General features: G+C 50.0%; 3 protein-coding genes across 10 annotated transcripts in view; all 3 read right to left on the minus strand.

The window, feature by feature from the left end:
* Positions 1–1,379: 1,379 nt before the first annotated feature.
* LOC133340987 (activating transcription factor 7-interacting protein 1-like) lies at positions 1,380–23,283 on the minus strand. Of its 7 annotated transcripts, none has more exons than XM_061549548.1 (12): positions 23,058–23,283; positions 22,404–22,824; positions 17,888–18,050; positions 11,543–13,018; positions 10,792–10,943; positions 10,481–10,624; positions 9,671–9,754; positions 9,307–9,350; positions 7,662–7,759; positions 6,529–7,154; positions 3,761–3,833; positions 1,380–2,684 (listed from the first exon to the last, which is right to left on the minus strand). In XM_061549548.1, exons 3-12 carry the CDS (start codon positions 18,039–18,041, stop codon positions 2,254–2,256), a joined length of 3,282 nt encoding a protein of 1,093 aa, XP_061405532.1. In that variant the 5' UTR covers positions 18,042–18,050; positions 22,404–22,824; positions 23,058–23,283; the 3' UTR covers positions 1,380–2,253. The 7 variants fall into 7 exon arrangements, with proteins under 7 accessions (XP_061405532.1, XP_061405537.1, XP_061405536.1 ...); XM_061549553.1 differs by having other exon boundaries at positions 12,818–13,018; positions 17,888–18,053; XM_061549552.1 differs by having other exon boundaries at positions 7,662–7,732; positions 17,888–18,053.
* A 2,614-nt stretch (positions 23,284–25,897) lies between these two features.
* LOC133340989 (guanylyl cyclase C-like) lies at positions 25,898–60,195 on the minus strand. Of its 2 annotated transcripts, none has more exons than XM_061549555.1 (28): positions 59,882–60,195; positions 57,563–57,681; positions 56,103–56,170; positions 55,069–55,284; positions 54,468–54,616; positions 54,251–54,362; positions 53,704–53,815; positions 52,825–52,957; positions 52,293–52,372; positions 48,609–48,714; positions 47,893–47,983; positions 46,608–46,707; positions 46,180–46,269; positions 45,344–45,415; positions 44,124–44,228; positions 43,111–43,197; positions 42,022–42,154; positions 41,485–41,552; positions 41,181–41,361; positions 40,782–40,867; positions 40,128–40,219; positions 37,657–37,815; positions 37,070–37,262; positions 35,361–35,535; positions 34,558–34,656; positions 33,397–33,491; positions 31,723–31,799; positions 25,898–26,615 (listed from the first exon to the last, which is right to left on the minus strand). In XM_061549555.1, exons 1-28 carry the CDS (start codon positions 60,090–60,092, stop codon positions 26,441–26,443), a joined length of 3,384 nt encoding a protein of 1,127 aa, XP_061405539.1. In that variant the 5' UTR covers positions 60,093–60,195; the 3' UTR covers positions 25,898–26,440. The 2 variants fall into 2 exon arrangements, with proteins under 2 accessions (XP_061405539.1, XP_061405538.1); XM_061549554.1 differs by having other exon boundaries at positions 37,657–37,830.
* A 3,678-nt stretch (positions 60,196–63,873) lies between these two features.
* The window catches only part of LOC133340990 (peripheral myelin protein 22-like), an 11,866-nt gene continuing 4,820 nt past the window's right edge, over positions 63,874–70,919 (minus strand). The window contains exons 3-5 of the mRNA XM_061549556.1: positions 66,696–66,819; positions 65,083–65,223; positions 63,874–64,935 (exon numbers count right to left, since the gene is read on the minus strand). Coding sequence (XP_061405540.1) covers positions 64,784–64,935; positions 65,083–65,223; positions 66,696–66,819 — 417 coding nt within the window. The 3' untranslated portion in view covers positions 63,874–64,783. The remainder of the gene's footprint in view (positions 64,936–65,082; positions 65,224–66,695; positions 66,820–70,919) is intronic.

Here is a 70,919-nt window from a genome sequence, read left to right on the forward strand (position 1 = left end):
AGTGTCTAAGCCAGTCCAGTGTGTGCATGTTGAACCAATGCAGCTACAACGGACTCCCTGCAGGCCGTGTGACCGATGAGTCGAATAAAAAGAAATGTAGGCAGTCCCCGGGTTACGAAAGGGTTAGGGGTTCTACAAACGATCCGTAACCTCCCCTACACGATGACGAGTTCTTCCTCAGGACTGTATCGCGCTGTCGTCCGTTTTCTATCGCGACTTGCATCCTATCGCTGTACATAGGCTCTGCACTTCCCAAGATTTTTCCATTTCGTCGAATATCTACCCTAATACTACCCATAATTAAACTAAGGGAACGTATACTGTATCCAATTGTTTATGAATACCACTAAACATGTTAATATTGTTAACAGAAAGCAGTCGCTTGTGAACGTTCATTTACCGTGCATGTGTCGAGGCCTAGACTTCTCCGATTGCTGTTGGCCGAGACCTTAAGCAATCCAAGTGTGATTGTGTTAAATAAAGTAGTCATTATTGCAATGCAATTAAGGGAGATATTACACTGAAAGTTAGGAGAAGTTGTGGCGGGTATACGCACTGTAACGCTGCAACAGCTTGACAGAGTGCAGAGCTGCTATACACTGCCTTAGAGAAGATGCTGCCCCCCCTTGCTCCGCTGTATTCATCCGCAACCTCACCACACTGCACGACTTGTGCTGACGTAATGCTAAGATTTCCGCATACTGATTTTTTTACATTAATTATGGGAGCATTTCCGTAAGGTCAGATTTCCGTAAGTCGGGTGTTCCACAACCTGGGGACTGCCTGTACTTGTATATATTTTTTATGTGGAGGTACAAATATGGGGAGGCCAATTGTTTGCTTATTGTTATTAAAGCGATTAAACTGCCAATTGTTAGATAAATGGCAATACATTTATTGACGAAAGAAACTATTCCGGCTAAATAATGTTCGTTCTAACGTCCAAGCCATTTCATGTAAAAAAATTGTAAAGTGTGTCAACTGAAATTTTGCTGTGTAAAAAGTAAAATTAATGTGAAATGTCACAAGCATTAATCCAGTTAAAAAACATTTTTATACAGATTGTAAAGTATAGAAGGTAACACCACTGCTTTCAAGTGCATTCCAGTCAGCATTTATAACTGCATATGCATTGCTTAAATAAAAACACCTGTGGAGAGATACATATGGGAAATGATAAATGCATGTTTCGATTTAGTTACGTTCTTACGTTTTGCCGAGATGAAACCACAAGGTCCTAGCCACCATGCGAGTGTTGCTCGTGTCAGTACAAAAGTGATGATGCCTGATGCAGGCACGCTCGTCTTCGAACAGTACACCTTGGACCAAACTGCAACTAGATTATACGTGCATTTACATTCAATAAAAGCACACTTGGCAACCATCAGAAGCATGTATTGAACCTCGGCTTTGATTGAAAAACGTAAGTTTCCCACCACACACATGGCAACATTTGATCATATCCCATCTTATGTTTGCCAAGGGAATAAAAAAATATTTTAAGCTACACATTGAAATAAAATATTAACCAAATCCACAAAAAGTTCCTATTGTAGACATTACATTCGGTCGGGCCCTCATGAAGATTACTCCGTAATACCAGCAGCACAGCCGTGAGTGGAATGCACTTAACACTGTAGCCACCACACCCTCCACCTGGGACATGTTTTGTTGCTTGGCAAGAACCTTCATTTCATAAAGCTACATTGCCACCAACACAAAGCTAATTATTTATATTTATGCTAATTTACCGAGCACTCACCCAAAACTTACAACCATTTTCAGGAGGGTTCTGCCAAGTTTTCACAGTTGGGGGTGCCGATTGCAATGTATAATCCCAATGAGCGATTCGTGATTTATTTTCGTGTCAGATTGCGGAAGTAAAGTGTATCAAAAACCCACAAACGTGCCAATTTATGACAGCTTCAGCACACAGCAATCCGCACACATTTAACAATTCAGTATGACATGTTTCTGGTAGTTACAACCAGTTTCATCAGGCAGTTGCTATACATCTGATTGACACTGCTGATGAAATAATGGATGTCATAACTGATAAAGTTTTCTGGAACGGAACCAATGCAGCTGAAATAATTTATTCCCAGAAGGCCTTGTGGCTGATGGGATGAGTAAAAAACACTTTTATTTGCATGTGGAGAGATACATGGGAAGAATTGTCTGCTTATTGACTGTTAAGAGACACATGGACTAGAAAGCTCTAGTTTCTTGTGAAAGCAATGTCTATGGGAGCACCTACATGTTGAGTTCTGTGCACTGCGGTTCACAGAACGGTCCATAGCGTCCGTAGGAGTCTCGGCCTCGCACCGCAAAGTAGTAACGCTTGCCAAACCCAAACTGGGAGAGAGTGCACGCCATGGGCAAGCGCAATGCCTTGACCTCTCCCACACGCCGCCAGTGCATAGGTGGGCGCCCTGCCAACTCCTGATGGCACGCGTACAGGTAGAAGGCCTCTGCCGCCGCACAACGGTCGTCCGGGTTCCGTACATTCCAGCACAGCACGATCTGGGCGCTGGAGCGCGTCACCGTGAGTGTAGCCTTCTGTGGGGGCAGTGACTCCGCAGCCTCAGGGGGCAAAGGGCAAAGGGTGGACGGAGCGGGCGCTTCTGGGAGCGGCGGCAGCTGGGCGAGACACGGCGCTGGGGAAGTGGTGCGCTGGGTGGCTCCTGGAGTTCAACAACAACAGCAAACTCCAGTTAAGTGAAGGTCGCAGAGGGTATTTAAAGAGAGAGGGCAACTTATCAGTCTCAATGTGTATACCTAGTGAATGTGTCAATCTAAATGTCTGTGTACCTAGATTTGGTTTTTAAATCGTTGCAGAGCAGACCAAAGAGCCTAAAATGTCAATTCGCTAGTAACAAACAGTACAATCAAAGCTGCAACACAGAAGTTCACAAGTTTGTTGAATTGCTAAAATAGGTGAAATGCCATGTTTGTGTTCATATATTGTGTTGCTTGCATTCTCCATGACGCTAAGGATTGATTACCTTACACAGTAAACCCTCTTCATTTGCAGATTTTTCTTTAACAAAATTATTTTATCTGCGATTTTATATTTGCATACCAGTTTAACTTTCACGACTTTTTCCTTTGATTTGCATCATGGGTGAAGCTACTGTAATTGCACGGTGCAGTAGTGTGCTGTGGCCCTCAAGCCAGCTGAAATTTTTACTCTTCAAATTGCCTTTTGTGATATTTTTGCCTTGGTGGTTTTTTTAATTTCGACCATGGGGCTACACACCGAGTGAGGGGAGGACATGAAAGAAAAAGTAAAAGGCAGAATAAAGGGATGAGCATCGCTGAAAAAGTAGAGTTGTTGGATAGACTTGCTCATGGTGAAAGTGTCTGATGTTGTCTGCCATTACATGGTAAACTAATCAAGAGAAGGCAATTTGGGAAAATGTAGAAGCAAGTGCACCGATGACCAACAAAGAAGTATCATCATTACACCCCCATCATCCAAGGTAAGTAATACTTGCAATCTTGCAGTATAATTTATGGATGTTATGTATGATTTATTTGTAATATTGTACATTTTAATTAAGTGACTTGTCTATAGTATAAGATTAATGTTATGAAACTTACAATTTGTATCCTGTATCTTCAGTTAGATACAGAAACCTAACCACATTATTACAACATAAACAGTCTCTACATTCGCAAATTCTACTTTTGTGCAGATTTTCAAGAACCTAACCCTCCTGGATGTCGAGGCCAAACCGTTTCACCAAGCAGTGCTCACCTTGACCTTGTGACTCATCCTCTTCCGTGAGGTCAATGACTGCATCAGCTGACGATGAGACTATAGAGACGACCTGGAGGTCAACAATAATCTCAATCAATGAAATGACTCCATGTATGTTTAATATCCCTGACAGTCACTAGCTCAATTCATCAAGAGGAAAAAAAAATGCAAGTGCCTTTGCCATTATTTTGAGCCTTCATTTGCAGTTCTCAAATGTATGTAAATAATTTCCTGTATTCCTTTCTATTCAATGTTATGTCATTCGAAAATCTGAGATGACTAACATTTTCTCCACCCATTTATTTCCCGAACAAGAGCAATTGGGCTGAAGCAGGCCATGTCGCTCAAAGGAAAACGGCCAGTGGTCGAGACTAACGATGGAGTGGCAAGCAAAGGAGTGGATGTATCCGAAAAGATGTCCACCACCATACAGGGACAGTGGTTAAATGATCTTGTGTGCAGGAGCTAGATGGATTGCTGCATTGAGACATCGTGAGAGCGACAGATCGTGGAGGTATTCAACCAGAAGTGGACTATCTTTAATAACTTGCAATTGCATACAACCATTGCTTGCAGGAACCACAGTCCATTCAAACACAAAAATTATATAAAAAAATAATATACAAATTGAAAACTCATTACCCAGATCTCTCTTGAGTCAATTGATCATCAGCTGGTCAGAAGATAAATAAAAGTTTAAGGTTTCTGCAGCCTTGACTACAATCCATAGTCTACCTCTATTTGGATAAGACTGCTTGTGTGAAAGCCTCAAGTACATCGATAGAATGTCAGACAATCCTTCATAAACCAGACTTACTGCTACACAGCCTGTTGCTGTACATGAGCTGCTGTGCAGCCTGTTGTCTGTTTTAAACAGATACTGATAATACACCCACAGTCCCAAATAATCAAGCAGCCAGCATCAAACAGCAGTCTAAATAGCTGTACTGTATTCGGTAATGTAGAGGGACAGGACATGGAGAATGAGGCAAATTGTCCTCTTATTTATTTTATACAATTCTCCAGTGACACTAAGGATTATTTTGTGTTCTGTATTAGTGGTGTATTTTGGAGAAAGGGTCCTTGCGTATTGTCTGCTATTTTACACGCTTCTATTAACTCACTCTGTTGTTGTATCCTCAAATCTTGTAACTCAATTTTAACTCACTTCCCAATGTGGTATCGACTGCAAACCTGGTATACTTATTTCTAGATTTGAAGCTTTCATGACTGCAAGGATTCATATTCTTAGGTTTTTTCGGTAAAGTCACGTAGGTATAAAATTTAAATTAATAAAAGTAAAATAAAAAAAAAATCACGACATTTCGGAGGCAACACAAGCTTCCGTCTTCAGGTGGAACCGTCACAGCACGATAGCTGTATCAAGTGAGAGAAATTCCAAGAAATAGTATTTGTATATATACTGGTTGAGGGTGGGAGGAGCCAAGGTAGGCCCTGAATATTATTTTTGTGAGGTTCGGTGTGGCTGAAGCATGCTGTTAGGAATGAGCCTTTGTTGTGTAAACTAGGTGCGGATGATGTAAAGGTGCGTGTAAAAGGGACTGAGCATTTTGATTATGTAGAGATGATGCGGCTGAAATCACTGCCAGGAAATTAGTCTTTGTTGTGTAGAATGGTTGACTGAGCCTATTGTTATGTAGAGGTGGTGCGGCTGAAATCGCTGCCAGGAATGCTCCAAATGTGTAGTTAAATCTTTTTTGCATGGTTAATAACATCTTTCTACCATCAAAGGTTTGTACACGAGGCCATCCAAATATACAAACACAGACATAATTTCAACTGTGATGATGGGTACAAACTTAGTAATCATTGGAAAGATGTTATTAACCATGCAAAAAAGATTTAACTACACATATTTGGAGCATTTCTGGCAGCGATTTCAGCCGCACCACCTCTACATAACAATAGGCTCAGTCAACCATTCTACACAACAAAGACTCATTCCTGGCAGCGATTTCAGCCGCACCACCTCTACATAATAGGCTCAGTCAACCATTCTACACAACAAAGACTAATTTCCTGGCAGCGATTTAAGCCGCACCACCTCTACATAATAATAGGCTCAGTCAACCATTCTACACAACAAAGACTCATTTCCTGGCAGTGATTTCAGCCACATCATCTCTACATAACAAAAACGCTCAGTCCCTTTTACACGCACGTTTACATCATCCGCACCTAGTTTACACAACAAAGTCTCATTCCTAACAGCGTGCTTCAGCTGCACCGAACCTCACAAAAATAATATTCAGGGCCTACCTTGGCTCCTCCCACCCTCAACCAGTATATATACAAATACTGTTTCTTGGAATTTCTCTCACTTGATACAGCTATCGTGCTGTGACGGTTCCACCTGAAAACGGAAGCTTGTGTTGCCTCCGAAACGTCGTGATTTTTATTTTATTTTACTTTTATTAATTTTAATTTTTTACCTACGTGACTTTACCGAAAAAACCTAAGAATATTGGTATACTTATGTCATACTGATGACAATACTATATTCCATCATAAAACAAAGATTTGTAAACAATCTTTTTTATATGTTATGTTTTGGCTTGGGTCTAATTGACCACGCTCAACTGACGTTGGCTGTAAATCGTTATGGCAAGCCTCGGGGCCCACTTCCTGGAGTTCTTCCATGACTAGTAGGGTACATTTCATTAAAGCACGTTTAAAAAAGTTTTTAAAAAATATTACTTATTAATGTGTTAGGTGCAAAAACACATTACGAACGAGCACCTCACCTGTTTGAGTTCCTGCAAATTGTCCTGCGGGTCATCATGTGGCATCTGCGTTTCTGCCACACTGCTGGACCCCCTGATTTGTGCAACAACTGAAGCGTCGGTCCTCTGCGAGGACGACACCGGGCAGTCCTTCACGTGGGCGGCCATGGCAATATCACGTGGGCCGGGCTGTTTCTCTGCCGTGGGAGCTCTTAACAGCCGCAGCAGCGGTGGTATTGCTAACGCAGCCCCCTCGGTTGCTTTGGAGTCATGGCCAATCGCCAGCTTGCCTGGGGATCCCACGTGCCCAGGGACAACACGTCCAGATGTCTGGCTAGACTTTACGTCTGCACTGGTTGGCTCTTGGATCTGTGTGGATTGAGCCCCGGCTGGTGCGGTAGGGTCTGCGCCCACTGCCGTACGCCACGGTGAGCCACAGTCTGCGCTGCTGTTGGTTGTTGCGAGGTCAGGACGGGCGTCGCCCAATGTTGCGGGTTGGCTTGATTGCACGTTTTTGTCCTGCCGCGTGGGCGATAGTGCACGAGGTCTGCTTGAGCTTGGCACAACTGCAAGCCTCTGCGAGAGGTCCGAATGGCTTCCGGGGAGCTGCGAGGCTGCTGTGGTGGGGTTGGGCCGGCCTGCCAAAGCTGTTGAAGGAATCGGAATGAGAATTTAGAAATCCCACGCATAACGTAATTTACTAATCAGCATGTTGTTAGCCATCAATAGCAAAAACATGACACGAAATATGAATTTGCCTTGTTCTCAACAGAAGTCACTAATTAAATAAGTACACAATTTGCCTCCGCGTTTGTCTCTCCGCATGACGTTTTTGTACAATTCACAAAAACAACTGATTTTCAAGGTTATAAGGTGCTGCATTATCTATTGTATCGCATATTAATTGCCGATTAATTTTGCTCGTGGTGAAAAAAATACTTTGTGATGTAATACCATACTGTACGTGCATAGCACATAACACAAAAAAATCCCTCCACCACGTGAAGGGGATTTCCCCCGGTTTTGTCAGATGAAGAGGCAGGCGAACCTGCCCCATCGTCTGCATAACTCCATCACTGTTCATCCCAAAAGCAGGTGTTGCGTGGCTACAACGTAAAGGCATATGTTAGTCACTTGATGCCGACCTGCTGTACCTGTGACTGCTGCAGCACGAATGACGCCAGCAGGAGAACCATGGCCAACGGTGACATTTGGACTTCCACTCCTCCTTTCAGAAGCAGCAGCAGCAGAACTTGCCATTCACACAGGCAACGCACACAAACAGGCAGCATTTGACTTATTAATTGTATCATTATCATCCCAACTTTGAGGAGACATTTTTCTTACATTTGTGAATCACATTTGTTACCAAAAATGTTTAACTAAAAATTCAAGCATTGACAGCACTTCTCAGCATTCTTGGTATGGCAGTCTTCCGATCGACACAGAAAAGTTTACACTAAATCCTCGCGATTCACACGTTTCGCACATTCCCGAGTTACTAAATGCATACTAATTCCCTATTCGCGACCTGACGGACTCCAGTATTCGACAGTGTACGTGCCAGACCACCGACACTGGGGAGGTACATGACGAATCTATGAAACTCTCTTCGAAGGTGAGACACACCCCCCACCTTGGCTGCCCGCTTTTTCGTCAGTCTTGCAGTAATCCCCTGTACCACAAATAGGTAGGTACAGTATAACCTTGCAGCTCCTCTGAGCTCGCTATTGTGCATTTACGTACTGTACTTGCTTGTTAAAAATCCCTTAATCATGGCTCCCGAGCATCGAACGAGAAAGGAAAGTGTCTTCACTTTCCTCTCTCATTGTATCTCCCAAGAAGTCGTCCTCCTGAATTCCTCACCATCACCACCACCATCATCATCATCATAAAATAATCATTAAAGGTGATTCAAACATTGTTCTTAATCATTTATTTATTGTAGTAATTGTTATTAAACATTTACCATCTCTCCCCACTCATACCAGGAATGTAACCCCATTTTTACCTTTGAACAAGGTTTCTGCATTCCCAAATTCTGCACTCGCGAGCATTTTCAAGAACGTAACCCTCACGAATAGAGGGGTTTACTGTATTCTCAAAATAAAGCGGTCTAGTTGACTGATGATTTCACCACTCGCTCACTCACTTCAGTCAAGTTTACGGTTTAACCTATGATGATCATTGGCTCTTGGTGATGTTTAATATCAATCAGTTGCTTAACACAGGCCCATTGGCCCAACACGTTAAGCAGCCAGGAACAAACAGTACCATTAATGTGGTAATAGATGAAAAACAAGTTTCTTGAACCGAGCAAGGTTATTGAGAACTTGGGGAAAGAGACGATGGAAGGGAATTCCCAAGGGCAGCAGTGCGAAGGAAGAAGCAGAAAGTATTAAGGACTGAAGAGTGATGGAGACGCACAAAGGGAAAATAACACAAAATAATCACGTCATTGTGTAGAATAAGTAATAAAATAAATAAGCACATATATGCCTTCTTCCCATAGCTCTCCCTCCACATAAAAAATGTAATGTATTTGTTTTACACATCCCATCAGCCACATGGCTTTCCGGGAGCTAATGCTAAAACCGCTCAAGTTTTCTTGCAATGAACCCATGTTACCGAATGTGTGCACTCCCAGAAGGCCTTCTGGCTGAAAATGTGTAAGAATTCTTTTAGTTTGTATGTAAAGGGAAAAATTAAGGAAGGAAGAAAATGGTCTGCCAAGTTATTTTGCTACTTATACATGTAATACATAAACATTAATGTATCACTACCCTCTATAACACATACAGGTTGGATGGGCCAGGATGGGGTAGACGTAGTCGCTCCGAAACCTGAAAAACAGAATTAACTTTTGAAACATGTGTGCTGCTGTTACAGCAAGGTTGCATTCTACATCAATCTGCATGTGCACCACGTAATCACTCGTAGATATATATTTGTGTTTGCGTGTGATGTCTATTATATAGATGCGCAATGGATAAGTTAGAGATTTACCATGTATGTGCATGCCATCACTTGTTTGCTATGCATCCATCCACACCCTGGATATCTATCCAAACTAACGTTCTATCGAGGGATGTTTTAACAGATACATTTTTTGACAGAAAACTTGAATGTTGCAATATATGCAGTGTAATCATTGCTTTCGTACCTGTGTATTTCCTGTTTGTCTTGTGCCTGTGTTGAGGGCATCTAGTGCTGCATTCAACTTCCATTGCAGACACTGCAAACTTGCCTGCAGTTTGACCACAAAATACATAGTACATACATTCTTATTCTTTGGGTCTTTCGGTAAAGCCACGTAGATGGATAAAATAAAAAAAAATTGTACATACACAAGCAAAGTAACTAAATTATTTTCCTTGAAATACGACTATGCTTACTATTCTCTTGTTGTTGAATGGCTTTAACCCTCCAAGAAAAACTATAGCAGCTTAATAATTATGGGTACTATATGCCAAACAGACAAGTCACCATGTTCATAGCTGGTTTCTGATTTCGGTACCGGTAACCGACTCAAGTGGAACGTGACAACGCATAGATTGGCTCACGCTGACGCGCTGACGCACAAACCACACGGCGGCCTAAGTCAGCAAGTGGTTCATGTCCTTAAAAGGTGCAACCAAAAAATTGCTTTCTCACGCCACTGCTGCCAACAAAGGCCTCCACTACAGGGAGCTCGAGAAGGTATTTTCCAAAATAATGAAGAGGGTATTTGGTCTATTCTTCCAAGCTAACCAGACATCTTCGCACAGCCACTTGCCACAACAGCCTGTGTAGGCTACATGGGGAATTTTAGCTTGATATGTGTGTGAGAGAGGGAAATCGTCTTTGGAGGAAGGAGGGGTATGTAAAGCATCAACTGTGACAAGATGGTTGGAGATGGTAACACCGTACACAAATGTTGGATTTTTCAACCGTCACATGCGCATGCAGTGGGTGTGCCCCCCCCCAGTCTTGCCTGTAAACTTGCAGTCAGACTCTCATGCCGTCTATTTCCTTTTTCCACAACCTCCAAACGCCGACTCAGCGCCTTCATTCTCTCGCCGATCACAGTGAAGTCTCGACCACCACCAAGCCTCGCGAGCAGCACTCTCTCCACCTCCTTTGCAGACCACATTTCCATAACAAATCATTTGCGTCTCATCAGCAACCAGGCTCGCTTGAATCAATGCTAGTGAACTGCCAAATGTTTATAGGCAAGAACTCTCTGTTATTAACGGACCCCACATGGTTTTTTAATCCAAACCAACCTTCCGTGTAAGCTCTCACCTTTTCTACATCTAATTTGTGTACAGCCTTCCTTGTGCCCAGCAGAACGCACGACCCATTTGTCTCTGGGCGATCATCGTCACGCTTGACAATTTTCCCTTGTTTTTGTACAAGTTGCTCCTCAGCGGGTCTCTTTATCGACGGGTGACCACCTGGCAGTAGCAAAACCATTCAATCATTAAACAATTTATATATTTTTAACACAGTTGCTAAGCACACGTCCAAAGGCCCAAAAGATCAAGTGGCCAGCAACAAAAAGCACCAAAGTTGTACTAATTGAAGAGTTACACTTTTTATAAATCACCTACTCCCCACACTGTAGGTCACAACAACACTCATCCACACAGCAGGGCATTTTACTTCTCCATCTGCTGTATCCCCTACACGGCTCCACTTTGTAATTCCCTCCCCATGGTCCCTTTTACCCACTCAAATCAACCTTGCTCAATTCATGACATGTGTTAACTCTTACCTATTACAACTTTGATCGTGCTGATTGTTGCTGGTCACTTGCTAGATTTGATCATCATCATCATCATCATCAGGTGGTTTTCCCACCTGATGATGATTGCTTGTGTTGCAATCGAAACGTCGTGATTTAATTTATTTTATACCTACGTGACTTTACCGAAAGAACCAAAGAGTATGGTCACTTGCTGTTTTGGGCCTTTAGGCCTGTGCTCAGCAATGGTATTGAAAAAATATAAAGATTACCGGTAACTAAGATAATTAATACTGCATGCAGCTCTACCTGTGGTGCTGGTGTTGAAAGGAACCGAAGTAGATGTTGCATCGGGTGCACAATCTCTTGCTGCAACACCTTCCGATTTGTAATCCGCCGAAGCTGCATTAGTACTCCACGATGACACAAGTCCCGCTGAACAATTCTGGTGGGCCTTGCTCACTGTCACCACATTATCCTTCATTGAAATTGCCTCTGTAGTACCGCTTAACCATTTAATCTCTGGAGGCGGATCGTTCTGTGTACTGTGTGCCACGGCTTGTGCAGATGGCCTTGTGCAGTCTGTGCCGTCACCCTGTGCATTCTTTTCTGTCAACATCGCAGTGCATTGTTTATTTGCACTACATTCCGGTGCACAGTCTTGCATCACACTGGCTACTGGCTCTGCAGCAGAACTTTGTTCAAAGCCACGTTCTAGAATCCCCAAAGCAATATCTTGGACCAAGCCATTGCATGCCGACCCTGCACCTCGTCCACAACCCTCATCTGCTCCTTCTCTTGGATATAATTTATCTTCTTGAACATCGGACCTGAGAGATGACACCAACTTTGTTGCCGAATTTGCCTTGTCCTCCAGCTTAGCGGCAATGTTATTGTTTTCCATTCTCACAGTTGACTTCTCATTTGACTCCGCACAGATATCCATACTCTCTGCATGGCTCAAATTCGGTTGAGCAGTATCTTTCTCTAGCATGGCTTGTATGTTTGTGTGTACTTGGTGCAAGTTTGCGTCCGACATATGCAAATAGGTAACATCGCAAGGACCGCCAGTGCTGTTGTGTTCAGGTGAAACGGAACTAGTAGAGTCATGGGTCACTTTGGAAGGACGGTCCTGATTGGTTCTGGACATAGACAATTCATTATCATCCAAACCACAATTCTCCTTAAAATTGTCTAAATTAAGTTGAGCAAGTGGTGCTTCTTTTTCAAAAGGCAAATTCTCATTTTGGCCTCCCAATCCTGTCTCTTGTTTATTGATGGCAGATGAAACAGTGGAGTCACTACTGGTGGATTCCAGTCCAGCAGATATGGAACCAACACATTGATTTACTTTAACGTGGCGGTCATGAGCACCAAGTGCCTGCTCAATCTTGAGTGCATCTCCTCTGGTAATATCCAGGCAGTCTCTGTCATGATCAGACATCACTTCAACATTGCTATCATTAAAGCTTAGGGTGCAACCATTCTTGCCGTTACCAACTTGAGGCTGAGCAATGCCTATTACATTGGCCTCTCCCCCATTCACATCACATTGCTCTGTTTTAGCTCTCAAGTCCAAGTCACCTTGTTGACGTTGGTATTTAATTTGATGGCCGAGGTCCAAGGAAGACACAGCTGCAGGTTTTTCTTCTGGGGTAAAACCAGTCAAAGATTTGCCTTCTGAATGACTTCCGTGGCAGGTAATCAAAAATGACTGTGTTTCCTCCAATCGGGTCCACTCCACTTTGGTTTTCAACTTTGTGTTCTCCGTTCCCAAATGGATTTCTATTCCACAAGAGATCACAGAAGCAAGGTATAAGCATATACACTTTAGCATACCGCAATTCAGAGGGGTGTAACAACACACCAATGAAATAACATTATGCTTATGCTACATACATCAGGTCACACAATTACATCTATGTTTTACGATTGCCATTCTGTAATTGGTTTATATTATTATTCTTTTTACAAGTGAAAATACCCCCCCACCCCAGCTGCCACCCCTCTCATCCCCACATTCGCACCCCAGGGTGCCCCTCCTCTCACGTGCATGGGAGCACGTGGCAATATATGTTTGGGGGCACACCAAGCAATAGGAAGACCATTCAATAGCCACAGCACTCAAAAAGCCGCAAAGCCGTCGTCACCTTAACAAGTGCCGTTAGCAAGCACCTATGAAGGACGTTACACCGCACATGAGGGCGTGGGTGGCAAACACCACGCCTGGCCACCTTTGTCTCCCCAGTGGTGATGTTTACAACCAGTACTTTGTTCTCATAATAAGGCTGAGTCGACCTAGGGCAGGGGTCGGCAACCAAAATAACAAGAAGAGCCATTTCTTTCCAATTCGGTACAAAATTCAGTATTTCAAGAGCCGCAATGCATCTGAGTACATACTGTACATACGTACATATCGTCAAGAAGCAGCCCGTAAAGAGCCGCATGCGGCTCCGGAGCCGTAGGTTGCCGACCCCTGACCTAGAGAAAGCCCAGGACTGGTTCAGATATTCGTCACTGATGTTGCTCATGAGCAGGAATTGAACACGGGTTGCCAGGTTCGTTGCAATGCGCTAACCACTGCTCGCCAAAAAAATACACACATATCCAATACCCGCCATACGCCATTAAGTGACGGTGACGTCACCACGGTGCGTGTGCCAGGCCAGGAGCACACTTTGAGGCCACGTGAAGTCTCGAAGGCTCGCTGACAGGAGGTCTCAGGACAGACCCAGGTGCCAAGGTTTGGCTGAGATGACCGATAGATGCACCAGCTGTACCTGCCACTTTGCCAACTTGCTGCATTTTGGCTGCCCAGGGCTCCGCTCGTTGTTGCGAGCATCGCTCCTCTGCCCTCCATTGTGGCTGGAGGGCAACTGCCTCCAACTGCCCAGCAGCATCCTTCACGAGCCTCCTCCATAGAGGCCGATCTTGACACCGCTGGTACCAGTCGTCGGCAAGTCCTCTCAGCTCCACATCCTCCCATACCGCATCAGTCCATCTCTTCTCCAGCCGATGTCGTGCCCGTTTAGCCCCCTCTATGCGGCCAAACAAAAGCTGCTTGGGCATGCGGTGGCTGGGCATGTGGGCTGCTAGTGCTGCTTGTTTTTGTGAGCGTCGCTCATCCATTGTTGGAGAGCAAATACCTGATTCACGTGCCCCATCCAGAGGCCGATCTTTATACCACCAGTAGCAGTCATCAGCAAGTCCACTACGCTTCACATCCTGCTGAATCACATCAGCCCATTTCTTCTCGAGCCCATGCCTCACCCGTTTAGCCCCCTCTCCCCTGCCAAACAGAAGCTGATTGGGCATGCAGTGGCTGGGCATGCAAGTGTAGGGACAGTGTGGAGAGAGAGAGAGACAGTGCGTGTGTGGAGACAACGCGGGTGCAGGGACAGCGCATGGCCAAGTCGTCATGAGGGATATTACAGGAGGGAACCATCAGGGAAGTTTGGGATTGGCCGAGACAATTTGAGAAAGGGAGCGTGGACGGGGGCGGAGCGAGGCCACGCCGGGGGCATATAAGGCGGCAGGCGAGGGTGCTCGGGGCTGCCGTGGGATTGGGATGGACTGCCTCCACGCTGTCGTTGTCTTTGGGCCGTCGCTGTCTCTGCATCGTTGCTGTCTTCGTGTCGTCGCTACTTGGGTGCTGTCCTAGCCGAGTGTGTTATCCGAGCCCAAGGACCTGTATGTTAATCCTAGCCCAAGTATTTTAGGAAACGAGACCACGTTATCTGCGCGACATGTCTTAATAAATAAATAACAAAGACAATAAGTTGTCCGAGTTATTACAACTGTTGTCAGATGTCGATAAACCACTTAACTGCGACCTCGGACGAAGATGAAGTGGAGGCTCCTCCCCAGGCAGCCCCGGAAATAGGGGCCCCGGTGTACGAGCTCCTAGGCACTGCGGGAGCGACAGCAAGGACAAAGGAGGAGGGGGCTGCGGGCCAGCAGCCTCGGGCCACAGAGGGATGGCGAGAGGTGGCAGGGAGGCTGGACCTGCTCCTCGTGGCCGTCACGGGACTCTTCCCTGCTGCTGGGCTTGACGGCGGCGCCAACGGGAGCCGCGGAGGCCACGCGACGGGGACCCGTCAAGGAGACGGGGCGGACGACGGCCGCCGTTGTTACCGCGGCCCAGCCTCCGCATGGTCTGCCGCCATTGGACACGTGGCGGGGTCCGCGTAGGGGTGGCCGTCACCGGCCCCGCGGCCGAGGCCATGCAAGCGCCGGCCGCCACCTTCCACGCGGCGGAGCCCGCGTAGCCACCAGCCAATAACCCCAATGCAGCGGAGCCGGCGCAGTTGCTGGCCACCATATTCCACGCCGCAGAGCCCGCGCGAGCGGGGGCGGCCATCACCCACGCGGCAGAGCACCGCGTGGTCACTGGCCGCCATTTTGCCGGCGGGGGAGGTGGTGCGATCAGAGGCTGCCATTTCGTTGCCAACCGCCATTTCGCTGTCAACCCAAGGGCCCGTGGCTTCGGCTCCGTCCCCGATGGTGCAGGGAGGAGCAATGAGTCGATCAAGGAGGGGTGCCTCCCATCAGGGAGTTTGAGGCAGCGGGGGCCGACTGGGCCGCCTTCATCCGGCGTTTTGAGGCGGCGTTCTCCTCGGTCGAGTGGACGGAAGACGAGGCCTTGCGGGCCTTACCCACAGCCCTCCATGACGATGCTCTTGCAGCATTCCGAGCCATCCTTCAAAAGCGGGCCACTCTTTGTCAGGCATACGGGGGGAGATGGCAGCTGTCTTCGATCCTCCATTCAACGCGCGGAAGAAATTCCTGCAATGGAGGCGAGGGGAGGTCGAGACGTCCCTCGCTTACCGTAGTGCACCGATGGTGCTGGGGCAGGTGACACACCTGCGTATGGATCCGGCGGCGATTGACTAACGATGGAGAAGTTGTTGGGGCTGGCACAAGAGAAGGGGATTTTGCGGCCCGTCGTCGAAGAGGAGACACAGATGTCCCTGTGGGTGGCCAGATGCCTGCAGGCCCACGAAAATGACCCGGCGGACCCCGGTGGTCGCGTGGTTGGGGGAGCCTGGTTCAGAGGACACGTCGACCCGCTGGGCAGCCGGGAGCAACCCAAGGCTGGCGGAGGAGGAACCGGAGCTGGAGAGGGTGGCGGCGACGCAGGGATGGCCTCAACAGCGAGGGGACACCCCATAACGACCTCGGAGTTGGGTCCCCAGGGGAGAGGAGACCCTGCCGCTGCAAGGTTGGGTCCCCAGGGGAGAGGTGATCCCTCCACCGCACGGTTGAGTCCCCGGGAGAGGGGAGACCCCTCCGCCTCACGGACCATCCATCTCCTGTTTCTGGTGTGGACGACCAGGACAAATCGCGCGGGGATGCCAGGACGACGTCCGGCCATCGACGTCCTTCTCGACATCCCCCGGGCCGCCGACGACCCCTTCCCAGCCCCAACAGGCAAGTCGCGGCACACCGGACACTCGGCCCGTACCATCACCACCTCACGCATACAGATCGCCATGCATTCCATCGATCAATCTCGCCTCCCCTTCACCGGTTGGGGTGCGCGAATAAGATCAGAACACGGATGGATGGCCAAATTCCTTTACTCAGTGGAGGAAATTGGTGCGTCGAGTGGTAGTATCTGTGGCAAGGTCATCGAGGTGCGGGTCTTGGTTGACACAGGGGCCTCGGCTACCATCATTTCAGACGTCATCTATAATTTGTTGCCCTTAAGGGATCCTCGTATTTCACCGGTGGAAAATGCGTGTGTTGCGGCTAACGGGGGGAGTATGGGCATCGGATAGAGGCACGTGTAAGAAAAGGGGAATTAGAGGTGTCAGGGCCCGTGTTGATTTCAAAGACGTTGGCGGTGCCTTGCCTCTTCGGAATAGCCTTTTTGGATAGGATGCCCTTGAAAATCTTCACGGATCAACTTAAAGCTTTGGTGACTGCAGGAATCCATACTCTTAAAACAATGATCAGCCACGGCAGAGGTGTTGGTCGTACCATGTTTCAGATCCGCCTTGTGTTTGCGAACACAGTCTGAATGTCTCAGACCGTGTTCGCAGGAACCGTCTCACATTGACATGCTAATCTCTAATCTCGAGCAATACAATGGCTTCTTCAGCACCGTAACTGTGGGGTTACATTAACAGATTGACATGCTAATCTCTAGCAATACAATGGCCGAGGTATACCTAGTTCTGCGATCTTACATTTACTTGCAAATTCCATCTCTAACCCCGCCCACTTACCCTTGGGTTGTACCCATCTCAAAGCTTTATAACCTTTGGCTGCAGTAGCTCTCTCACTATATTTCTTCTTGCCTCAGCAGTCCGCCTGCTGTATTTTTTCACCTAAAGACGATTACTTGTGTTGCGATCGAAACGTCGTGATTTTTTCTTATTTTTCTATCTACGTGACTTTACCGAAAAACCCAAACAGTATGATAAACTGGAAACAAACTTTTCAAAACCATTCTTAATCGATTGATCAGTGTCCAGTTAAAGTGGTTTTCGGTGCACCTGAACAGCACCCGAAACCAACTGGTTCAACACCATGCGTTCACTGTATCTAAAAATGTTTAACTGTTATTGTATTTGTAATAGCTGCAACTTCAGAAATATTACAGCTCTTAAAAAGGGTATGGGATCAGGGGGGCATAGAGAAGGTTTGTACCATTGCCATGCTTGTCCAGCAGGCGGTGCAGGGACGAAAGTTGAATGCGGTTACTGCTCTGAGTGCTCTTCCTTGCTCGAAACACGCGAGGGGCTGAAGATTGCATCTGCCCAGGAGTGGAGGAGAGTGCCGTTCCGCAGCACGAATCCGTCATCTCGAGAAGCTGCTGAAAAGCAACAGGCAACACCAGAAACAAGTACTGGCAATCAGTCAGGGATCCATCAAAGTCAAGAGCAGCGATTCCCAAACTGTATAGATCGGCACACCACTGTCAACCTTCAACAACATTCACAGGCCACACACAGTGCAGTCACAAAATATGGCGTTTTGCTAAAAAATAAAAAAAATGCAATCTGCAAGTCCCACGGACCACACCTAAACAGGCACTCCCTCGTTCAACCACACCCAAATAATAACCGCCTTTCACCACCAGTGGTGGTGACGTCACCACGGCGCCTGTACCAGGCCAGCTGCAGCCCAAGGCCACGTGAAGTGTCTCTAGGCTCACTTGCATGTGACGGGACAGACGCAGGTGCGATTGGTTGACTGTGCTCCCCACAGTGCCAACTTGCTGCATTTTAGCCACCCGGTGCTCCGTTCATTGTTGTAAGCCTCTGCCCTCTGCTGTGGTTGCATCCAACTGCCCAGTAGCGTCCTTAACAAACCTCCTCCTACAGAGGCCAATCTTGACATCGCCGATACCAGTCATCGGGAAGTCCAACCAGGTCCACATATTTTTATTATTTATTATTTTATTGCTTCCCTTCTACGTGACTTTACCGAAAGAACCAAGAAGATGGATCCCTGCAGTCACGAAAGCTTTAAATCGAAATTCAGGTCCACATACTTTTGTACTGCATCAGTCCAGGTCTTCTCTAGCCCGTGCTGTGCCCGTTTAGCCCCCTCTATCCAGCCAGACAAAAGCTGCTTCAATATGAAGTGGCTGGGCATGTGGGCTAGATGACCCTGCCAATGCAACCCCCCCAGCCACAGCTCAGATATCTTCAGGATATGTGAGCGCCTTGCACAATCCAGTCTGGTTAGACCCAGGATGGATCGTAGGCAAGCCAGCCTGAATGTTTCAAAACGGCACAGATGTTCCTTCAAAAGGGATGCACGTTTTTCAAGCATAGAGAAGGGAGGACATAAATGTGGCTGAGGAGACCCCGAGCTCCTTATGGAGCAATAAGCCAGGTAGCTTCCACACAGTATTAACCTCACCTAGACATCGATCAGCCTCCCAATGTATCAATACCAGATGTGAATTCCTCCGGTGTACCCATCTCAAACAAGAGCAGATGCTAAATAGTGTAGGGGCCAAAGGATATCCCTGTCCCACAGCCGTGGTGACCACAGGTCGGGAACCACTATTCTCTAATAGTTTAAACACATTTGAAACCTTCTTTGGCCAAACGTAGACCTTTATTTATTTGAATGTAACTCTTATCCATGACCCTATTATCAAAGACTCTTATTATACACAGTAGCAGGAGGGTCCACTTGAACTCCTATTATCTGGAGGCCTTATTCTTCCTATTAGCCAGGCGTACCCGAGTCACATAGAAAATAAATCCTCTTTTCCCGTAAAAAAAATGGTTAAGAAAAAATGCAGTGAATAGAGCAAGTTCACTGTACTTATTTTGTTCCTGAGACAACACAAATACACTCAAAGAGACACACAAAGATAGAAAGACACACAGATATTGACAAAAGGACAGATATACACTCCCAATTAAAACGTTTTATTACAAGCTTTTATTTAACTCACTCTGTCTGTTATATCCTCAACTCTTGTCTGTTGTCGTATCCTCAAATCTTGTAACTCAATTTTAACCCACTTCCCAATGTCGTATCGACTGCAAACTTGGTATACGTATGTCATACCGATGACAAAACTATATTCTATCGTTAAAAATTCAAAATACATATTTTTAAACGATCTTTTTTATATTCCCCGTTTCTTACACGTGCCTCTATCCGATGCCCATACTCCCCCCATTAGCCGCAACATACGCATTTTCCACCGGTGAAATACGAGGATCCCTTAAGGGCAACAAATTATAGATGACGTCTGAAATGATGGTAGCCGAGGCCCCTGTGTCAACCAAGACCCGCACCTCGATGACCTTGCCACAGCTACTACCACTCGACGCACCAATTTCCTCCACTGAGTAAAGGAATTTGGCCATCCACCACCACCCGACACAGCCAATTAGTAAGGTTTCTTACGTAAACAAAACATGCCATTTAGTTACTTCAGCATACCGGTCGTCAGCAAACAAGTTTCTTGCATAAATTAAGGTTATAAAGAAAGCTTAGGAAAAGACCTGACTGGGGGGAAATATAAATGGAGTATGAAAAAAAGAAGCAGAAAGAGAAGTGGATTATATATGTATATGTTGAACTTCTTTTGCACCATACGGAGCTAACTTTGCTAATCGGTGGGGGGGCGGAATGACAAACAAAACACAAAAAGCAGTTCTAAAGAAGTTAGTTTCAATCTAGGCGGTGACCTGCAGTGAGGTGACGACAACATTGATAACGGATACTCAACCCCCGGCCATAGCAACGTGTCATGTTCACCACTGGTCCTGCTGGGCTGTAAACAGGGATCACCGATGCCTCGATTAACGTCATCATTCTGCCTCTAGCGAAACGCAGCACGTGACTGTCGAGGGGCAGACCAAGTGGAGGGTTTTTACACTGCACGTGGGTGGAGGCGTTCCCCCCCACGCCCACGTGGTGGTGGTGGTGCAGCGGGCCTGGCCTCCCGCCAGCCGCGGTCTCCAGGCGCACTTTCTATTTTAAGCCACTCGCACACAACATGTCGGCACCACCGCCATCTTGGTCCAGAGGCAGTTCACAGAAGGAATCAATGGGATTGGCTGCCGATGCGCACACGTTGCCTTACCAAGGGGACTCATTATAAAAAATGTAAACAATGAAATGTACAACAGATTTTCTTTCTAATAAAAATCAAATATGGTGCTGCCATGGTGTTGGTTGCTGGTTCGATCTCCCGGCGCGGCAGTGGGAATAACGGTGCAAGTTTTTGACCCCCCCTCCCCGTCATCCTTCACAGTCTAAACGAGTATAGTCGATCGGGCAGGTCGCTTGTCAAGATATCTGGTCAGCATTGCAAAGTCGACATCGTCTTGAGATCCCCCCCCCCCTGTAGTGGAGTGGCCGCTGCTGCTGCCAGGTGGCGTGAGCACTTGAGAGGCTGCTGCACCTTGTCATTGAGGAACGAGGGAAAACGAACCACGCGGTGACTTTGGCCGCCATGCCGTTTGTACGTTCGTGCAGTGCGATCATCAACACTCAACTGGAAGATACTACTACGAGTTCCTGCCTTTCAGACGCGATTATCGATTCTGAAAAGTTACCAGTCGTTTAACCCGAGTTTAAACACATCTCCAGGATAAACAAACCTGGACAGCTCATACTGCAGTCTGCTTGGACAATGTTTTTGTTTTAAACAGTTGCTGAACACAGACCCAACAGGTCAAGCAGCACCATTACATTTCTGAAGAATCGGAATCTTTATTTATCCTGGACAAACCCGATGAGTTATTAAGCTCTTTTCACAGATGTTCAGGAGAGGCGGGTCACAAAGTTACAAAACAAAAACGATAGCAAAGTATAGGAAAGGTGAGCAAATCACGAATACATAAAATCCAGTAGAAAGTTCTGATTGCATGACACCAATTCCCAAGCTTCTGCAAGGCAGGAAGACAGCACACCAAGAGAACACAGTCCCTCAATACAATTACACAAAGTTTAACTATTGATATCGGAGTAAGGATCGAGTTACAAATCACAATTGCAGATATGTTGCATCCAGCACGACTGCTGTAGTAGACACGTCGAAGGCCAAGTAAACAACACGTTTCTTTCAGCAGCATTGGTTCAATAGAAGCAAACGGACCAGTTAAGATGTTTAGTGTCTTATTCGCGGTCAGTCTGAACCAATAACGAAGCGCCAGAAGTTTGTCGGTTGTGGCCGCTTCGAGAACGGCGGCGGCGATTCTTCTTGTTCTTCTTCTTCTCCTCTGGGTGACCACCACCGCCACCACCGCCACGCGGTCGGCTGCAAGCGGCGAAGGCGGCCGCCCTGGTGCTGCTGCTGCTGGTACAACTTGCCCCTACGGCACGGAATGTGGAGTTCCCTGCCATAATCGTCTCTTCTCAAGCTATCATCATCATAACCCCTGCTCAGTTCAAGTGTTCACGCTTACCCGATTGCAGCATTGGTGGTGCTGTTTGTTACTGGCCGCTTAACATTTTCTACTCTTGGGCCTGTGCTCAGCAGCTGTCTACAGCAGACAACGCGCCGCGTCTTGTACCCGCGGACACGAAGAGGACACCTGAGGCGGCGATAACTCACAACAGCGATGATGGCCAGGCCGCCACGGGCCGCTGTGTAACGCCACGAGCAGCAGCAGCAGCCGCGGGCTCTGAGGGGTCGCGCCGCACGGGAAGAGGAACGAGGAGGAGGCGAGGGGGGAGATCTCACCCGAAGAGCGGCGCCGCGGCCTCCTCGCTACGCCCACAGACGACCCGCGGGGACCATTGCTCCGTCTCCTCCTCCTCCTCCACTCCGGCTCCACGCCTCGTCCCCTCCCCCGGCGCCTCCGCGCCCCGCGGCGGCCGAGGAGGAGAAGAAGACGCCGAGCGCCTCGCGGCTACTCGCGGCGCCGCGGCGGCCCAGGAGCCGGGGCCGATGAGCACGACGAGTGGCGAGGAGCGATTCGTGGCCACGGCCCCGCGACACACAAAGACCCCCAAAATGGCGTCGCGAGGGAAGAAGAAGAGCGGGGAGAGAGACTCCCCCTGCAGGGAGACAGCGGAGAGGCCGAGGCGAGGCGAGGAAGAGCGGCAGACTGGGCGGGAGGACTGCGGAGAGACGGAGAGAAGAAGGCGGCGGCGGCGGCGCCCTGCAGGCAGGCAGAGTGGGGGGGGGGGGGGGTCGGTGTCTCCCCCGACTGCCCACGAGCCACCGACTGACTACAGCATCAACGTCGTTATCATTCCGCTCGTTTGCCCAGCAAAGCCCGAGTCTCACTGCTTTTTTCAGGAGGGTGATGCCAAGTGTTCGCAGAAAGAGGCTACGAATGCTACGCGTTTTCAAATAAGAAATGTGTAATATTCGAATAGAGTGAATATTTACCTTAACGCTGGCACACAATGGTCCACTCTTCTTTGAAAGACATCACGGGATATTCAACATCCAGTCTGCGTGAAGTAGGCGACGCATGGTGGTGAAGTTGTGGCGGGTACACAGCAGAGATGACCAGAGATGACCAGGGCGGCCTGCGGGAGTCGAACCGCGAGGCTCCACAACAAGCGGCTGGGCCAGGTGCCCGCCCCTAACGATCCGATCCAGGAACCACTTAACTGAACATAACGATCCGATCCAGGAACCACTTAACTGAACATAACGATCCGATCCAGGAACCACTTAACTGAACATAACGATCCGATCCAGGAACCACTTAACTGAACATAACGATCCGATCCAGGAACCACTTAACTGAACATAACGATCCGATTCACGACTGACGCTGTGGCAGCGGTGAGACGCGAGAGAATCGATTCGTGAATCTGCTTATGAGGAATCGTTACATTAATGTAAATCAACTACCTTGAAATGACAAACTAGTACGTGACGTTTCGGGCAATGATCCTGTCCCGTGGACGAGGCGACTCGCCAGACCCTCAGCGAGGGACTATTGTAAATGGTATACCTGATAAGCATCGCCGAGCCGATGAGCCAAATAAGCGCGTCGTAAGGCCCCCCCACCCCCCGCAAAATTTCCATATTTTTCGTAGACACACAATATCATAAGCGTCCAGAAGGACAATTTAAAGAAAACGATGGAGTTCGTGAGATAACGATACGAGCCTAGCAAATTACTAAGGGATAACGTCATCACCCACTTTAATCTGCCGGGAAGATAACCCCGCCGTGACGTCATCACTACCGCTGCCAGGAAACCATCAACGCGACATGACGTCATCGCTTTGTGCAGTTCAGCCAGGATTTGTTTTACTGGTAGGAACCTCATGGTGACACCAGCCCACGGGGGATTATTGTGTCCGTCGTGCAGGGAGGGGCTGTGTGGGGAGGGAGGGGCTGGGTGGGGAGGGAGGGGCTGGGTGGGGGGTGGCTGGGTGGGCAGGGGCTGGTCACCCCGTGGTGCCCTTATAAAACTCAACGTTTCACCTACTCACGCCGGCTTGTGCCCGCCCTCACAGTCGGGCATATTTGCGGAATACACCACGCCGCCGTTGACCCTGCAGGCCATTGACCGAGCAACCCAACGTTCCTACCAGCTCCCTCCGCAAGAATGTGTTACTGTACTGTCGTGGATGATGTTATAACTGTTGTCAAACCATTACAGGGTCAATATCAATGCAGTTGGTTGATGTTATTATCAGCTGGATTTCTTGTAACTTGGATCTTGACAATGTATTGATGTTTATTTCTATAAATCGCCGGTTCATTTCCATCTCTCAGCGAGGCATTTGAAACAATTGTCGTGGGTTCAACGGAGGCACACACTTGAACTTGTAGGCAACACGCTTATTACACGGCCCCAACAGGGCTACTACTTACACCTTACAATGGGATAACTACATAACTGGGTGAGGTAAGAGACACACTGTCTGACCCACAATGCCGAACGGGACGACCGACGATCGAGGAGATGTAGTCCGGCGGGTTGATTCCAGCAGACAGCCGCGATTGCTCTCGGGACTTCCCTTTTATGCTCCCGGGAGGCGTGGCCTCGCTCCGCCTTCGGCCAGACCCCCTTTTGGATCTCACCAGAAGGTTCTTGACCGAGCATCACGTGTCCCTCAAGCCACCCTTTGGGCCCCCTCACTACCCTGTCCCGGTCACGTGCCCTCTCGGGTTCATCCAGACCAGGGGTCCCCAACCCCCAGGCCACGGACCGGCACCGGTCCGCGGCCTGGTAGGAACCGGGCCTCACAGCAGCAGGAGGTGAGCGGTGAGTCCGCGCGTGGCCCGCCCTCATTGTTTTATTATTCACCACTTCCATCCGCGCCTCTTTCCCGCACTGCGCACTCGTCTCAATCACAGTGTTGGTAAGCCCACAAGCTCTAGCCCCTAGTAGCCACAATGAGTTAAAAACAAACATTGCTGGAGAGCTTCTTTGAAAAGGGGGAAAGACCCAATGATGAACCCCCCCCCCCATCCCCCGGTCCGTAAAAAAATTGTCTTCCACGAAAACGGTCCCTGGTGCCAAAAAGGTTGGGGACCGCTGATCCAGACTTGTCAAGTCCCTACTTGCCCTCTCTCCGACCGTCACCAGAACCATGCCCCCCCCGGGCCCGCTTCTATGCCATACCGACTGGTGCCAGAGAGAGCCTCAAGACGCCCAGTTCCACTCCTGTGGCAGTAGCTGGCGTGAACCCCCATTAATTTCACTACACAATGACTAAATTACTTAGATGTCCCCGTTTTTGTTCACGTCACGTGGGTGCTCAAAATAAACCGAGATGTCGCACCTGTGGTGGGGTAAAGTGTGGTTACATCATCCAGCGCGTCTGCTCAGTGTTTATGAAAGAGTAGACCAAATACCGTATCTTGTAGATTCGCTCTAGCAGAGGCCATTTCGCCGGCAGTGGCGTGAGCACGTACCTGCAGGACTGCACCCTCACCTTGTGTACTGTGTATTGTTCTACCTGCCACCGTGCCGCTTGTACCTTTCGCTTGTGCCAATACGTGTTGTTTAACTTATGCTTGTTTTCCAGTCGGTACTGTTGATGGGTTTTCTCGTCATATCCGGATTTGAATCAGTGGACGTGAACGATCCTGGCGTGGCATACGAATAGGCCAACATAGCAACATCGGCCCCTCCTGTGAAAACGGAGCAGGATGGTCCTGATAGCGTCTCAGTCCGCACCGAAGTGACGCTTTGCTGAACACACAAGAAGATAAAAAAAAATTGCTATGAGAGCGAAATTCGTCAGGTAATGGGTAAATGTTATATTTATTTTGTATTGTTCAATGCATTGGTTTGTATCTGCTATCAGACATACACGGGTAAATATGATTACAATGTGAAGTAGATGTAACTGATAACGCTCGACTATTAAGCGTTTCAGCAATTAACACCTCTGACAAAACAAGTCACATTTGATAAATAAATATTAGTCAAGTGTATATATTAAAATATATGAACAGACACTTCACCTTCTTGACATATCCGTCTCTCCACGTAAAAAGTATTCTTACACTTCCCATTTGCCACATCGTCTCATGTGAGTGCATCATTTCAGCAGCATTGCTTCACCACAAGCACACTCCATGCCGGTTTAGACAGACAGTGTCTCATCACAGCAGTCAGGCTTGCTGAAATGAGGCAATGCATTTTGAGACGGGTCTGGTGTTTTATGATATTAAACCAATGCCGCTGAAGTTATCCACTTCCAGGTGGCCGGTGGGTTGTGTAATAATTGATGTGGATGGACAGATGTGGGAAGGGGGCAAATCGTCTGCTTGTGAGTATGATGTAGCGTTGCGCGTTAGAGCCGGGTCTCGCACTGCAGGCGGACTCGGCTGTCGATCTGCCAGTATTCCGTCTCCACGTCGCTGCCCGCGGCTCCTCTGTCCGGTGGGCAGAGTCTCTCTCCCACCCCTCGCCGCTTCACATCCACAATCATCCTTTCAAATTCCTCGCGCAGCCCATGCGCACTCGCCCTGTCGGCACACACGACGCATCACACATACCTTGCGTTTTCATTTAAAAATCCGATGTTATGCTTTCCACCATAAACAAAAGTTAAAGTGATTTGCTGCTCAAACGACACGTGCTCATATCCTGTTTACAGCCCTAAACAAGTACTGTATTGGAAATTCCACATTCAACAGCAGGGACAAGTCAATCATAAGACAACCACAGAAGACTTTCCCAAAACAAAGTGGTACTAATTGTATTTACCGAATGAGAGCTTTCTAGATTTGGAGTTTTCGTGACTGCAAGGATCCATACTCTTTGGTTCTTTCGGTAAAGTCACGTAGAAGGGGAATAATAAAACAATATATATATAAAACAAGATTATTTATCATTTTTATATTTATTATTAATATTTTTTTTTTCTCTTCTACGTGACTTTACCGAAAGAACCAAGAATATGAGAGCTGCTAGATTTATCACTGAGCCACCTGGCTGGATACATCCTGCACAAACATCTGTGCTACACTGGGTGCGTCTAATGTCGCATACGTCTACGGTAAATGTATTTGGTACTCAAGCGATCTATCTACAACAGCGCGGTAGGAGTGACAACATCATTTACAGGGTGTACTGTAGAAACCATAACAGACGTATTCTATTTAACACAGCACATGACCCATAGCTCAGAGGGCCCCTTGCCTCTAAAAATCTGGCAGTTCACCAGCATTGGTTCAAGCAAGCCTGACTGTTGATGAGACACTGAGTTTGACACCAGTCCAAGGTTTTGATTGCTCTTAACCAATGCTGTTGAAAAAATCACTCCCAGAATATGTTGTGGCTGTTGAGATGAGTTCCTTTGTTTCATTTAGTGTTGAAAAAGCTACAGGAATTTATATACTTTAGCGATTTTTTTTGTATTTAGATTCAGTGATTTGCACGCCTGTCCTATATTTTGCACTCCTATCAGTAGTAACGTTCTGACCTGCCCGTCCTAGATATGAGTGAAAAAGAGCTCCATAGCTCATTGGATTCCTCCAGTCTAAATAAAGATTTTTATTCTGAATAATGTTATGATTTTTTGTGTGGAGGGATTGATATGGAAAGGAGGCGATTTGCCGTATTTTTTTTTCTACCTGTCCCAAGCCAGGATTAAGGAGAAGAGTTAGCGTCTGGTGGCAACTGGCCATAAAACCCTGAAGCCAAAACATGGAAAGTCCTTGCTAACAAATTGCCCTCAGTCCCCCGCAGCCCTTAAGTAGGCAGAGGGTGCGAAGAATATCGGGACCCAATGACTCTGCCGCTGCAGGGAGCTGGCGGTGGTAGTATGTTGTTTGCACATATCAAGATGGAGAAAACAAAATGGAAAAAGCAGAATGTTGTTCGGGAAGAAGATAAGGTTGGCCACATGGAATATTTGAACAATGACAGGAAAAGGTCAGGAATTAGTGGGCTGCTTGAGGAGGAGGAAAGTCAACATCGCATACATCCAGGAAACAAAATGGAAAGGCAGCAAAGCGAGAGAGATTGGCTGTGGGTTTAAAGTGTTATACCATGGACCAACAGCAATGAGAAATGGGGTTGGAGTTGTGCTGAGTACGGAGATGAAGACAAAGGTGGTGGTAATCATACGAGTGAATGACACTGATGATAGTCAGACTGGTACTGGACAGTGTAGTGCGTATGCCCTGCAGATGGGCTGCAGTTGGTAAGAGAAGGATGCACTTTGGGAGAGCTTAGACCAGGAGTTTCAGAGCTTACTGGTAGATGAAGCAGTGGTGATTGGTGCAAAATTAAATGGAAGAGTGGTAAGAAATAAGGATGGATAGAAGATACGGATATAACAGTAGGAATGAGGGAGGAGAGGACATTCTTTGAATGGCCTAGACAAATCAAGTTCAAGTTCATTTATTAGGTATAGCCCTGTGAGCCATTCAGCTCTTGAATCGGGTGCAACCGCAACAAACAAAAAACAAAAACATGAACAAAAAAACATCTTAAAGTGAATGATCTTGCAGTGGTGAATACCTACTTCCAGAAGCAGGAGGGACATCTGATGACCGACCAGAGTGGAGAGGTGAAGAGCCAGATAGATTTTATTCCGATGAGCAGGAAGCACCTGAAAGGAGTGCATAACTGCAAAGTGATCTCTGGAGAGTGTGTGACTGGCCAACATAGACTACTGGTGGCAGACTGTGTAGTGAAAGGAGTTAGGAAGAGGAAGGTGAGAAAAAATAACTGTAGCAGGGTGAAGTTGTGGTGACTAAATAATGACAAAGAAAATGTCTGCAGGCAAGCTATGGAGAACTTAAAAAGCATAAGGCCTAGTGGGAGAGTGAATGAAATATGGCAACATCTGGCGAGTGGAATACTGAAAGCAGCAGGTAGTACAGTGGGAGTGAGCAAAGAAAGACCGATGCAACAGAAGGAAACATGGTGGTGGAGTGATAAAGTGCAAAAGGCAACAAGAGAAAAAAAGGCCAAGTTTAAGAAGTGGCAGAACACGAGAGAGAAGGGCCATCTAGATGAATAGCTGGCAGCGAGAAGAGCGGCAAAGCGAGTGGTAGCAATGGCAAAAACAACGGCATTTGCACAACTCTACCAGACGTTTTACAGCAAAGAAGGCTAGAAGATGGTCTACCCTTTGGCAACAACCAGAGAAAGAGAGATGGAAAGAGTACTTTGAGAAGTTGCTGAATGTGGAAAACTCAAGACGCAAAATGGTCGAGGAACATGAAACAATTGAAGTAGTTGCAGAGACTATAGCCAGAGAAGAGGTGGTGGAGGCTCTGGTGAGCATGAAACATCAAAAGGCAGCGGAGCCAGATGAGATTCAAATTGATGTTTAAATTAATGAGAGGGAAGAGTGTTGAAATAATGATGGGACTATTTGGGAAAATCTGGATGGAGAAAAAAATGCTGGATGCGTGGAGAGAGAGAGAGTACATTGGTTCTCATCTCTAAAAGGAAAGGTGATGTACAAGAGTGGGAACTACAGATGAATAACAATGATGAGTGTCACACCATGAAACTATGGGAAAGGATCATAAAAAGGAGACTGAGGAAGCTGGTGGATATTGGCGAGAGTCAGTTTGGATTCAGACAGGGAAGGTGAACAATGGATGTAGCCTTTGCACTGAGAGTATTGATGGAGAAGTTCACAGAGAATAAACGGGACCTGCATTTGGTGTTTATTTATCTAGAGAAAGCGTATGACAGGGTGCCTCGAGGGCTCATTTGATGGTGTACGAGAAGAAGAGGAATTGCTGAGGTGCATGTCCTGCTGATCCAGGATATGTACGAAGGAGAGAAAGTGCACGTGCGGAGCAGCCGTGGGGTGTCGGAGAGCTTTCAAGTAAAAGCAGGAGTGAGGCAAGGTTCCGACCTGAGTCCCTTTCCTTGTCATCCTGGTGCTGGACACAGTGACGAGAGATATTCAGAGGGAGCCCCCTAGTGTATGCTGTTTGCAGACGATATTGTGCTATGCGGTAAAAGCAGAGGGGTAGTGGACGATGATTTGAAGATTTGGGTCCAAAAGATTGAAGAGAATGGGTTGAGGATCAGTTGGACAAAGATGGAGTACATGGGGGCACATTTCAGTAGAAATAATGCAGGAGGATTGTAAATTGGAAGTGACCAGTGAATGAAGACGAATGAGTTGAAGTACCTGGGTGTAATGATGTAGTGCTGATGAATCACTAGAGGGAGAGATGAGAACAAGGGCTGGATGGCTGAAATGGCGAGAGATGACCGGTGTGGTGTGCGATAAGACGGTCCCAGTCTGGTTGAAGAGAAAAGTGTGCAAGACGGTGGTGAGGCAAGTGCTGTTGCATGGGGCCGACTGCTGCTTGAGCACACGAAAAAGGGAGGTCCAAGCTATGGCAGTCACAGAGATGAGGATGTTGAGGTGGATGTTGGGTTTAACAAGGAAAGACAGGGTGAGAAATGAAGAAGTGAGAGGAAGACTCAAGGTGGTAGAAATCACAGAGAAGATGAGAGAGAAAAGGCTGGCGTGGTTTGGCCATGTGGAGAGACAACAGGAAAATGATGTGGGTCAGAAGGTGCAAGTGATGCAAGTGGAAGTAAAGAGATCAAGTAAAAGGCAGAAGTAGAGGTGGGGGGCGATGTGGAGCAATCGGACATGGTGGCCCGAGGAGCTGAAAGAGAGATGGCACAGGACAGGACATCATGCAGAAGGTTGGCAAGGACAGCATGAGAGGGACAAACGCGTGGAAGAAGAATAGTTAATTTGTGGTCTAGACGTTCGTGCACACGAGGCTTTGAAAGTGAAGTACTGCGTATGCTCCCATAGGCAATGGATAAAAGGTCAAGCAGAGGGTCGCCAGATTTCACACAGACCAAACCCAGACATGTTTCTCAGTCGGGCTAGATCTATCGATTTTGCCTGCAGGAATTCATGTTCTTGGGTCTTTCAGTAAAGTCACGTAGATAGTAATCTTGATTTAAAGCTTTCGTGACTAAAGGAATCCATACTCTTTGGTTATTTCGGTAAAGTCACGTAGGTACAAATAAAATAAATCACGACGTTTCGAAAGCAGCACAAGCGATCGAAACGTCGTAGTTTTTAGTTATTCTTTTGTTATTTTCTTTGAACCTATCTACATGACTTTACCGAAAGACCCAAGAATATAGATCTATCGATATTGTGCAGTTCACGGAATGACGTTCAACACAATGGGGCTCCATGGTGGCGAGATGTTAACTTCCTCGCCATGTATGGAGAAATCCGTGGGTTCGATCCCAACCTGTGGTTGTGTGGATGTTTTTCTGGGTCCTCCAATTTTCCCTCCACATTTAGAAATATGCGCTTTCAGTATTTGACTGCTATAAATTTCCACTTGATGAGCCGCTTCATACGTGTGGCAAATTCGCTTCTAAAAAAGAGCTATGTAGCTCAGTGGGCCTTACCTGATGAAATAAAAAGCATTCATAGTTTTAGTTTAATGCCACCACCAGATCTTAGTAAAAATCTATTCCTGCCACCCTAACACAGCAGGTGCCAAATCCCAGACCGTCTGGGTCAAACATAGACAGGCAGCAACCCCCATGCATCATGACGTGCCCGCGTCCAGTAGAATGACTGCCGCGGGTGTTGAGGAGTGCGGTACACACGCTTTGGGAGGCTCGGGCAGCTTCTTGAAGAAACCCTTTCGTCCAACCAGCCAGTAAGTGACTTCTAGCCCCCGACCCTGAAAACACAGGCTCAGAACACTTTACAAAGTTGATCATGACCATGAACAGCCGTTATCTATTCATTGCTGCATAAAGGCCCGTCCCACTTTCTCATCATCCTTTGCGGTTTTGCGACGCATCTGCGCATGAGCTGACGGCTGCGTCTCCACAGTGGTCATTCTCAGGCACATGCCCTCCTTTGGCTGTCATTGCAGAATAACCACTTTCTCGAATAATAAACACAAGTATTTCCGGCACGTGTTATTCATATTAATGCATTTATTTAGCAATCTAATTTGAAAATAATGTATAAGCTGTCAAAACGCAATTAAAATAAATATCATTGCAAATGTATGTAAAGTATGTTGAACTTCTATGGCACTGTACGTAGCCAATCGTGCACTAATCGGAAGTTACGTGTCAATCACGTGTCAATCACGTGTCAATCCTATAATCTCCACAACAATAGCAGTGCGGCTGCATTTTTCATTTCCTGTGCGCATAAAAAGAGTCGCCGTGTTAATGGAGCCACCGTATCAATAGGGGAGCTGTAGCACCAGTTTAACAGGTAGGCTTTCGCTACCAATATCATTCATAATATATATTTTTTGGGGGGTTAGATAGCGTAAATATAAATGTGTTTGTTAAACCCACCACTACCCAACAAAGCCAATTAGTAAGGTTTGTCACGGAGACAGAAGATGCCAATTCGTTACAAGTACAGCACACCGGTGTGTTGGAGAGAAAATCCACAACATTTACAATCTGAGTACGATATTTTGTCAGTAATTACAACTAGCTTCATCAGGCGACAGGCAGATTTGTGGAGAAATCCTCCTGTTTCGTTCCTTAAATAGAGGGAGAACTGTGATGAAGTCACTAGTGAGCCCTACTTGTGGGAATGGGGGAGGGATTATAATGCATTTAAATGACTATGGGTTGAGCTTAACACGTAGTAGGCTTTCGCGACCAATATCATCCATATTAGAGGTTTTTTTTACGGTTAGATCGCGTAAATATATAAATGTGTCGTTAAACCCGCCACCACCCGACACAGCCAACTAGTAAGGATTGTCACGTAAACAGAACGTGGCCAATTCGTCACTAGTACAGCACTAACCAGTGTGTTGGAGAGCCAAGCCACAATATTTACAATCTGAGTACGACGTTTCGCCAGGAATTACAACTAGCTTCATCAGGCGACAGCCAGATTTGTGGAGAAGTCTCACTGTTTCGTTCCTTTTATAGAGGCGTAGATGTAGTGACCACGCTTCTGCACTCTTGCGCAAAGTGGGGGGTGGGGGGGAGATTGCTGAGGCAACGTACATTGTGCATTATGCGAGCAGCACTAAGGCGGCAGCTATAGGAACGGTTAAAATTATTTTTTATTTCTTTCAATTTTGATTGGAGATGTTGTAGATTTTCTCTCCAACACACCGGTGTGCTGTACTAGTAACGAATTTGCATGTTCTGTCTACGTGACAAACCTTACTAATTGGCTGTGTCGGGTGGTGGTGGGTTTGACGACACATTTATATTTACGCGATCTAACCCAAAGAAACCTCCATTGTGGATGTAGCACTCGTGTCACGCACAGGTCGTGTGCCACATCACCTTCAGCTCGACGATGCCGCGGCACGTGAACTGATGTCCTGACTGCTGTGCGTTGAGGGTGTCCACAGTGGACTGGCTTACGTGGATCCTGTAAGCTTCACACACACACAGTCCAGGGTGCCCTTATCACTGAGCGTGGCGGCTGGGCAGAGATTGGCCGTGTTGCACGTGTCCTGTAACCAGGGACTGGAGGCAGCGAGAGTTGGTCGCCATCTCCTGGCTTTCCAGAATATTGCAGCGCAGCATGCGGATTAATTTCCACTGTTAGGAGAATTGTTACCCTCCTCGCATGAGTAGGTTTTCTCTTGCTACTCCGGCTTCATCCCACATCTAACAGAGCCGGCCAAACATCCCGAAATAGGACCACAAAGCTTGGGCATTGCCGGTGTGGATTCTCGCTGCCCTCCCGCTCTTCTGTGGGACGCTTCGTGGAGGCGTTACACTATCTCCCATTGCGTCTTGAGGTGCAGTTCACATGTACATCGACATGAGGACTGAACACAATTTTATCATGACAATATTACAACTTTAATCATGGCGTGCGTAGTTTACTGGTGGTGATTCACCCAGGTAGTTTGGGAATAATAGCAGCTCCTCTGCGTTTGCTCTCTGATTTATTTGCATGTCACCGCAATGGCTATAGTACATTTAACAAACAAGTTTAATTATTTGAGTGTGACACGTGACTTTGTGTTGCTGGGTTTATTGTAAAACCATTCTGGCGCAAATTCCTGATGCTCAGACAGATTAAACGTGAACGCAAATATCAATTATCTCCACATTCACCGAGAGCGTCATTTACAACAGAAAGATAACGACGAGTTGATAATGCAGGAACTGGGCCCGGTCAGAGTTTGTGTTACCAGGTGAAAACTTCAGCCTACCAGGGTATTATGTACAAGGCCAACCTTGACATAACAGCAATACAAATCAAGTGGCGAGAGAGCATAAGCAAGTACAGGCGTTCCAAGCTCTCATAAACGCAGATGTAAGGTGCAATCAGGTGTTTATAATAAACTAGAGATGTTCGTTTTAACGATCGGAATCATGAACATATTCTAACCAGTAAAACAGGCACCGCATTGCACAGAACGTCCATTTACAGCGGCAGCCGGGGAAGTGATTAACGGAGCTCAATAGGGAGCCACCATTGGCACGTACGGTAGCCCGTCGACTCCATGCGAGACGCAGTGTTGACAGTGTCCCCGAAGAGGCAGTACCGGGGCATCTTGTTCCCCACCACCCCCGCCGCACACTTTCCTGGCAAAGAGTCACGTAGCAGCGGCCAGCAAGAGTGAGTGATGTCCACCCATCCCCACTAAGCACGTCAGGCTGGGCCAACGCTGGCATGTGTTTGGACCAAGGTTGGTCCAACGTTCCATATTTACTGGGTCATCCACGCACCTCCACTTACAACAGCGTGTACTGCAAGGCATAGTTGGCTACATATGGTGCGAAAGAAGTTCAACATACGTACATACTCCACCTACTGCAGTATAGGCCGGCATGGGTGTGTGTGCTGGCTGAGAGTGTGATGCATGGGGGGGGGGGGGGCGGTTTGTATCCTGCTGAAGTTTGTGAGTGGTAGTATAGTGGGGAGTGGTGGCACAGCGGTTAGTGCTCTGCGCTACAAACCCGGCGACCTGAGTTCAATTCCCTCTCATGGTCAACACCAATGATGATTATCTGAACCAGTCCGGGGCCTCCCCTAGGTCAACTCAGCCTCAAATGAGTATCTGGTGGAGTGTGTAAACATCGCTGCTCGGGAGACAAAGGCGGTCGGGCGTGGTACTGGCCACCCACCTCCTCGTATGCCATGCCGGCCTTCAAAGGTGATCGCTAACAGCAATTGCCCCAACAGTCTGTTAAGTCTATGCAGTGGATCTTTGTATTTTCTGCAGGTGCGATGGCAACACAAATGGATGTGTGTGCTGACTCAATGTGTGCATGTGCATGTGTCCTGCCTGAGTGTATGCCGATGCGGACCCAGACGGGCAGGCCCGGCAGGTGCTGAATGTGGAACGAGCCCATGAAGGCGAGGATGTCCAGGGCCACGTTGGCGATTTCCATGGCGTGGTGGCAGCCGTTGCGCTTGGGCAGCCCCGACACCAGCATATAAGCGTCACCTATTGTTTCCACCTGCGCAATAAAATCTAATTTGGCATCAAAGGGCAGCGGGTCCTGTCCTACATCAGCCAAACGGCCTGCATTGTGCGAGCGCATTATTTCATAGCGTTAGTTCCACGGGTTTCAACGATATTCTGTCTCAATAGCAGTCAGGCTTGCTGTCCCAATGTGTATAGGCAAGGACGCCTCAGCTGTTCTATGCGACTGCACAGTTGTGAGGCTTGGACACTAAAAAATTAACCCGTAAAAACAAAGTTTTTCACTATAAATCCTTTATATGCGTGGCGGCTAGAGTCCTCTCGTCCTCTGGCTTGAGATGGCTGCCACTTATGGGTCAGATGATTGCCTGCCACCATTAAGCAATTGATAATTAAATATAATTTATTTTTTTCTAAAAAGTGTAAAATTTTGGAATTTTTTTCTCACGAAAATAGATTGTCACGCACAACTAGTCTGTGTGCAAAATGTCAGCTCGATTGGATCACGGGAAGTGGGTTAAAAAACGACCGAAAGATTTGCACGGTTGTACGCGCGCAAGCAAGCAAGTGAACTTAATATAAAGGATTTAAAAAGGGAACCATGCGAAGGATGGAGGTGCTTGTGTTTCAGAGTTTCAAGCGGATGTTTGGAACAGGATGGATAAGGGAGGCAGTGACTTGACCCAGCAGTTGCGCATTTACTGCTTGCTGCAGAGGCTCATGGTTCCAATCCGGCAGGCGTCCCTGGTTAACACTATGGGAATAATAACAATAAAATATAGAATTTGAAGGATAGGCCATTATGTGCCTGCGTCATGATCCAAATTGATAAATTTACAAAAATGACACTGAAAATGATTTAATTGGGAAAAGCATAGCAAGTGTCGCTCCCGAATGCAATAACCTAGTAGGACCCTGCTGGAAAAAAGTCTTGAGGCTCAGTGAGGCTTTCCTGGGTAAATAAACTGGTATATTGCCATAGCACGATGCTGGTTTAACACAGGGGAAGACAGAAGAGTGTGTACTTGCTGTGCAAATCTCACAGGGAGCCCTATCGCCACCCCTCAAAGGCAGAAGGGTACAAGAGGAAGAATATGATGGACGTGGTGGTGGGTGGGGGGGAATGGCATCAAGGAGTGGACCCATACCTGGCATACATTGCACGTCGACCAGCAAACCCAGAGCTGACACCGATGGACGATTCCTGACTGATTTTTGGGTTTGGTCACGTGATGATCTGACCAAAGTTGTGTCATTAAGACTCTCTACCACCTGACACAGCCATGCAACTTTTCACGTGATGTACAAGCGTTGTAATGGTGGTGAGCTCGGGAACGATTCTCACAGCCACCCTTGGGTGTGTGAACACTTGTACACCACGTGATAATTTCATGTTGTCTGGCTGTGTCGGATAACGGAGGGTTTTAACGGCAAATCTTGACCGGATAAATTACGTGGCTGAATTGAAAACTCCTCTGTGAGTGGCAACATCGGCTCGAGGCCTCCGCGTCTGCAGAGAAGCGATTGCGGCAGCAATGCAGGGCCAGCGTGGCTTCTCGAGCACTCGCCTTGTAGACATCGTGCGAGTCAACGATGGAGTCGAACTCCTTGTACAGGTCATTGAGCAGGCACACGACCTCCATGGGCTCGCAGTGCTTGCAGATGGTTGTGAAGCCCACGATGTCACTGAAGTAGATGGTGACCTCCTCGAACAGCTCCGGCTGCACCGAGCCGACGCTCTTGAGTGCCTGCACCACTGTCCTGCGCGGGGGACACCGCGCACCGAGGTCACGCTCCGGGGCTGCATCGCTCTGAGACAGCGTCATACCGGCAATTAACAAATGTAGAACAAAAACGTAAAAGTGTGCAAAGAGGCACGGAGAGATGCACGCTTGGAATTGCACAGAGAGACAGAAAGAGGAACAAGCGGATCAGAGAACGCATGCAGGTTAATGGGAGATGGAGCGATGAAATCATCTCGCGTGCAAGTGCGGGATGGATCGTCAGAATCTTGAAATTGTTGGGAATGTGCGAGGTGGTGGTGGGAATGGGATACCTTCATCCAGTAGCGGATCAACCATGGCTGATGGTTAATGCGGTCTGTAGCCGCGATTCTGGTGAAAGATGAACGCCTGGCATGGCTGGCGACGCTTACTTGGGCAGTAGCTGGTAGTTGAGGTGGTCGGCGCGGTCGCGTTCGCGCTTGTACAGCTCTGTGCGCTCCTCCACCAGGCGTTCCAGGTTCTTGGAATACTGCTCGAGCCGGCGGATCAGGCTGTCCACGTAGCTCTCCGCCTTGCCCTTGTGGATGCACCTGGAGCGGTGCACTCTAGTTACGGGTGGCAGTGCAGTGGTAAGACTCGTGCCTTGTATGTTGAACTTCTTTTCTTTTGCACTTTACGTAGCCAACCGTTCTAATCGGAGGTTTTGCACAGTGTGAGAGTGAGTGAGTGTGTCTGTAATGTGTGAGTATATGCGAATCAGTGTGTATGTTCTCCCCCTGTTTTGCATGGGTTTATTCTGGGTTCTCCGGTTTCCTCACATAGCTAAATAAAAACCACACAATGTAACTGGTATTGGCCAAACATCTCGAATTAACTGAAAATTACTAAATTCGGATGACACATAGGAACATCACCCTCTCGTGCGAAAACCTGGCAGACCTTCCTGAGTCTCGAGACTCGGTGAGGTTTTGCTGGGTAAACAAGCGGAGTCATAACAGTAACACATTCCTGCGGAGGGAGCTGGTAGGAACGTTGGGTTGCTCGGTCAATGGCCAGGGTCAATGGCGGCGTGGTGTTTTCCGTAAATATGCCCGACTGTGCGGGCGGGCACGAGCCGGCGTGAGTAGGTTAAACGTTGAGTTTTATAAGGGCACCACGGGGTGACCAGCCCCTCTCCACCCAGCCCCTCCCTCCCCACCCTCCCCACCCAGCCCGACCCTCCCCACCCAGCCCCACCCAGCCCCTCCCCACCCTCCCCTCCCCACCCAGCCCCACCCCTCCCCACCCAGCCCCTCCCCACCCTCCCCTCCTCACCCAGCCCCTCCCTCCCCACCCAGCCCCTCCCCACCCTCCCCTCCCCACCCTCCCCACCCAGCCCCTCCCCACCCTCCCCTCCCATCAAGTCCCACCCTCCCCCACCCAGCCCCTCCCCACCCTACCCTCCCCACCCAGCCCCTCCCTCCCCACCCAGCCCCTCCCTGCACGACAGACGGACACACTAATCCCCTGTGGGCTGGTGTAACCAGAAGATTCCTACCAGTATAATAGGAATACTACGCCACAGCTCCACACAGCTACAGCCAGACCTTCGAGGCAGCCGTGCCGGCAGCGTGCGTCGTGCGTAGAGCAGGCCATTCACACGTCAAGGGCGATGACGCCCAGTGACACCCCACATCTATGATCCCTGCATCCACAAACCCCTCCTGCACAGCACTGGGAAGTATGGTCAAATAGCCTCCGGGACCGATACAGCATGGGGAGGCCCTCATCCAGCAGTGGATCGACTAAAAGGCCATACATGCAACGTTACATTCAGCATTTTACTGTTCCAACGTTCAACACTGTTATGTTACCTACTATAGGCTGTTTATACGTCACCATTACCAAAGCCAAGGAGAAATGCTTTGTTCCCAGGCACGGCGCCTGCATGACACATCCGAATCACAAAACCTAATTCGCGAGTTCTTAACACGGACACTGGAGCAGTCTCCACGAGTCTAGACACCAACTTAATCTTAACCCTAAGAGAAGACCTCAGAGCGAATGGTGGTGGGAGACTGTGGGTCTCTGTGTGTGGGTCTCTGTATGAGTCTATGAGTCTCTGTCTATGGATTCGTGTGTATGTATGATGAACTTCTCTCGCACCATATGTAGCCAACCATGCTAATTGGAGGTGCATAGCTTCAGTGGTTGCCTACTATTGCAAGGAGCATTCGAGGTGGCCGCAGAAGCGCATCTGAAAGTGTGACCCAGTGACTGTCTTTGCTCGATGGCTAACCAAAATCCACTGTGAGGATGACAGAAGTTTGCGTGATGGTTTATGCTCCATGATGACATCGAAAAGATATTAGTGATTCATTTCTAGCAAGCACATTGTGTGTAATAAGTGCGACCTTATAAGCCAATAGAGCTCAGCGAGCACTGGGCAGATATGGTCGGGTCTTGCAGTACTCATCACGATAGGTGCCACATAATGTTGTACATGTTGCAGCTTGGTAATGTTGTTGCCAGACGTCCCGTAGAGTAAAGAGTTGCAATAATCAAGTCTTGTCAATACAAAGCTACACGTCACTATGTTGGCTATATGAGTCTATGGCTCTCTGTGTGAGTCTATAGGTTCCAATATTAGTCTATAGGTCTCTATGTGAGTCTATGGCTCCTTGTGTGAGTCTCAGAGCAGACGGCGGGATGACACTGTCACGGCAGGTTTTGGAGGCCGCTGTGTGCCTCATGCGCAGCACTTGCGGAATCTGCAGAGGAGGGTGGAGCATGTTGGTTGCAATGAGGTGCAGTGGTGGTGGTAGCATCAGCGGATCAGGCTGCGATGACGTCTCGACCTTGAGAGGAAAGCTTTGTCCCCCCTAACTCACAAAAACAGGTTGAGAGCCACCTGGAAACTTACATTGAGATCCGACGCAAAATGCCCTCAATTTTACGAAAGTCCGGTCTCTTATCGGGAACCTCCTCCCAACAGTCGGTGATCATTGCGCAGAGCTGTGGAGAGGGACGGTCGTCAGTCAGCACGTTCTGTTTTGGTATCCGATGCTCTAGTACAGACAGAACGTTGTCAAGATGTCCTGGGCTCACACCCAACTCATTGATCAACTCTTTAAGGAAGCAACACAAGTTTTCCATCCAACTTTCTCTACCCAAATACCATGGTTTTTGGAAAACTGGAAGCTCTGTGTGACGTGGAGCTCAACTCCAACATGAACATGGGCCCCGGTGACTAAGCCGTGGAGCAAGCAGCTCAAAATTGCAAGATCGCAAGTTAAAAGCATGGCTGCGTGGTTGACTCAGCCCAAAATCCCTCCCTCCAGGGTCAATAACATTAGCTACCAGTTTGTAGGAAAGTCAACAGTGGTTGTCCTATGGAGATACATGCCCCCACCATAGCAATGTGGAATTTCCACCAATGACGCAGGGCTGTGAACAGGAGATGAGCACCAATACCTCAATGCTTATTTCAGCCAGAACTCTGACATTTGAAACACAAGAGAGAAGTGGCAACATCATGAAATCACTTTATAAAACCACGGCACGCAAAATAACTCACCTCTTCACCTCCACCTTTATGGATGAAGTCATTCATGTCCAGTGTAGGCCGCAAGACCTTCCCACTGAGCAGCTGCTCCACAATATCTGGAACGTACACCCGGTGACGTTTCTGAGATTCCATGGTCATCTCAAAATAAATAAGCAGACAAGTCGCCTCCTTCCCATATCTGTCTGGTGAACTCCTAGATTTTTATAGGCAGGGACTATCTCGATTAAATATGTATCCTGGTTCAATTCAAAGCTCTAAAATACACAACACAGAATATGAATGAGCATTGTCGAGATTATAAATAACAAAATAACCAAACAGACAATGTGCCTCCTGTAGAAGGTGTGAGTTGTCTGTTCTTATGGTGTGAACCCACCCGGCCTGTCCGTGGTGTGAACGCGGCCCTACCCTTATCGGTGAGGGAGCTGCCCTGGATGTAGAAGACCTGTCTGCGGTAGAGGATCTCCTGCAGCACGATCCCAAAGCTGTACACGTCGCCCCGCTGCGAGGCCCCCGCCCGCAGGGGCAGCAGCTCCGGGGCCGTCCACAGCCCCGCGGTGCCGGGGGGCAGCGCGTGCACTGTGCTGGGCTGGGGTGCGGGGCAGAGACGAGTCCAGTTGCAACGGAGGTGTTCGGTACGGGCAAAGCCACGTGGCTGGGGTGGTTGCGGCGGTGCGGTTGGGGTGGTTGTAGCTGTGTGGCTGCGTGTTACCTTTGCCTGAGTCTCTATGATGGGCTCGTCCTTGCCGATGGACACCATCGAAACCTTGTTCTTAGGAGCTGAGAACACAAATCCCACTTTGACCCGAACCCTCAGCAAATCACAATATCATAACCAAAAAAAGGGAACTCGCCCTTATCTCTCCCTCGACATAAGGAATTAGTGTTTTTTACAGATCCCATCAGCCATATGGCGTTATGGGAGTGAATTTTCTCAACAGCATTGGATTTGTGCAAGCAAAACTCAAAATCATTTTTTAACATTAAGTGTCTCACTAGCAGAGTCAGGCTTCCTTGAACCAATGCTGGGGAACTGGCTAAATGTATATAGGCAAGGGCCCTCTCTCGGTTAGCCATGCGTCCTCGTTCGACACAAACCTCGACAATACACAGCACAGAGTCATCATGAGCATTGTCATCAAGAACATTCTCTTCTTGATATTCTCCACGGTGCGAGCAGTCGTCGAGGTTCCATCCACTTCACGGAAACGTACGGGCGTGCTCGCTGAACGAATCTCATCGCGCTCACCACGAATGTCATCACGCAGGGAGACCAGGCCGAAGTCCGTGATCTTGACGACCATCCGCCCGTCCACCACGCAGTTGGTAGACTTGAGTCGCCCATGCACGGTGATCTTGCTCGAGTGCAGGTAGGCCATGCCCTGCCCCCGCGCCGTCCAGATGTGGGGAGGTGGGGCACGAGGGGCGGCGTTAACGGCTGGTGGGGCGAATGTTTCGAGTCTGGGTAACATAATACGTAGGTGGTTTATAAAACAAGATACACAAGCAGACAGTAAGCACCCGCTCCTTTCGATATCCGTCCCTCCACATAAAATATTAATGTATTTCTTACACATCCCATCAGCCACACGGCCTTCTGGGACCAGCCTTTGTTCACAAGCAAAACTCTGGACTGGTTTCAACACTCAGTGCCTTATCAGCAGTCAAGTTTTCTGAAGTCAATGCTGGTGAACTGCCAGGTGGTATAGGCATGGACCCTGTCTGTATGGGTCCTGGTTCGACACAAATACACAACACAGAATATTCACCAGCGTTATTGTGGAGGATATAAACAAAATGACTGAATAGACAATTCACATTTAAATCAGCGTCAAAGAAAGCCGGTATAATGTGCGGCAACACCAAGCTCCCCAGACGTCGGGAAACTCCGAGTATTAAGACTCTATAATAGAGCTTTTTTGGGTTAGATCGCGACACATTTATATATGTGCATGATCTAACCCAAAACAACATCTATTGTGGATGATATTGGTCACGAAAGCCTACTACGTGTTAAACTATTATGACTCTGCTAAAGAAACATTGAGTGTCGAAACCAGTCCGTAGTTTGCTTATGCTGAACCAATGCTGCTGAAATTATGTGCTTCCAGAATTCCATGTGGCTGATGGTATCTTTAAATAAAGCTTTATGTGGAGCTACAGCTATGGGAGGGACGAGGCGCAGGGTCTGTTCGTGATTATTTTGCTGCCTGTGTTCTCCGTGGCGACACGCGTGATTGTTTCCGCAATGCAGAGCGGAGCGCGGCGGCGTTGTCAGTTTGGTGGTGAACGAAGGCGGGTTTGGCACGAGGCGCCCGCGGGCCCCGCTGCGCCTTACCTTGGCGATGTCCTGCATGAGCGAAACCTTGAAATCCCAGTCCATCAGTGTCTCCTCAGGGTACGCAACATCGTCGTCCAGGATGTCCTGCTCCCCACACAAGCCACACGCACCGCCACTGTGCATAGCAGTGCCAAGGAGGAGGCCGAGTGAGATGCGTGTGTAGCAGATCGGCTCCCGTGGACAGACGCCACTCATCTTGGGTTATGCCCCCCTTGGTTCAGTAGTCGTGGCCTCTGTATAACTTGTGGTGGTCTGCTTGGTGGTCACCGGCCAGCGGCTGCTCAGCGGTGGAGCGAGCGGCTCGCAATCGGGAGGCCATGAGTTCGAAACCTGGTGGGGGGGTTGACTCAACCCATTATCATCATCATCATCCCTCTGGGGTGGAGGAAATGAGCAGCACTTCGTGAGGAAGCCAACAGTGGTTGTCTTATGGATAGACTCGCCCCTACCATAGGAACGTGGAATAACCACCACTGTCCCAGGGCTGTAAAAAAAATATGGGCGCCAATGCCTCAATGCTTATTTGAGCAATAACTCACTCTTGACTGTTTGGGTATAGCCGGCGTGTGCGGATACGATAGTAGTCCTCTTCCTGCAAGTGTACAAGCTGCGTGCTCCCAGTATCTGCCAGGGGTGTTCTCTGGAGTTTTGGATTGACCCGCAATTATGGCCAAGATAGAAAAGTATTTGAGATAATACTGAACGGGGAAGTAATGTTACTAACATGACATCACTTTCACTGTCTCGCTGCCAAGAACTGGTGACACGCTGCGTCACATGTCTAGAAACACACAAACATATAACCTCAACCGAGACTCATGCGTACTCAATCCAGAGTGCACGCAAATATGGCCAAGAGTGCACGTGCAGAGTATCGCTCACACTGTGCACACCGCTCACTTAAGCCATTTGCCAATTACACCTTGTGCTCAGCGCTGCCACTGTTGCTTGCGTTCAGAAGTCCGCCCAGGCGGAGGACTCGGCAGGGCGAGAGGGGCAGCCCCACTCACCCGCAGAGCAGCGCGGCTGCAGAACTCCACCACCGCGTACGTCGCGCCCACGTCCGTCGTCGTCCCATAGAATTTGACCAGGTTCTCAAAGTCCAGAGCCACCAACTGCACCATGCGTCAACAAAATCAGACGCCCGCAAATCAATCCACATTTCGTGTCGCACGAGAATACGACTCTGTTGGTGTTATGCGATGTAACGTGTGCACCTTCATGGGCTGCTGTTTGCCTGATTCCACGACCTTTTGCACGGCACCCACCTTCTGGAATGTCCTCATAACCGATCTCAATATTCCACATTTCCCTTGTCTAGCAATGTGTGTGTAAAGGCCATGCTGCAGTGTTACCTCTGCCAATATAAACTATATTTTATTATACCAGGTAAGGCCCACTGAGCTATATAGTTATTTTTCAGAAGCGACCTGGCCACAAATGATATCTCACTAAAGTGACTTATCATGTGGAATCCTAGAATCTCACCCAGATCAAGAAAAACGATGGAGAACAGAGTGGAACAATGCAGATGTCCGTAATGAACGCCTCAACATCACACCTCTTGGCTTGAACATTCCTCATCACTTAGCACAGTTGGCTACGTACGGTGCTAAAGAAGGTCAACATATATACATACCATCGACCGTATCACGATATCAACAGGCCGATGTGCACATCTCCTTCATAAATGGAAAATTAAAAACACAAGCCACGGTAATGTGACTGTGGCCATGCAACCAAAACTATGGACCACGCTGTCAACCACCTTAGCCTGTACTCCTTCGACAGAGGAAGAACAACAAAACTAAACCAACTCTCTCTCTCTCCTGAAGCACTCTCTTGGACAGCGGGCCACGACATTGGTATTTAGCTCCTGAACATATTCCCATGTTCAAGACAAGAAACCTCTGCCACTATTGCAATGAATGCTATAGCTAAGCTCCGTTATGTCTGAGGCTGTATACACGACACATTTACACATCTGCTACACTGTTGTTTTTAATGTAAGTAGTTTATTTATTGTTTGTACTGTTTGGAGTAAGTTCTAGCGTGGGTTTCATGTAAGTAATGTATCATTGTGTTTGCTCTTGTGTGCACATTTCCATTCTACAATGTTCTGAAACTACAATGCCCTGAAACTTCCGTCATTGCCAGCAGTCTTGAGTTGTATTCATCCTCGTGACGTGAGTCTCCTCATGCATTGTGTGAATGAGGGACAGTAACTTGCATTGTTAAGCTCCAGCTTTTGTGGTCGTGAGAAGTCCTTCTCAGCCAGGCAGAGCGGCTTCAGAGCAACCACCTGAGTCGGATGCACAGGCACACACCCCGCCATCAACAGCAGCAGCCGTCAGTCGCCACCACGTGGCCACAACGTCACCACGATGCCTGTGGCAGGCCACGTGGTGACTTCATGTGAAGTGTGGAAGTCTCGCTGCTGGTCACGGGACAAACCCAGGTGTTATGGGTTTAACTGACCCAAGTGAATGGCAGATGCGCCAGTCACTCGGATACAAAACGCAGCGACTGCACAGTCAGATAGAGACGCAACACGAAGTTAGATTACCCCTGTGCAGGCCTAGACAGAACCTCCATGCAAGCAGAGGATGTTGTACCCTGAGCAGAATTTTCATCCGTTTTTCATTGAGTGACAACTCTGGGCCGCCACGTTATCCACACAGCAGGTGCCAATTCGCGGACAGGTGGTGACCCCAGTGACGATACCGGGCTCTCACTCCCTATGATGCAATCCCTGTGAACGCACCCGATCTCACTGGATCTCAGAAGCAAAGCAGCCTTGAGCCTGGCGAGCACCTGCATGGGTGCCCTGCGCCGGGACATACCAGTTGGCACACACACGGGGCTGTGATATCGCCAGGGGGCACCATAGCAACTTGTTCAATCCACAGATGTATTCAATGGCGTGGATCTTTCCATGGATTGACATCATCTGTGAACTGGCCACGGCTGATGATGGTGATGATGATGATGATGACGATGATAACTGCTAGTGTTGATTCGCAGCAAAGACGGTGTGTGGCGCCGTACCGTGCCGGCGGAGCTCACTTTGTTATCGTACTTGCGCTTGAGGAAGCACGGGGCACACGGAGGCACTGGGCCGTGGCTCCCATCCACGCTCAGCTTTTCTATTCGCACCTGGGCACACGCAACGGCACAATGCTCGCAATGTTGCAAAGAGAACAGCACAGCCACTCCCAGACTGGACAGGTGTGCTCCCTCTGTGAGGCTGTAATGTGGAGGTTGGAGCGGTGTGCTCCCTGTAGTGAGATTTTAGAATAAGCCCAGCGAGCCACATTAATGTATAAACTCTATGAAGTAGGGTTGGCCAAACATCCAATATAGGACCACAAAACTTAGGCAATTGTTGGTGCTGGATCTTGCTACATTCCGTGCCATTACGAATCCCGTGGCGTTTGAGCGCCACGTTCCACGAGTGCCGTGTGGCCATCGCGATGGTGTCTACTGAGAGGCACCTCGAATGTAAGATGAGCCTCGTCGTCAGGAAGAGTCTGCAGCTCACTCCAGGGGATCACCCATCGCTGTCTGCTCAGCTGCTTCTCCACTGCATACTTCCTGAGGGTCGGGTGGCAGCGTGGTAATGGTAGTGATGAAAGATGTAATTGTGGTGGTGTTTGTGGTAATTGTGATGTTCATGGTGGTGGTGGTGAACGTGGTGGTGTTCTTGGTGGTGGTGTCAGTGGCAGTCACGGCAGTAATTGTGCCAGTGGTGGTGGCGATGGTGGCGGTGGTGGTGGTGTTCATGGTAGTGATGGTGGCGGTGGCGGTGGTGGTGGCGGTGGTGTTCGTGGTGGAGTCAGCATTGGCAGTGGTGATGGTGGTCAGGTGGCGGTGGTGGTGTTTGTGGTGATGGTGGAGGTGGTGGAAGTAGTCTGGTAAAAACAACCCCCTACCTCCTCGTTGGCTGCCGGACGGCAACGCTGTGGTGAGCAGTGCACTGGGAGGAGGGCCAATTTAGATTGGCCATTCCCCTCATGGCATTTGTAACCACCACAGCAGCCAAATGGGGGCTCTGGATGCGTGCGAGGGGCTGGTAACCCCACCAACTTCAATTGGTTACCATTTTACCACAATTTAAAACTTCAATTAAGCTTGTGCCGGAGGCCCCGGGGGGACAGGCGTCTATGATGTCTCCTGGCCAAACCCCATTTGGTGGAGACAGGAGACTGAAACCTTACTCTCAGGGCTCCTCCAGAAACAACAAAAAGCCACTTCGGATGGCCACGTGGAATGTTCGAACGCTCACTGCGGAGGAAAGGCTGCCACTCCTCTGTCAAGAGCTGGATCGGTGTCACCTGGATCTCTGTGGTATTCAGGAGGTCCGGTGGACCGGCTCTGGCTCCTGCCACCATGAGGAGGAGGCTCTTGAAGGATGCTACCGGGCAGTTGGAGGCAGTCGCCCTCCAATGACAACGGAGGGAGGAGGAGTAACGCTCACAACAACGAGCGAAGTGCCGGGTGGCTAAAGCACAGCAAGTTGGCAAAGTAGGGGGCACAGGTGGTGTATCAGGCAGCCGTCTCAGTCAGTCGACCCGTGGCACCTGGGTCTGCCCCGTGACCTCCTGCCAGCGGGTGTTCGACACTTCACGTGGCCTCAAGGTGCACATGGCCTGGCACAAGCATCGTGGTGACGTCACCGCCACTTAGTGGAGAATGGTGGTGGTTGTTGTTGTTGGTGGTGGTGGATAGTGGTGTTTATGGTGGTTGTGGTGGTTTTGGAATGGCATGAGAAGTCGTCACCTCCACATGATGATGAATCCGAGAAAGAGCAGGAAAAGGAGGCTGCACACGGCCACCAGCGCGATCTTCACCACCTCCATCATCTTCGGCGCTGAGTGGCAAACGCACAGCCCACGGGACCCATCCAGGAGAGGATGGAACGAGATGACAATAAAGAATGCGGACAACATGAGGCAAATAAAGGGAAGTGGAGCAGGCAACTGAGGGGAAGGGCCACGACAGCGCTGAGTGAGCAGTGCAATTGTATTGTTGTAATCACTTCCCATAAATATATTTCATCTAGAAACTCCCTTGGGATGGGGTATCTCGTTTACACAGTCATTCAATCCAGTGCCTCATGATGTAGCTTCCATCACCCAACAACAACACTGGGACTAGCGCATCTCGTGAAAGATAGGACATTCTGGAGTAGTGAGTTAGGGTCGCCACCTCTTCCATGCAGAGTGAGCCCGGACACGCATCTCAGTCGGCCTAGGCCTGTCAGCACCATTGTGCAGTCTCCTACGACGGAGTTGAACACAGTCACCAGCACCAGATCTTGGTACAAATCAATCCCTGCCATCTAAATACAGCAGAAGCCAATTACTGGACTGTACCGGGTCACACCCGGATGGGTGGCGACCTCAGTTGACAAGAGCAGGCTTTCACACCCTATGACCCAAGGAGCTAATTCATCAGTGGGGGGTGGCAAGGGGTGGAGGGGGGAGGGCACGTACAATTGGGGGTGTCGTCCGGCAGCTGGTTGCCCAGCCAGGGTAGTGTCACGTTCTCTGCCAGGAGGAAGGTGCCCAGGCCCGTGGAGTAGTCCCACACCTCCTCAAACTATCCCCGCACACACGGAGAGGAGCGCCGCACACGCAGTGAGGATGCAGCGTTCACTCGGCCACACACGCACGTAAATGTGCACGCCACGCGTACACATCGGCAGACAGTGGACTATATCGCTGGTGATGACCAAAGGTGGAATTGCTAACAAGTTAAACTATGTGGTGATGCTGTGTTGGCAGTGGTGCACAAGTACAAAAACAATTAAACTCAACACATTCATTAATAACACCGTGGCCGTAAGGGAAGTACTGCGTATAAAGTAGGTGACGTCTTCTTGGTTCTTTCGGTAAAGTCACGTAGAAGGGAAGTAATAAAATAATAAAAATAAAACATAATAAAACAATTCTCACGACGTTTCGGCCACAACGCAAGCAGCCGTCCTCAGGTGAAAACCAGGTCCGTCGAGGCGACAGAGTCTGAATGAAACAGCACACGAGCTTGGAGTATATATATAAGCTGGGCGCATTGACAAAGGAATTTGCATATCAAAAAGAATTTAGCATATTTATGGGAAATGCAGGAATGTGATTAGTACTGCATATGCATGTGCATTATGCAGGATTAACAGCATCAAAGGGAGCTGCAGTTACTGCTGCTGCAGTTTCTGCTGCTGCTGCAGTTGCTGCTGTTGCTGCAGTTGCTGCTGCTGCTGCACTTGCTGCTGCTGCTGCACTTGCTGCTGCTGCTGCACTTGCTGCTGCTGCTGCAGTTGCTGCCTTATCCATTTTAATATAACACTATGTATTATTCTACCCACCCTAATGTGTATCATACTGCTATATGTTTACTGTACAATTACGACACCATACATTACTCTGCACACTGCACCATGCCAGTGAGTGGAACGCGGTCTGAAAGTCACCGTAAACGTGAACACAATCAGTTAAGATCCGAAATGGTTTATTACGTCCTTCCAATGATTGCTAAGCCAGAATCCATCTTCTCGGTTGAAATTGTCTCTGTGTTTGTATATGTGGATCGCCTCATGAACGAATCTCTCATGATAGCCAGATGGCTTGCAGAGAACCTCTGTCTTGGAGAAGTCAATGTCATGTGAGCCCACTGAATTGTAACAGTGATCTGCCACGGCTGAGGTGTTTGTCCTACCGTGTTTCAGGTCTGCCTTATGTTCACGGATGCGGTCCGAGACATGTCGTTTGGTTTCCCCAATGTAACTGCTACCACATAGGCAACTTAGTTTGTAGACGCCAGGGTACTGTATGTCTGGAACCACATCTTTTACAGACGGGACCAGATCACGGATTTTATGCACTGTGTTGAATCGGACCTGGATCTTGTGTTTAATCAGGATTTTGGAGATCTTTTTTGTGACCCCAGCAATGTAGGGTAAGGTGATGGTCTTGAAAGGCTCCTCAACAGGATCCTTCTTGATGGTTGGAGTGATGGCTTTGCGGATTGTGTAGTCGGAGTAACCATTAGCCTTAAGAGCTTGGCGTACGTGTTTGAGTTCACTGGAAATGTGTTCATGGTCGGAGATGCATTGGGCTCTATGATATAGAGTCTTGATGAGGGAATTCTTCTGGGATGGATGGTGGTGGGAATCCGGTTTTAGATAAGCATCCGTGTGGGTGGCTTTCCTGTAGACAGAGTGGCTCATTGAACCATCAGGTCTCCTTTTGATTAGGACATCCAAAAAGGGTAGCTTTGGATGTCCTAATCAAAAGGAGACCTGATGGTTCAATGAGCCACTCTGTCTACAGGAAAGCCACCCACACGGATGCTTATCTAAAACCGGATTCCCACCACCATCCATCCCAGAAGAATTCCCTCATCAAGACTCTATATCATAGAGCCCAATGCATCTCCGACCATGAACACATTTACAGTGAACTCAAACACGTACGCCAAGCTCTTAAGGCTAATGGTTACTCCGACTACACAATCCGCAAAGCCATCACTCCAACCATCAAGAAGGATCCTGTTGAGGAGCCTTTCAAGACCATCACCTTACCCTACATTGCTGGGGTCACAAAAAAGATCTCCAAAATCCTGATTAAACACAAGATCCAGGTCCGATTCAACACAGTACATAAAATCCGTGATCTGGTCCCGTCTGTAAAAGATGTGGTTCCAGACATACAGTACCCTGGCGTCTACAAACTAAGTTGCCTCTGTGGTAGCAGTTACATTGGGGAAACCAAACGACATGTCTCGGACCGCATCTGTGAACATAAGGCAGACCTGAAACACGGTAGGACAAACACCTCAGCCGTGGCAGATCACTGTTACAATTCAGTGGGCTCACATGACATTGACTTCTGCAAGACAGAGGTTCTCTGCAAGCCATCTGGCTATCATGAGAGATTCGTTCATGAGGCGATCCACATATACAAACACAGAGACAATTTCAACCGAGAAGATGGATTCTGGCTTAGCAATCATTGGAAGGACGTAATAAACCATTTCGGATCTTAACTGATTGTGTTCACGTTTACGGTGACTTTCAGACCGCGTTCCACTCACTGGCATGGTGCAGTGTGCAGAGTAATGTATGGTGTCGTAATTGTACAGTAAACATATAGCAGTATGATACACATTAGGGTGGGTAGAATAATACATAGTGTTATATTAAAATGGATAAGGCAGCAACTGCAGCAGCAGCAGCAAGTGCAGCAGCAGCAGCAAGTGCAGCAGCAGCAGCAAGTGCAGCAGCAGCAGCAACTGCAGCAGCAGCAGCAACTGCAGCAGCAGCAGAAACTGCAGCAGCAGTAACTGCAGCTCTCTTTGATGCTGTTAATCCTGCATAATGCACATGCATATGCAGTACTAATCACATTCCTGCATTTCCCATAAATATGCTAAATTTCCTTTTGATATGCAAATTCCTTTGTCAATGCGCCCAGCTTATATATATACTCCAAGCTCGTGTGCTGTTTCATTCAGACTCTGTCGCCTCGACGGACCTGGTTTTCACCTGAGGACGGCTGCTTGCGTTGTGGCCGAAACGTCGTGAGAATTGTTTTATTATGTTTTATTTTTATTATTTTATTACTTCCCTTCTACGTGACTTTACCGAAAGAACCAAGAAGATGAATCCCTGCAGTCACGAAAGCTTTAAATCGAAAAGTAGGTGACGTTTTAGGCAATGGCCCTTCTGCATCGCACATAATGCGCTATGAGCACTTACTTAAAAGGAAGAGCACTCCACACCTTGTACACTGTATTAGATCACCCCCAGCCAACATGCGCAGATCCCTGCCCTCCCACATTTCACCCACTACCCCACCTCCTCTTACCAACCCACCACGTGTTTATTTTTGACAAAAGCTTAGCCAACCCAGAACAATCCCAGCAATGAGCTCTTTAACTCGAGCACGACTTATAGCGCCGGACCGCATGTTTATGGTTGGAATGAACTGCACATCAAAAATGTTGATAAAGTAAATAAAATAAATATGCAATTGGTGACGTTTCAGGAAATGGCCCTGATTAAGCGCATATGCCATGAAGAAGGGCCGTTGTTTTCTTTGAAGGCAGTGTTGCTGATGAAGAATGAGCAATGAGGCTGGCAACTCGGCGCCAGCCTCTGGTGCTGGCATATGGAGGGGAACCTTGTTGCCGCGGAGGTTGAGGATCTTAATATTCGTGTCCCGGTCGCCGTTCTCATCGAGATAGATTTCCTCCTCCAGGCCTGTCCCATCACACACGGCGACGTGTTACCACGTGCCCCTGTCGCGTCACATGGGGCGACGCGTCACAACGTGCCCTTGTCCTGTCACACGGAGCGACGCGTCACAACGTGCCCCTGTTCCATCACACGGGGCGATGTATCACCACGTGCCCTTGTCCTGTCACACGGAGCGACGCGTCATCACGTGCCCCTGTCCCGTCACACACCAGGAGATGAAATCGAACCGGCGACCTATGGGGTCTGAGTCTGGCGCACTGCTCACAGCCGCACCACCGCTGCGATAGCAGCAGCTGCCTTCACATCCCAGTGAATAACCAAATGCGCGAGACGTCTCTATACAAGCGATGAAACAGGTTTAACCATTTTCTTCACGCGGTTACCGGTAACACAACTACCCTTGTCTATACGCGGTGGCACTGCAGCATGCCGTGGGGTCGTGTGTTAGCAACGACCTTGGAAGTGCAGATTTCGAAAACTGTGAGCGTCCGCGCTGCTGCACGAGTAGCTGCCCTGCTGAAGGCCCCTGCGCAGCACCGAGCCATACAGCAGCACGCTGTCGTAGTAGCCCACCACGAAGTGGTTGCTCTGCAGCACAGAGACGGAGCACAAAGAGTACAGCGAGCACAGAGACCAGGTTCACACCACACACAGAGGCTCAGATTACAGAAATAAAGAGTTGTGACCAGCAGTGTGGTGGTTGCGTTGTTGTTGTGACCTGCAATGCGTAAAGCCCTGTGATAGCCCTGCGTTGTAAGTGTGGCATTAATATCAAGCATAGTCAATCAAACTTTGTCCACGTGTCACAGCACGAAAAGGGCAGTAAAGTGGTGGCACAAAAGGTCAATAGACAGTCCACACGAGGAGCAGGAAAGGGAAGCTATGCTGGAAGTCCTCAAGACGGACAAACAGTGCACAGCTCAAGATTAGCAGCAAGGACTAAAAAGGAGCACCGGGCAGGAGATGGAGGAGAATGAATGGCAGGGCCAAGATGTCGGGGATGAGAGGGTGGTGATGATCAGAGGGGGCGAAGAGAGAAGGAGCGGGCAGCAGTGAGCTGCACGAAGGAGCCGTGTCTGTTTTCACAAGGGGTGGTGAGGAGAGGGAAGGGATTCAGAATGGGGGGGATGGTCACACAGAAGTCACGTGATTTACGGGAGCTTGAGCTGATTTAGATATGTATGTTTGTTGAACTTCTTCCACACCGTACGTAGCCAACCCCACGTAGCCAGCTGTGCTAATCGGAGATGGAGCATTATAATTGGTTACGGGGCGAGAGCCGAGGAGTGCGCAGAGTACGGTGCGACTGCCGCGCGCTGCCGCTCGCATCTCACGGTGAGGTTGAATTTCTCGCCGAAGGCTGTGGCCTGCCTCTCGGGCAGCGTCACGATGAGCGCTCGCTCCAGCGCCGAGCTGTGGTTCTCGTACGTCTTATAGTAGTCCAGGCTGGATGGGGGGCAGAGAGGGGCAGAGGGACGATGCGGGGGAGAGGGGATGGGGAAGGGAGGCACCTTGGTTCAAGAGTCGACCAAATGCATTCTAGAGCTCCCTCTAGTGGAGGCCCTTCTGCCAGCAGTGGATTGAGCGAGCACTTGCAGGCTTGCACCTTTACCTTTTAACTGAGATTCGGGAGCAAATGAACCACGCCAGTTTGTACATCAGCACGAGCCGATCAGCGCATTCCCTACGGTTCACAGGAATCGGTCACCAGCTCCCGGCACAGTAAATGGTTTGCAGCGGCTAGTGGGTTGACGTTTTAGCAGCCCGAATTAAAACCCAGCCCCCCGAGCCAGGAGCCGACGGATCCGGCAGTGCAGAGCTTTCCCCGTATGGGGGGGCGCCTCGTGGTGACCCCCCCCCCACCCCCCAGGGAACGCTCACCCAAACAGGTCGATCACCACGAACACCAGTTGCTCGCGCGTGTCCGCAGACAAGTGCCCGAGTCCCTTGATGACCTCCTCCGCCCGGGTCAGGCTGGCGCACATGATGATCACTGTTGGGCGGAGATCGCGGGGTCACGAAACGCGGAGAGTTCGGCGTGGTGGCACGTGCCGTGCTACGGAGTGGGCGCACGCCCGGCACCCCCGCCCCGCGGTACCGTTGCTGTGCCGCGTCCCGCTGAGCGTCGTGTTGAAGCGCGCGAACGTGTCGAGCGCCAGGACGTGATCCTTGCCGAGCAGCCCGCGCAGCGACATGAAATTCTGACCCAGGGGCCCCTGCACGTTCTCGAGCAGGGCCTGCAGGTACCTTCACCCGCAGACACGTACACAGAGTCGCGGCGGCACGGGCAATCACATCTGTAACGCAGGTTCCCTCTGAAACAAAGAGGACCCAGCTTCAGTGAAAGTTTATCATATTTACTGTTTACATCACGTAACTCACAATGCTGATCCCGCCAGGCGGCCGAGCGGTGGAACAAGTGGATCATAGTCGCAAGGTGGCAAATTAAAATCCCGTTCGAGGATCAACTCAGCCAATCATCACCTCTCCTTCCGGGGTCGACACAATGAGTAAACGAGCACCACTTTGCGGGGAAGATCAATGGCGGTTGTCCTCTGGATAGACTCGCCCCAACCATAGAGCAGTGGGATTCCTACCACCGACTCTGAAGGGCCGTACACAGGACATGAGCACCGATGCCTGGACGCTCAACCGGGCAGCAAGCTGCCTTGGCGGCGTGAGGCGAGCGCGGTGCCCACCAGAAGCAGACGTTGGCGTCGTTGTTGCCCTCGGTGAAGACAATGGCCGTGCGCCAGGCGAACTGCTTGCGCGCGTCCGCGTGCGCCCACAGGCGCGTGAGCATCGTCGAAATCTTGGTGGCAGGCACGAGCGTGCGGCTCAGGATGGCGCTGTAGGTAGTGGATAGCCCGAAGCTGCCTGCCGCGATCACGGGCCGATTGAACACGCTCTGGGACCTGGCGCAGACAGCCGCACGTGTCCGGGTCACGGTCACACTTTAAATACATAAAATACGTGAGCTTGACTTAAAGCTTTCGTGACTGCACGAATTCATATTCTTTGGGTCTTTCGGTAAAGTCACGTAGATAGGTTCAAAGAAAATAACAATAAACTACGACGTTTCAATCGCTTGTGTTGTGATCGAAACGTCGTAGTTTTTTGTTATTTTCTTTGAACCTATCTACGTGACTTTACCGAAAGACCCAAAGAATATATGTAAGCTTATTTACCCAGGAGAACCTCACTAAGTCTGTTGGGTGGCCAACATCACGTCGGGCTGCCTTTGTCTCCCCAGTGCTGATGTTTTACACTCTATACCAGGTTTTCGTTTAAAGCGGAGTCGCCCTTAGAGAGGCCCAGGAATTATTCAAATATTAGGCCTCGCAGTTGCCTCTGCGGCGCCAGCCTGCAGGCCGCGTGCGTGGCCGCCGCCGAGACGGAGACCGCTCGCCACGCGCGGCACGGCCAGCGTCTCGACGGCTCCTACAAAGGAAACACAAATCCATTTCACGGCCGTCACGACGACAGATGTTCCCAAGCGAGAGCGCAGCCTCGGCTTCATTTCTGCTGCGGTGGGCCCTGCACCTACTTTAGTTAAACGCAGCTCGCTCACCTTGGCGGTGAATATCACAGTTATGGTGGCCCCCCAACCATAAAGGAGCTGGGCCTCGTTCACACAGAGCCCGTGGGCTCGACACACCGTCCAGCACAGTGACAGCTGCAACCCAGCCACAATCAGCACTACCACTCCCTTTCTCTCCACTAACGCACGCACCTGAGAAGGGAGTAGGAGGAGTACTGGCAGGACGGGCCCACGATCACGCATCCCAGCTGATCGTTGGCCTGCGGTGAGGAGCACACAGACAGCGCTGCTGAGTGAGTGTCAAGGGGTTCTGCACCGTTTACGAATGTCACCCCGCCGCACACACGAGTTATTGTGCGACCTCAGCCCAGCAGAGCCAAATCTGATCGCCTCTACCTGGACTATTTTCCCAAATCCGGTCGTTGGTCGAGGAACGGCTCTAAGATACACAGTGTATACATCATGATAAACAGCATAACAGACTGCCAGGCTGTCAAATTATGGGGCGATGGTTAGTGTGTGATCCTAATTGAGTAATAAGCAGGTGATTTTTCAAAATTGGGATGTTTGGCCAATACCACTTGTACGTATGTATGTTCTTATCTTAATGAGATTAATATAGCACCTTCACCCAGGTGTTTTACAGCAATTATAAATTTATACATAGCATGACAATTTGAAATAAAGAATTGTTATTGTACGTGGAGTAGTTTTGATGGGGGGCGACAGAAAAGCTGGGGGCTGAAAGGTAATCAGCCAACATTGCATTGGGAAGACAAAGGGGGGCAGCGAGGGGCTGGAGCCAGAAGGGGGCCGCCGCGTTCAAGTCCCCCACTCCGCCGATGACGTCCGCAACGTCCGTGCAGTAGTACAGCCGCAGAGCCCCGGCCTGACCTTGATAGCACTCAACCAGAAAGCCTCCAGTTCATTCGCTGGCAAATGCGCAAGGCCCTGCGATTCACGCGTGAGGTCAGATCCTCGTAAACATCCAGAGGGCACGGTGCGTGCAGGTGATCGCTGGAGCAGCAACACAGACGCAGGGTCCCGTGATCCCGTGAACTGCCTTGGGCAAAATCACAATGTTTAAATGTGTATCGATCCAGCTCAAGCCTCCCATATATAATGCGGCTTCTCTGTGGGAGGCCACTCCCACTGATTCCCTACACTCTCACCGCCGCCCCCCGGTGAGAACGGACGCTGCTCCTCCTTGCGACTCACTTCTGTTCGCTCCTTCCTCCTCTCATCACCCTCTCATCCCGACATCTCGTCCCAGTCACTCTTTCTCGTCCTCGACTTCCTGCCTGGCACTCCTCCTTCTCTTTTTCTGATGCTCATCTTGAGACATGCCCTCTCTGTCCATCTTGGGGACTTTTATCCCGGTCTCCCTTCTCTTTCCCGTTCCTGGCTCTTTTTCCATCCATTACATCCTCGTCTCTATTCGGGTACAACGTGTTAATATTGGTCATGCAGGGCCCTCTTTAAAGAGCTGGAGATGTAGGGGCATCCATCAGAGATGTCTCGCACCATCGCTGCTTCCTGCCTTGCAGTGATTGAGGCGGCCTCGTCAGACGCGCGTGCATGGGGACCGTGACTCTCTGCCACGTGATGCCGCGGCGCTGTGTGCGTGTCGGGCCTCGAGGCGTCCTCCTCACCTTGAGCGCCTTGACCAGCTCCCTGGCCTCGCAGTCCGTGTCCTCGCAGCTCGAGGCTTTGCTCTCCAGCCACTCGGAGCTGTAGCAGTCAAACGTTGCGTTGAGCCTGACGCCCGTGCCTGGCGTGAGACGACAGCGCGCGTGAGAACTCTTTCTGCTGCGTGTGTCGATGCACATTGAGCTTCTTTCGCACCGTATGCAGCCAACCGTGCTAATTGGAGGTGCCACAGCTGGGACACTTCGGTCATAAACCGCCTCGTGTGCAGGTTAGCGTCGCTGCACACTTTCAAAACCAACGCACTTTGTATCTCACCACGAGTGGGAAGCAGCGTCGTGAGATGACGATCGGTGTTCAGTGCGATCAGTGAGAAACTGAGCGCAGGGGTGGTGCCCACCTCCATTTCAATCCCTGCGCTCTCAGTGGCAATTCCTCGTTTCTGTTGACTGCCCCATAAATGTTGCTAATTTTATAACAATGCCTTTTATGCAGGAAATACTCACAGAGAATCAACACAATATTTTATCGAGAAGGGTTTATATCGGGAGATGCCAGGAATGCGTGTTTGGTGTATGGGAGGAAACATGCAAACGAATAGGGGCACCACTCGAAAGTCCACACATGCAGATGTAATAATCCATTACGTTTCTGCCACCTGGTCTCTTTATGAAATCATATCTGCTTAATTGTTTTTCTGTGACGTGGATCAGATACGTGGCTTCGTTTCCTTGTAGCCAGTGTTGTCTGCGCCGCTTTGTTGACCAGTTGGCTTTCATTCCCTGTGAATGCCCCAAACTCCTGGGATTCCATCGCTTCAAACATGTCTTTGCTTACTCTCCCGTCTGCATCACAGTTTGATGCGAGATGAAATATTTTGGACGAACACGTCACTTGCTGGACGCATGGTCTGGTGTGTTTATGCACGAAGTGCAGTGACCACCCGGAGTTGATGTTCCTATCGCTTCATTAAACCGTGAATGGGTTTCAAGTGCCGATTCTCGTTACTGGAAATTAAATGTTGTTTATTCTGGAATGCAGTTATTTTTGCTCTGATTTATATTTGGTTTGTTGTTATGCTTTATTTAATATGTGTTGTGCTTCTATTATTTTAAGACTCATCCCATTCTCTTGAGTTATCGCCTGAGTTAACAAATAAACTTGAATGCTGACGCGTTTGCCGTCACCGAGTTGTTTCCCTCTCGTGGTGAGACATCGGATTTGAAAGCGTGCAGTGGGCCAGGTCTTGGGGCAGGTAGCGACGCGAACCCGCACGCGAGTTGGTTTATGGCCGAAGTGCCCCTGCTGTTGCCAGTAGCGCGCCTATTACGAGCTGTTGACACGAGCCGTCGTGCGGGGCTACTGCGCGGGGGGTAATGTCGCGCAGTTTATTTGTATCCTGGCGCACGACGTGAACAGCTGCGTGAAACCCCAAGGTGAACATCGATTCGTGCAGTTTCTATTTGAATACGAATGGTGCCACGCAGGCTAAATAAAAACACGACAAACACGACGAGACGATAAATTGCGACGATTAGTCAAAGCACCCGAGGTAGGGGAATGACTCGTTTGACCCATTACGGTTCCTGACCCACACGTGGTTGATCGGTACCAATGCTCACAACGTGTCCCTCGCAGCGTGTTATCTCTCGATCATGAATATGTGAGAGCACGGCGACCGTGGGAGCCGTGCAAAAGTAGAGTAGCTCGAGTAAGACAGGGGCGCAGTGGTGTTTGCGATAGAGACGTCGTGATGTCGAGGACGCACGGAATATGAGCACAAGCAGGAAGCGAGTCGAGAAAGCGGCGAGGGTATTCTCTCTCAGCCTGACTGCGGTGGGCACGGCCCGTGGTGGGCACTGCAGCAATTGCCACCCCATACGGTGCCGACTCAGTGAGCAAGCGCGAGGTCACGCGGGCGCGTGGAGGCGAAGCGAACCCCCGAACCCTCCCAGCCCCAGAGACAACATGGGGACGTGACCCCCCACATCGCGCTGCTCTCCCGCTGCTGGGTGGGGCAGACGTCGCCGCCTCGCGCCGCGTCGCGCGCGTGCCAGGCGGGGCGGGCAGCAGCTGCGGCAGGGAGCGTTGCCGCAGGGGGGGGGGGGGGTCAGAGTGAGTGGCAGGACACTCGGACCCGTGTGACGCGGCGCTACGGTCGCATCTCCACGAAGCCGAATCGCGCGCGAGTTAGACTCCAGTCCGGGGACTGGAGTCTAACTCGGGGTCCCTTCTCCGGCGCACGCCCCTCTACACACACTGGGGTGTGTGGGGTGTGTGCAGGTGTGCGTGCTGCCCCCAGGTGTGCCTCGCCGTGATCTCACCTGCTAACAGTCTCGTGTTCACGTCATCCATGGCGAGCTCGATGGCGGGACGAACGGTGTTCATCGACCACGCGGTGTTGTTATCCACGATGAGAATGACGTTCATCGTATAGACGGCGGGCGTCCTTCCGTCTACCCCGGCGTGCATCCACCCCAGCGTCACCCACCCCAGCGTCGCCCACCCCAGCGTGGCCAGTGCCGCGGCGCCCATGGCTGCGCGCTCCGTTCCCGCGGCGCGTCCCTCGCGTGTGTGGCCCGAGGGGGGCGGCACGGAATGGGCCGCCGGATGGGGCCGTGTTGTCACGGTCCCAGTTAATGAGTAACCCAGCAAAGAACGACTGCAGATGGCGCGGAGGTGCTCGCCTTGGGAGATGAGATAACCGCGCCGAGGGCAAAGTGCTGCCGCAGGAGGGTTCCGCACGACACCCCCCCTCCCTCTAGGGGGGGGGGGGGGGGCGCGCCGGCCTGTAAAGTGGCGGTCACGTGGGGGGAGACTCCGCCACTCCGCCACCCACGAGGCCACGTGGGTTTATTTTATTCCATTGAATGTTTGTGCTTTAAATTTGTTTTGTAACATGGTTGTTTTGCGACGATTTATATTTGCTGCATTGTTGTACTCTGTATATTGCTGCGACTTCACGCCGGACACGCGGATGGAGTTCCCATCTGTTGCGTGCGCTCCTCTCCCAGCCCCACGACCTCGTGGAACGGGGCGAGCAGTCACTCCGCCTGTCACGAGCCGCTCATCAACGTCGTCGTGGAGAATGTAAACGACACAGAAACCAAGCAGTTGATCCGCCTCCTCCACACAGCTGTCCCAACGCAATATTGTCCAAACATCCGTTAAGCCACAAGACCTTCTGGGAGTGCACAATATCAGGAGTATTGGTTCAACACAAGAACATTCTGTACCGGTTTCGACGTTCCGTGTCTCGTCAGCAGAATCCGGGTTGCTTGAACCAATAATAGTGAACCAATAAACAAGCGATCTAGTGATGCTGGCAGTGGTGCACATACATCAAACTCAACACGGTCGTCAATAACACTGCCTTTTTCATGGATAATATAATCAGAACACGTTGACTCTGAGCATGTGTGACAACTTGGCACAGAAATCAGCAAAGGGGCATGGTTCTGCAACTGGCGGCTTGTGAGCCAGGTGCTCTCGGAGTGACCCACAGAGCTCAGGGCAAACAGGCGATGTGGCTCGAAAGGGCCATTGCCCAAAACGTCGCCTATTATATCGTTTTCCTTTCAAGACCCCAGTGTTATTGACGATGTGGTGAAAGTAACCACGAGGGGCGGTGTGGAAAGTAACAATACAAACGTAGTGAGCCAATTCCGAGACACGTCGTGTAGAAGTCTTCCTTTCTATTCTCACACTTTGAGCACAACCCTGGGCGATACATCGATGTAACGTCTCTACGTAGCAACACAGAGCCGACCCTTCTACGCAACCCCAGCGTCGGCGTCCACCTACACAGCTGTGTGACGATGAGAACCTTGCAGAAGACCGGCCACGTGGCCGGACGACGCAGAGGGATGACGGCGAGCAGCGACGCAGCCAGGACCTGCAACAGCAGAGAACCTCGAGTTCGGTCCCCCTTATATACACCCCGGCGCGGCCAAGCCCCGCCTCCAGCCCCGCCTCCGAACCTTCGAGCAGGTTCCCGGAGCCTCCCGACTGACTCCGCCTCTCACCTTTACCCCAGCAGACACGCCCCCCTCATGATTAGACATTATTACGTAACTTGCCCATAACCGCGATTACCCCTTCAGGCCGACAGGTGGCACCCTGCCATTACACAAATAAGCACACAACTCGCCTCCTCGACGTGTCTGTCGCTACTCGTAAAAATGCAGGGATTTTCCACACGTCCCATCAGCCATGCGGCCTTCTGAGAGTGCAGCAATGTGGATCGTTTTATCCCGTGTGCTCATCGCCCCAACGTCCCCTACATCTTCGTTGGCATTGTCATCACCACCATCATCCCCACCAACAACAGCCGCCATCGCGACTAAGTAGCGGTGACGTCTCCACGGCACTTGCTCCAGGCTAGGTGCACTTTGAGGCCCCGTGAAGTGTCGAAGAATCGCTAGCAGGAGATCATGGGACTGACCCAGGTGCCACGTGTTGACTGGCAGATGCGCCACCTGTGCTGCCTACTGTGCCGCCACCATCGTCATCATCTCCACCATCACCACTAGCATCGTCTGCAGGGTCGCGTGTCAAATGAGGATTCGGGGTCCATTCAGTCACTTACATCAGCCGTAACGTCGAGCTGCGGCACGACAGGGATAAGGCTCCCGCGGATTTCTCTAAGACGACGACGACGCGCACCGTAAATCGATGGTGCGGAGGGCTGCGAGGCCCGCTGTCACTGCTCCGTGCGGGACTAGCCGCCCACAGCCTTCACCACAAACCCTCAGCACCGATGTACTCGGCTCAGCTCTCGTCCGAGTGCGCGCGGTTCGAGTCGACACTTACTCCACGCACTCTCCACGCACTCTCCTCGTCTCTGTATCTTTGTGCGCCACTGCGCCGCACTGGGCCATGGTGCTAAATAGACACTGGGCCGATAGGGATCTGACGCTGCAGCTCAAGCTGGTACAGGATTCATATTATTTGGTTCTTTCGGTAAAGTATAAAAATTATAAAAGTAAATAAAATAAAAACTACGACGTTTCGATCACAACACAAGCGATCGTCTTTTTTCCTCCTGCAGACACTCGCTTGTGTTGTGATGGAAACGTAGTTTTTATTTTATTTTCTTTATCTACGTGACTTTACCGAAAGAACCAAAGAATATGAATTCCTGCAGTCTGAAAGTTTAAAGTCAAAATTTGGTACAGGATTATAAGGAGGCCAAGCGATCACGGCACGGGACAGATCCTGCTTTTTCCACTGGCCGAGGACCCGTGCGCCGCGTGTGCGCATGGTCGAATAGCGCCACCAGCTTGCTAAGGAAGTGCACGCACATTGAACCACTGCGCGACTTGGGGTCATGGATGTGCTTGTGTTTGGCCTTGTGGCGGATGTAGAGTCTGAAGGAAAACGTAAAGGTGCGGCCCTGCAAGTGATCCCTCACGCCACTGCTGGCGGAAGGAGCTCCTATTGAGCGAACTCTGGAGTGCATTTAATGTACCCTCCCACACTGTGAGCAGACGTGTTTGAAGCGGTGTGCGTACCCATAATTTACCCCACCACACTCGACTTTGCCGATCATAAACTAATAGTGCTGAACCTAATTACTGCTGTTTGGACAGAAGTGGTGGGTAGGATTTTAGAAAACTGCCTCGTTGTTTCAACTGCCGTGCCAGGAGATGGAATCGGATCGGCGACTTCTGGATTGCAAGTCCAGTACGGCATTTCCTTGGAGCTGCAGTAATGCGCTGTGAGGCTGTGAGCTGTACAATCTGTGACTGTGTCGATTGCATGGACGTGTCCGAGTCTGCAAGAATCACGAGGACAATCGGGTACATTCAATGAGAGCCTCACGATCGATTTTAATCGAAGAGTCGTCCCATTCCTGTAAGCTACAGGGTGACTTGCTGTGTCAGAGTTCGGCCGCGTCCACCGGCCCGAAAGAATGTGTGTCCAGTGCCAGGGTTTGAACCCAGCCTCCCTCCCTCCTTCCCTGGGCTTTGCAACAGCCACGCGCCCAGAGCTCGGCTCGCCACCGTCTCTACAGCGCAAACCCGGCCTGATGTCTCCGTTGGCCGAGGTGTATCGACACTGCCGTGCAATCTCCTGCGACAGAGTTCAACACGGTCACCAGAACCAGATCTTGGTAAAATCTATCCGTGCCATCCGACCACAACAGACGCTGATTTTAGGACTGGTGGCGACCTTAGAAACAATGGTGGCCCAAACAACGTGATTCTACACTTCCATTCCCGTGCAATGCACTACCAAGCACGAGCCAGGCTCATGAGGTGGCTGCGTGGTTTCCAGGAGAAGATGGACATCAGAGAGCCAGGACAAGAGTGAGGCAAGTTATATGTTTTATACAAAATACCATTCCACCCTCCCTCCTTACACGCGCAACGCACGCCACCTGTTAACACGCGCATCCTGATTGTTCGCTGTGATTGATATAGTTTTGCAATTCTATATCGAACAGACAGGGTCCTTGCCTCTAAGCATCTGGCAGTTCACCAGCATTGGTTCAAGCAAAGCCGGACTCTGCTGATGAGACACTGCATGTCGAAACCGGTCCAGAGTTCTTGCTTGTTGTAAACCAGTGCTGCTGAAATGATGCACTCCCAGAAGACCGTGTATGGTTGATGTGTACAAAATATAATTGTATTTATGTGCAGAGACACAGATATGTGGAGGTGAATCCCCGCATATGTACGGCTGGAGCGAGAGTCACGCGTAGTGCGTTCTGCTGAACACAGCCCGCGTCCCTCGCCGTGTCGTGGAGCGGCTGCCACTCGCCATGAGAAGTGGCCACGTCACAGCAATCGGACGCGGCACGTGGCGACTGGGAAGTGGGACACGAGGCGAAGGCACATGGGCACAGGCACCATCACTACCGGGGGGGGGGGGCATGATGATTACGGGGTTGGGGAGAGGGCATGCCGATTACGGGGGACGAGGTGGGGAGGGGGCAAGATGAGTACACGTTGTAAAAGCTACAGGGCTGCGGGTGTTACAATTCAACATCTATGCTACCTTACCAAAACCCGACGAGCAAATAACATTCCAGACAATTTTCCGTCTATTATAAAATCCCCCCGTGATTTTTAAATCTGATTTCCAGGGTGAGAGTGGCGTTCCTATGTGTGGGCCCCGAGAGCCGTGTGGGCTGTGTGGGCCCCGTGGATCGGGATGAGGAGCTGCCGTGCGGAGGGGGGCGCCGTGCCCTGCGCCCATGCTGGGCGAGGGGGTGGGGGCCATCACTTCTTGCGCAGGATGCAGTAGAGGACGCCGCTGATGAGCGTGAGCGGGAACGCGATCCAGGCGAGAATGAAGCAGTAGCCGTACCCGCCGCTGGTGGTGTAGTTGAACTGCGCCGCGTACATCGAGGCGGCCACCATCACGCACAAACCTGCGAGCGGCGCGGAGAGCGGGGAGTGGTTAGCGAGGGGAACTGCACGCTCGTTAACGATACGGTGCAATACAGTGCAGTGACGTGTCGTGCAGGGAGCGCTTGAGGGCTATGTGTGGTGTGGTTACGTGCAGTGCGGTTACGCACAGGCGAGCAGCTGGAAAGCCCCCGTGAAGTGGAACATGCCACCCTTCTCGAGGCGGAAGAGCTGCGCCGTGAAGATGATGAGCGACGCGGAGCAGAAGATCACGGACAAGATCATGAAGGCCTGCACGGCCTGTATCCAGTCTGCGGTGGGGACAGGCACAAACATCACTGTCATCTCGTGCTGGGGGTTGTATCTCGCACCACATTGAACTGGGACCCATATCTAATGACGAGGATCTTTGCCCAGCATTGGTTCAAGTGAGCCAGACTCTGCTGATGAGACACTAAATGTTGAAACCGATCCAGAGTTCTGCTTGCATTGAACCAATGCTACTGATAAGATTGACTCCAAGAAGGTCGTTTAGCTGATGGGATGTGTAAAACAACTTTTATTTTTTATGCGAAGGGACAGATATGGGAAGGAGGTGAAGTGTCTTCTTGTTTATTTTGTCACAAACATCGGCATCTCCATACATACATCTCCATACATACAGAGAGACGCAGAGACACATACAGAGATACAGATCCCTCATGCAGCCTCAATAGACTGTTGGGGCAAGGGCTGCTAGGGGGTAGCACACAGACACATACACCCTCTCACGCCGCACACAAGATCACTCCTGCCACCGATCCGAGCACACGCGTTACCCATGGCAGTACTCTCGTGCGTCTGAGACCAAGCCATCGCCTGAGCATCACTAGGAATCAGTGGCGCGTCTATAGATGGATCGCCCAGTATCACAAATCTACACTCACTGTACTCACCGATAAACATATACACACACATTACGTCCTGTCAGCAAGGGCATTGCCCGAAATGTCGCCTATTAGATGTTTCCTTGGAAGACCACACAGTGTTATTATTTACACAGAATGTGTTAATGTTTTTGTAATTTCACTCCAGTGATTCCAAACCCGGGATCTTGTGGTGCCATCACGTGTCGGTATCTCTGCGAGCGATGGCCATAGCAGGGGCTCAGGGCAGTGGCATCCCTGGGCAAAGTTTGACGATCGCTCAAGGCATATGAGCCCCCGGGGGGCAATGGAGATCACACGCACCGGGGAAGGAATGGCTCGGCCAAGGGGTCTGATTCTAGCCTCCAACCGCCACAAGGGGGCAGCGCGAGCCTTGGCTATGAGCCTATGACCATAGTTTGAACGGATAAAATCGTGCGAGGATTTAGTATATGCGTCAATTCCAAAAGGCGAGCATCACGCCTTTTGGTATTGATGTTCCACAGGCGCAATCTACCGTCGTGTCGCAGGAGGGGGCGATGTTGCTTTGTACAATCACAATTGAGTGGTTTCTTTATTTGAATTGGCAAATTTGGATCATAACGCAATCACACATCGCCTACTCATTTTGAATGACGTAATGTGATCTTTTAGGTCTGCTGTGCGTGAATCATACTAAACACCCATCGCAGTTATAACAAGGGAGAGTTGCAGGATTCGAACCAAAAACCTCTGCAACAAACAGCGAACCCAAGAGGCCTCCAGAAAGGTGGTTGGGCGCGGCCCTGGTGGGTCAAGGGGACCCCCCAGGCCCGTGGGGGGGGGGGGGGGGGGCTTCAGGCCCATGTAGACCGACCCTCGCTGAGAGCGTGAGTCACCTGAGAGAGGGACATCGTGCCCGTTCGATCCGCAGATCCATTGGTTGTCAACGTAGTTGCACTTCTTCCACAAGTCCACACTCTGGCTCGTGGCGTTCTGAACATTGCTGTTGTACCACCAGGCCTGCATGCCACACCACGACACACCACGTTGTCAGCCACACCGCTCCAGTCGCACCACATGCCACCGCGAGTGGAACGCAGGTGTTAGCAGCACAAGTCAGGAGCGTCACCCAGTGCAGAGACCTCGTCACGAGCGACCACGATGAGCGTGGACAGATTTCTAGAGCCCCCCACCCACCCAGCGTGAATCCGCACAGCACGCAGAACCCCCGCTGTGTTACTCAGCTCCCGCTGTGTTACTCAGCTCCCGCTGTGTTACTCAGCCCTCACTGTGTTACTCAGCTCCCACTGTGTTACTCAGCTCCCACTGTGTTACTCAGCTCCCATGGACCCCCACTGTGTTACTCAGCTCCCACTGTGTTACTCAGCTCCCGCTGTGTTACTCAGCCCTCACTGTGTTACTCAGCTCCCACTGTGTTACTCAGCTCCCACTGTGTTACTCAGCTCCCATGGACCCCCACTGTGTTACTCAGCTCCCACTGTGTTACTCAGCTCCCATGGACCCCCACTGTGTTACTCAGCCCTCACTGTGTTACTCAGCTCCCATGGACCCCCACTGTGTTACTCAGCTCCCACTGTGTTACTCAGCTCCCATGGACCCCCACTGTGTTACTCAGCTCTCACTGTGTTTCTCAGCCCTCACTGTGTTACTCAGCTCCCGCTGTGTTACTCAGCTCTCACTTAGTTACTCAGCTCTCACTGTGTTACTCAGCTCCCACTGTGTTACTCAGCTCTCACTGTGTTACTCAGCTCTCACTGTGTTACTCAGCTCCCATGGACCCCCACTGTGTTACTCAGCTCTCACTGTGTTACTCAGCTCTCACTGTGTTACTCAGCTCCCGCTGTGTTACTCAGCTCCCGCTGTGTTACTCAGCTCCCATGGACCCCTACTGTGTTACTCAGCTCCCGCTGTGTTACTCAGCCCTCACTGTGTTACTCAGCCCCCACTGTGTTACTCAGCTCTCACTGTGTTACTCAGCTCCCACTGTGTTACTCAGCTCCCATGGACCCCCACTGTGTTACTCAGCTCCCGCTGTGTTACTCAGCTCCCGCTGTGTTACTCAGCTCCCGCTGTGTTACTCAGCCCCCACTGTGTTACTCAGCTCTCACTGTGTTACTCAGCTCTCACTGTGTTACTCAGCTCCCGCTGTGTTACTCAGCTCCCGCTGTGTTACTCAGCTCCCGCTGTGTTACTCAGCCCTCACTGTGTTACTCAGCCCCCACTGTGTTACTCAGCTCCCATGGACCCCCACTGTGTTACTCAGCTCCCGCTGTGTTACTCAGCCCTCACTGTGTTACTCAGCCCCCACTGTGTTACTCAGCTCTCACTGTGTTACTCAGCTCCCACTGTGTTACTCAGCTCCCATGGACCCCCACTGTGTTACTCAGCTCCCGCTGTGTTACTCAGCTCCGGCTGTGTTACTCAGCTCCCGCTGTGTTACTCAGCTCCCATGGACCCCTACTGTGTTACTCAGCTCCCGCTGTGTTACTCAGCCCTCACTGTGTTACTCAGCCCTCACTGTGTTACTCAGCTCCCACTGTGTTACTCAGCTCCCACTGTGTTACTCAGCTCCCACTGTGTTACTCAGCTCTCACTGTGTTACGCAGCCCTCACTGTGTTACTCAGATCCCATGGACCCCCACTGTGTTACTCAGCTCCCGCTGTGTTACTCAACTCCCACTGTGTTACTCAACTCCCACTGTGTTACTCAACTCCCACTGTGTTACTCAACTCCCACTGTGTTACTCAGCGCTCACTGTGTTACTCAGCCCTCACTGTGTTACTCAGCTCCCGCTGTGTTACTCAGCGCTCACTGTGTTACTCAGCTCTCACTGTGTTACTCAGCTCCCATGGACCCCCACTGTGTTACTCAGCTCTCACTGTGTTACTCAGCTCTCACTGTGTTACTCAGCTCCCGCTGTGTTACTCAGCTCCCGCTGTGTTACTCAGCTCTCACTGTGTTACTCAGCTCTCACTGTGTTACTCAGCTCCCGCTGTGTTACTCAGCTCCCGCTGTGTTACTCAGCTCCCGCTGTGTTACTCAGCCCTCACTGTGTTACTCAGCCCCCACTGTGTTACTCAGCTCCCATGGACCCACACTGTGTTACTCAGCTCCCGCTGTGTTACTCAGCCCTCACTGTGTTACTCAGCCCCCACTGTGTTACTCAGCTCTCATGGACCCCCACTGTGTTACTCAGCTCCCGCTGTGTTACTCAGCCCTCACTGTGTTACTCAGCTCCCACTGTGTTACTCAGCTCCCATGGACCCCCACTGTGTTACTCAGCTCCCGCTGTGTTACTCAGCTCCCGCTGTGTTACTCAGCTCCCGCTGTGTTACTCAGCTCCCATGGACCCCTACTGTGTTACTCAGCTCCCGCTGTGTTACTCAGCCCTCACTATGTTACTCAGCCCTCACTGTGTTACTCAGCTCCCACTGTGTTACTCAGCTCCCACTGTGTTACTCAGCTCCCACTGTGTTACTCAGCTCTCACTGTGTTACGCAGCCCTCACTGTGTTACTCAGATCCCATGGACCCCCACTGTGTTACTCAGCTCCCGCTGTGTTACTCAACTCCCACTGTGTTACTCAGCTCCCACTGTGTTACTCAGCTCCCATGGACCCCCACTGTGTTACTCAGCTCTCACTGTGTTACTCAGCTCCCACTGTGTTACTCAGCTCTCACTGTGTTACTCAGCCCTCACTGTGTTACTCAGCTCCCGCTGTGTTACTCAGCGCTCACTGTGTTACTCAGCTCCCACTGTGTTACTCAGCTCTCACTGTGTTACTCAGCTCCCACTGTGTTACTCAGCTCCCATGGACCCCCACTGTGTTACTCAGCTCTCACTGTGTTACTCAGCTCCCGCTGTGTTACTCAGCTCCCGCTGTGTTACTCAGCTCCCACTGTGTTACTCAGCTCTCACTGTGTTACGCAGCCCTCACTGTGTTACTCAGATCCCATGGACCCCCACTGTGTTACTCAACTCCCACTGTGTTACTCAACTACCACTGTGTTACTCAACTCCCACTGTGTTACTCAGCGCTCACTGTGTTACTCAGCCCTCACTGTGTTACTCAGCTCCCGCTGTGTTACTCAGCGCTCACTGTGTTACTCAGCTCCCACTGTGTTACTCAGCTCTCACTGTGTTACTCAGCCCTCACTGTGTTACTCAGCTCCCGCTGTGTTACTCGGCGCTCACTGTGTTACTCAGCTCTCACTGTGTTACTCAGCTCCCATGGACCCCCACTGTGTTACTCAGCTCTCACTGTGTTACTCAGCTCTCACTGTGTTACTCAGCTCCCGCTGTGTTACTCAGCTCCCGCTGTGTTACTCAGCCCCCACTGTGTTACTCAGCTCTCACTGTGTTACTCAGCTCTCACTGTGTTACTCAGCTCCCGCTGTGTTACTCAGCTCCCGCTGTGTTACTCAGCCCTCACTGTGTTACTCAGCCCCCACTGTGTTACTCAGCTCCCATGGACCCCCACTGTGTTACTCAGCTCCCGCTGTGTTACTCAGCCCTCACTGTGTTACTCAGCCCCCACTGTGTTACTCAGCTCTCACTGTGTTACTCAGCTCCCACTGTGTTACTCAGCTCCCACTGTGTTACTCAGCTCTCACTGTGTTACTCAGCTCCCACTGTGTTACTCAGCTCTCACTGTGTTACTCAGCTCTCACTGTGTTACTCAGCTCCCACTGTGTTACTCAGCTCCCATGGACCCCCACTGTGTTACTCAGCTCCCGCTGTGTTACTCAGCTCCCGCTGTGTTACTCAGCTCCCGCTGTGTTACTCAGCTCCCATGGACCACTACTGTGTTACTCAGCTCCCGCTGTGTTACTCAGCCCTCACTATGTTACTCAGCCCTCACTGTGTTACTCAGCTCCCACTGTGTTACTCAGCTCCCACTGTGTTACTCAGCTCTCACTGTGTTACGCAGCCCTCACTGTGTTACTCAGATCCCATGGACCCCCACTGTGTTACTCAGCTCCCGCTGTGTTACTCAACTCCCACTGTGTTACTCAGCTCCCACTGTGTTACTCAGCTCCCATGGACCCCCACTGTGTTACTCAGCTCTCACTGTGTTACTCAGCTCCCACTGTGTTAC

This window comes from Lethenteron reissneri, chromosome 10 (genome assembly GCF_015708825.2).
Source record: "Lethenteron reissneri isolate LAM-NWPU_2019-01 chromosome 10, ASM1570882v1, whole genome shotgun sequence".
Classification (NCBI taxonomy): Eukaryota; Metazoa; Chordata; class Hyperoartia; order Petromyzontiformes; family Petromyzontidae; genus Lethenteron; species Lethenteron reissneri.

Bases quoted from the DNA above. Each gene is read 5' to 3' on its own strand.
- LOC133340989 (XM_061549554.1), bottom strand. From the start codon at position 60,092: ATGGGCGCCGCGGCACTGGCCACGCTGGGGTGGGCGACGCTGGGGTGG. The intron at 53,816-54,250 runs GTGAGCGTTCCC...CCCCCCATCCAG, and splicing joins GTGGTGATCGACCTGTTTGG to CCTGGACTACTATAAGACGT. The intron at 37,831-40,127 runs GTAAGTTTCCAG...ACCCGTAACTAG, and splicing joins ATTTTGCGTCGGATCTCAAT to AGTGCACCGCTCCAGGTGCA.
- LOC133340987 (XM_061549550.1), bottom strand. From the start codon at position 18,041: ATGACGGATTCGTGCTGCGGAACGGCACTCTCCTCCACTCCTGGGCAG. The intron at 13,019-17,887 runs GTACAAACCTTC...CTTGTGGAATAG, and splicing joins GCTGGACAAGCATGGCAATG to AAATCCATTTGGGAACGGAG. The intron at 7,155-7,661 runs GTACAGCAGGTC...TTCCTTCAACAG, and splicing joins TCGTGCTGCAGCAGTCACAG to CTTTGGCAGGCCGGCCCAAC.